Here is a 71,862-nt window from a genome sequence, read left to right on the forward strand (position 1 = left end):
TCGAGAGGATTATATGATTTGATTCAATATCAAAAATTAAAGATCCAACCAATTTAACTATTAATTCGAGTTTTTCAATTATGATTGCAATAAACCCAAAATTTAATAAAGTTGGATTCATATAGTATATTCCAAAATTATGACCACTTTCATATAAAAAAGACATTGGCTTGCAATAGACAATAGGATGGAGTTGAATGATATGGGATGGGTCAAGATTTTTTCTTTTTCTTTTCTGCTTGTTTTGTTTCTCATCAAAGTTGTAAGAGATAATGAAAAGAAATGGGGGATGTCGATGATGTTTTAACAAGACATTAACTTTAGGACAAAAAACCCTACATTCTTAGCTATTCAAGCATCCCCTTTGGTACCAAACACACACATGCTTACCCAAACCTCTAAATCCAATTAATGTTCAATCAAATCTCCATCTGTAGATCCCATTTTGTCCAATTTTCTTTGTAATTGGTATATTAATTATTGAGTCTCCTTCATTTTTTTCTTCTCCTTAAAGGGTGTTCATGAAATTTCTCATAAATGTGATAAAAAGAATTTAAGGATATGAAATCTTAAAATCTAGAAATTAGTTCCTCTTTTATTTATACCCTCTTTTTTAAAATAAAGAAATTAGAACAAGAATAGAGTTGAAATTGACTCTCTCTCTCTCTCTCTTTATGACTCTAATGCCTATATGGACTGACAACACATATTCAATTATTTGTGATAAATTTAGATGACTTAATAACATTATTATTATAATAATTAAAAAGATGTAACTACATTAATAATAATTAATTCGATAAATTTTTATAAAATTTTTGGATTTAATAAAACTTCTTTTAATATAAAATTATTTATCCTATAAAAAAGGTAGTAATGGGCCAAAACTTTGACATAAAAAGCCGCAGTAATCAAAACTCCCACGCGTTTCTAAAGAGAGTTTCCAAAACACACGATCCCATATGATGATGGAAGAAGAGACGACAATTATGGCGGCAATCTCCACTCTCGGCCCTTCTCAGCTTTCAGATCTCAGCTACTCCATCTTCTCCCTCTCTTTCCACCACCGCCGCCGTCTTTGCCACCTCCTCTCCTCCCCTTGTCTCTTCTTTCTTACCCTCCACCGCCTCCACACTCTCTCACTCCCCCAAAAGACCCTTCTCATTGCCCGCCACCTCCTCTTTTCCCTCCACCACCTCACGCGTCACTTCCAGCCTCCACCACTGCGGCTGCCAAACCCTTCCACAGCTATAAACCAGCGCGACCTTGACGCCGTGGTCCTCCTACTGTTCCTGTGTGAAGCATACCATGATAACCCCGAAGCGCTCGAGAGACCTCACGATGAATGGCGCCAAGTGTTAACTAGTATATGCTCTAACACCACGTTAAAGATCACCGGCATCACCGGCATCTTCGACGGTGCTGCTTTGATCCCGTATATCGAAATGGTGACGAGGTGCAAAAGGCTTGTGGGGATAATGGGTTGCGGTGGGAAGGAAGGGAAGGAGGTGGCGGCGTCACCGGCGGCGGTGGTGGCGTTGCCAGCGGTGGAGGTGAGAGGGGGTGGCATTGAGTGCGTGATATGCAAAGAGGAGATGAGAGAAGGGAGAGACGTGTGTAAGTTCCCCTGCCAGCATTTGTTCCATTGGATGTGCATATTGCCATGGGTGAAGAAGAGGAACACTTGCCCGTGCTGCAGGTTTCAGCTTCCCAGTGATGATATATTCGGAGAGATCCAACGGCTGTGGGGAATCCTGGTCAAGGCGAGTGGCAAAAGTGTTGATGATGAATGGACATGATTGTATATGAGTGGTAACACAGGGGATATTTGGAGTAATGGGGAATGGGGAGGTGTTTCATAGTGAAAGGCTGAGATGAATTGGGTGATGAAGATCACTTGTTTTAATGACAAGGACGCATGTGGTTGGGTTTATACTATCATACCCTCTTACTGATTTAATTCTGTATCTATCCATAAAAATTTACTTTATATAATTAACAAATTTTGTTGTTCTACTTTAACCTCCTGTCAGAATTAAATTATATATAAAAATATAATTTCATCATTTTAATAAATTATATTTTTATAATTTTAAAATATTAAATCAAACTTTTATTATTTTTGAAGACCAAATTACTAATTTAAAATTTTATAAATTATAAAAAGCGAGTTTTCAATTTTAATAACACTGCATATATACAATGGATTTACATACTCGTTTAATTTAATGTTTTTTTATTATTATTCTCATATTTTACTTTCATTTTAATATTTCACCATTCTTATTATTTTGAATGTAAAAATATTATAAAGGTCCCTATATTAAAAGTCGGATTACATTTTGTTCCCTTTACTCAAAAAATGGGAAACTAATCATTGTCCGCTAGATCAAAAAGCAAACTTTTCTTTTGTTAAAAGTTTTGTCTATTTCTACTTTTAAAAATTGGTCATTGCATGTCGGCATCAGGTACATGTGGCATGCCATATGTCGCTATCTAATTATTCTCTCAACCACGCTAACTTTTTATGGTACAAATGGACAAAATTTTTAATAAAAGGCCAATTTACTCTTTAATCTAATATAGAAGGACTAATTTACAACGACAAAATGCAATTTAAATCCTTGTACTTTTCACCTTATTTTGAATCTCATCTTGGGGTAAGATAGCTTGAAGATATAAAAAAACTAGTCCACTCAGGCATTAATTGATGGGCTCATTGGGTAAGAATATGAGGGTCAAATGGGTTTACTAACCCTGCTTCAGTTGGGCCTCCTTTCCTTCAATGTAAAGAAAGAGGTCCAGGAGATGATGATGAGTGTACTTAAAGCTGTAGGATTTGGGTATTCATATCCATCACAGGGAAAGATATGTTGGTACGGATAACATATATATATATATAAAGAAACAGTGTAAAATAAGTAAAACTGGGTTTGTTTGAGTGAAGTGAAAGCCAATTTCCCATTCTCTGGAATCATGTAATTATAAGTATGCCATATGATTATACTCCATTTTCACTTTATTGCCCATGCCCATGCCCATGCCCATGCCTTTATTAATTATATAAGAATTGGGATAATTAAAAGAGAGAGAGAGAGGGAAAGAAAAAGATATATGAGGGGGATCACGTGACAGAAGCAGGTAGAAAGCCCGTGATGTTGTTTCAAAATTTGAAAATGCTTGTAATAATAAATGCTACGCATGTCATATTATCTGTTGTTTCCTAGGGTATTTATTTATAACATCTAATTTCTATGTTTGAATATACATCTTTGAGACAATTTTGATTTCTGTTTCCAATCATATCTAAAATTAAACCAAAATCGGAATAATGAATCCAAGAACTAGTGTAAATATACTATTATATTTTGTAACTCTACTAAAAAAGGGTAAATTAATTTTATTCATTGAATTAAAGAGTAAATTGATCTATTTTTACTATTTAAACCTGATATGTCAAATAAAAAACCAAACAGTGATACGTTGCATGTCTCGACATATAAGAACCTGTTTTAACCATAAAAATAAATGAAATTTCAAAAAATTAATTTAATTGATCAAGTGTAATTCAATCCTTAAATAAAAATGGAAAAAGAGAGGAAGGTTGGACGTAAAAAACCTCCTTATGCTAACATAAAATACAAAATGGAATTAAAACAAGACTAATGAGATAAAAATAAAGAAATATAAATAAAGTTGGGGTTGAAATTCCATATTCTGTCTAAAATTTACAAAGATTAAATTACTTATATATATTTTTGAAGTATCTCATATTTTTACCGTAAATGGACACATTCTATAGTTCAGTGGATGAAATATATAAAGCCAATTGAGGGGACGACGGGAAAGAGTCCAAGCAAGCCTTGCTCTTGGATTTCCAACACTGCTAGCTGACTGAGGTTTTTTTTTTTTTGGATGGAGCCATCGGTAAAGATTCTTCTTTCCAAGTGGGAAACATAAACAAATTTCAAATTTTGAACCAAAAAAAAAAAAGGTGAAAAACAAGAAGAAGAACCCCATTGCTTACTGCAGGCTAAAGCTTACTTTTGTTGCCATTTTTTTGTACAATTTTCTTAGTCAACTCTGATCTGTTGTTGGTGACATTCAAGAATCGTAGTCATTGCAAGTTAAGATCAGTGTACAATGCAAATGGTTGCTTGCAACAAAGAAGACATCAAATGCAGGTGGGTTCTTCATTTTTCTTTTTCTTTTTCAAGTTGTGATTGTCGCCTGCTTCAGAATCTAAGGTGGGTTTCCTTGTGTTTTAGTGAAAAGAGAGTGGGAGGAGATGGTGGGATGAGAACTGTGGAATGCTTGAGAGGGAGGCTCCTTGCTGAGAGACAAGCATCAAAGATTGCAAAACAAGATGCTCAACTTATGGAAAGTAAGGTCAGTTTTTTGATCTTTCAATTTGGGTTTTGAACATTTTGATTATGTTTTGAAGAGCAAAGATCTGAATTTTTTGTATGACGTTTATTTTGTTGTTGTTGAATCTGCAGCTGCTAGAACTTGAGAACAAGCTGAAAGAAGAGACCAAGTTAAGGAACAAAGCAGAGAAGAGGTTCAAGTTGTTGAAGAAGAAGCTTGAATCCCTAAAAATATTGCCCAATTTAGATGAATCAGAGAAGTCAAGTTCATCTGAGAGCTCTACAGTCTCTAGTGTTTCATCTGCAAGCAGTTCAGGTACTCAACACCCTCAAGATGCAGTCCCAGAAATCTTAAAAAATGTGGAGGGAAGTGCATCAGACACCAATCCATCCATAAAAAGCTTTGAAATTTGTTCCAATGAAGAAAATTCAACTCCTCCAGGGACTAGTACTAAATCTGATACAAGGTACTCACTTTGATTCCCTCATTTCTACTCCTATCCCAAGTGTAATACACTATAATCAAGATCATTTAATACCATTCATTTGATCAGTTGTTCAAGCTTGAAAGCTTCAACAATGGAGATTAACATGATGAATGGAAGAAATGAGACTAGTGAGGATGATGAGTATGTTGATAACTCATTGGCATTAGTTCCTTTGAATCTCCCAGAAACCAAGGTAGCACCTGAGATAAACATAGAAGTGAGCAAAAGTATAGGTGAAGTTCTTGATAATCTAAGGCATGCCAGGGAAAGAATTCAGAACACAATGGAAAGAAGACAAATGATTAGGGTTGGGGCCATCTTGAATTCATACATGTAAACACCAATTATTGTCCCATTTTAGATAATAAAACAGCAAGTGACAGATGTTTTGTTTGCTTGCATTGGAGCAAAATGGCATGGCATATATAATGTAAAAGTGCATAATATATTAGCTTGTAGTTTGTATATTTATATTACCTTGATAAGATTAGTTTGTTGGTAAAAGGTTCCCTTTCATAGCATGTGATGTAGGGGATGTGAGTACATTGAGTTGGCCCCCAAAGTTTGGCCACATCAACTTTTTCATATCCTCCTCCACTTTAGCTCACAAGTGAGGTGAAAATGGTTGGATCAGATTTCAGGGTCGCATTTGGGTCACTCTTATTTTAAATAACTTTGTAATGATTTCATCACTAGACTACTTTTTCTTTACAAAACAAAAAGAAAACAGGGTTGAGAGAGTGTGCCTCTTATGGTTTCCCTCCATTGCCTTGGCTCTTGTTTTGTTTACTCACTGGTGTCACATAATCAACTTGCAGTCTAAAGTGGTTGGAAAATCTTGGCAATGCTTACAAACCAATTCTTGAAAAGCCCAAAACAATGAGAGTGTAATAATGAAGTATAGGCTTAAACCTTGTTTAAGCAAAACAAAAGTGATGGATGGAAATCCGACAAACATGAATACACGTATTCCCTCGCCTCGTCTATTATTGCAGTCTGGTCGGTGCCAGGATTCACATGCACCTTATCACGTGTTTCATTTCACTCGTTTTTGAGGATATAATAACTATAACCATTTTGCACTGATGAATATCATATATTTTATTTCTACTTCTTTTTAATGTCTTTCGATTTTTATTTATAAAAAAAGTAATATGTTTGTAAAGATACAACTACCCAACACATATATCGATTTGAATATTCACAACTCTCAATTATATATTTTTTTTAATAATCAACATCAATTGTTGCTATTAAAATATAATAAAAATTTTGGAATTTTTTGAGGTATTTTTTTATTTTTTTTAAAAAAATGAGGAGGCATTAATTGGGGGTTGAGGGATGACTTAAAAGTGAGAAGGGCTAAACCCGAAGATCCAATAGCCAAGAACACAAGGCCTCAAATAATGAGCCCAGTAGGCAAAGCCACCTCCAAATGAGTATCAGAATTTTATAATATTAAAATCAAAACATTTAGTACAAATATACCTTGTTTGTTTCACTGAAAATGGCTTCCGAAAAATAACTTGCTTTCTTGAAAAAGTTAATATTTTTTGGTGTTTGGATGAATTTGTGTAAAATATTTTCTGTTATTTGACAGATTTCTTAAAAATATTTCATAAAAGTTGTTTTCAGTGAAACAAACATACATTTGAGATTTTCGTATCTTTTCATGGTTTAATTGAGTTTATTTTATATCTATAAATTTATATTTTATATTGTTTTTGCATATATTAAAAATATTTTTAAAATTCAAATTCATTACAATGTCATTTTTAGTTAACATGACTATCTAGTGAGTATTTTTATTTCAAAATGTGACATCAACAAAATTGACAAAATAATAATAATAATAACAATTTTAGCAATTGAACTTGATTTTCTAATCTGAAAAGTAGAATGACTAAATTCTTGAAAATAAAAAGTACAGAGACTAAATTATAAATTTGTGAAGAGTACATAAACTTATGACATATTTTAACTTTTATACTACAAAATATTTATTATTAATATATTTATAATTGTAATAAATATTTATTATTAAAATAAAATTGAAATATTAAATAATTTATTAAAATAATAAATTATATTAATAATTTATTATATGACTAAATATAAATAATTAGATATGTATGTTTAATAATATTGAAAATATAATATTTTAGATGTTTTAAAATAGAAATAAAATTTATTATCAATATAAGGATATTAAGTTTGATTTAAGTTAATTTTACATAAAAATAAAATTACCTATAGAGGAGTTCTTTCTAAAAATGACTTACGCTTTAAAAGTTGTTTATAGGAAAAAAAACTTATTTTTATAGGAAAATGACCAAGTTTTTTCTGTGAAACAAACATAAAAAATACAAAAAATATTTTCCGTAAAGCCTTTTACATGTAAACAAACGAATCTTTAGTGAATGATAACAAGGTATAATAAAATATTAAAAAAATAAAACCAAATCTGTCTAGAATGTCCATAATGTCAAATTTTCCCTACTAGAGTTATAAAATTTTGCGCTCTCTCTCTCTACCATATTTTCTCCCTTTAAATCCGTAACTAATGCTAATCAGTTCCCACTAAATGTTAACCAGCGTATTTTTGCTCTCTCTCTCTTAGAAAGTTGGATAAAAGTTGTCCATTTTCTTCCCTTTCTCTCTTAAAATTTTTTAATCCGGGATTAACCCATATTCTAAATTCTGTGTTTTTCCTTCTTCTTTTCCCAAAATAGTTCCATAAGATTTCTTCTCCCTTTTATTTTGTAAAAGAAATATTAAATAGAAGAAGATCCACATATTACGGGTAACATAAGAGATATCTCTACTTTTTTTTTGAGAAATCTTTAGAATTGTTACTAATTAGCTTTCAATTCGTCTCTGACCATCAAATGAAATATGAATAACCCATCCTCCTCTATTTGAAATAAGGGATGCTTCTAATTCTGTCGGTGTTTAACACAAATTTGTCTTCTCCATATTACTATATCTCTAAAGTTAATAATTTTATACGAGCAACTGGAGAAATTTTATATTATGTTTTGTGGGAAGAAGCTTGGAGTGTATCGATCTCCTTTTGTTATAGGAGTTAAATAAAAGTCATTCGATAGTGAGAGTGACGCAATGAAAGCTTTTAAGAGGTTCAAAGGAGAAGATGGGAGTGGACGATATTGTTCATAAAATGTGATTTCATCAAAATTGTGTGAAGAAATACAACTGCATACTAATATGTTTTATACTTTTATTACTGATTTTATTTTTGACTTAAAATATTCTAAAGAGTTGTAGTGACATGGTTGTTGAAAAAGGAATGTGGATACGAATTATTTGTTATAAGACAAATCATTTAATTACTATGTGTTAATTAGTAACTGATTTTTTTATATCGAAAGATGTGATGGATATTATAAGATGAAATATGATCATATTAAGAAAACGAATTTTATCCCGAAAAGATTAATGGTATCCTATCAAAGTAACACACTTATAACAAGGTATTTGGACGAGCATTAATTGAATAATTTTTGTAATGGTATATAATAAGGGAGAGTTTAGTCGTGGCACTACAGTGGAATGACTTTATGATTAAATAAGTTGTAATTAATAGGCGAAGAGTTAGAATTTAATTGCAAATTATTTAAGCTCTAATTATATTTGTCCAACCTATTCCTCAACTAGCTTAAGATAACCCAAAACAAGTTATATATAGAATCGATAGATTATGGAATGAATGGAAACGATAAGTAAGAGAAAAGATCGCATATATCACTATTTGCAGTAAAATGTTTTCTCATCAAGTACAAAAAATGACTTAGAAATTTTAATTTAATTTCTTTGAATTATTATTTAATTAATTGAATAAGATAATTAAATTATTTTCCTCATGGATTCTAATACGGTAAAGTTGTCATGATTTTAACAAATTAAAATTGAGTTGAGAAGATAGTTTAATTGAGAAATTAATTTAGTTAAGTTAATTAATTAAATTAATTATTTGGATAATATTTTGAATAATAAAAATAGTTATTGAGTTAGAATAAATTATAAGTATTGGATAAAAGTCAATATAACACATATAATTGTACTCAATACACAATGAGGGCTTAAAAGCCCAATCCCATGTGTGAGGGGAAACAAATCCTAATCCCATATAGGGTGTGCCACTGCCCCTCTCTAGAATACTATACTTCATATTAAAATATTATTTAGTTAGATCTTATTAACCTACAATATAGATCTTTTGTTGGACAATAATGGTAAGAATAAATTCTATTTTCTATAAAAAAAATACTTCTAGTTTATAAAGAGAACTAATTTTCTTGCTGAAAGTTAAATAAAATTTATGTTTGTTGATTCGATTTGTTTGAGCCCGCACTCAAAGCAATTCAGGATTTGAGGATAGTAGAGGATAGTGGATTCAGAATATGACGTAGGCTGCCTTTGCACAATGCACATGTTTTCTATAAATATCACAATGGCTCGGTTTAAAAACAAATTTTAAACTTTTCTAAATCATCTATTACCGTATTCTTGTCACCAACTTCGCCACGTTTATCACAAGTCAATAAAACGTACTTCTTTCTGCAAAGTGGTCTCCTCACCATACTGAAACCTTTTTCAATTTGGCATATGCTCCTGATAATACTCGAAAATGCATCAAAGCTATTGAATCACATTCCTCTTATCGGTTCCGATTCTAAGTCCAAAAAGGGGTCCTCATGAACGACATCATCTTCATCCCAATGCCTTCACATGTCTCTTCATTTAAAGACTCAACGTCACAGGGCCTCATCCCTAATGGCTTCACTTGTTGTGTTCAATTTGTTGCCAACACCATTAAATAAATGATCACTACCTTCTTCCAATAAACTATCATTATCAAATCATGCAACATCGTTGTCATCGTCGGAACTACTCCTGCTTTGAGAACTTGCTCCGTCGCAATTATCAGTTTGATTATTCATTCCACTATTTTTACCTCTTTCTTTGTTCCTTCCTTAACACAACTTATGACACTTCAGAACGAAACATGACGATTTTAGCTTCATAAATACATCCATGCACATACCGCCAAAACCAATAAAAGGGTAAGACTATCATTTTTCTGTATCTAGACAACTTCTAGACATGAAACAACTCCATATATATACACACACACAAATGAAATGTGACACATGCCTATATTTTAACTCTCCATGTGAAGTTAAAAAAAAAAAAAAAGTACATTGTTAGTGTGCTAAATACTAATCTATAAAAATATATAATCAATACTTATATTATGAAAAAAATTATAAAAATTCCAGGTTAATTAGGCTACTCTCATATGACATGACAGATGATTGACAAAAATAAACATGTCACGTTAGACAATTTTGATAGAACATATTGATAACGTTAATGATTAGATTAATATTTTTAAATAAAAAAAGTAAGAAGATTTAAACTTGTATTGTTTAAATGCAAAACTAATGTCATGTTTGATCAAGTGTTGAAAAAATTCAATCAACTGAAAATTAATAGTTTTAACTATACCTTCGATAAACCACAATGAAGTTTACTAGATAAAAATTTTCAACGAAAAATGTAGAAAATGATAAGTAGATAGGGACCTATTTATCAGTTATATAGATAATAAATTCAATTATTTTTACTTTATTTTAAATATTTTATTTAAGATTATATTATCCTTTATTAAACAACTTAATTATAATCAATATTTAATGATTTTACAACTTAAATTCAACTTTTAATTTTTTTAGTACTTATTTTTTCCGCACTTAATTTTTAAGTTTATCAAACGTAGTCTAAATATCAAATTTAATCAATATAGAAACTAACAATATATTTTGACCAACATAAAACAACTTAATCACAAGTATGTCCTCGCAAACAAATTATTAGTCAAGTAATAATAATTTGTATGTTTGTCTCAAGAAAAGTATAATATCAAATTTAGTTTTGTCAATTTGATATTTATTATTATTTTAGCTAAAATCGACTCTTAATCTTTTAAAAGGAGTCGAATTTGACTACCAACTTTTAAAAAAGTTAAATTGTTGTTCTTTAATGGAGATATTAACTAAAACATTAATTTTTAAACATGACAATCCCTATAGCAATCCACACATACTCCATGTTTTTTTTAATTTATGAACTTTTTATAATTTTGATTTTTGATAATTTTAAATTCTTTATTATGCGTGATATATAAGACAAATAGCATTATATTAGTATGAAAGCAATGTGAATCGCCACATAAATTGTCATGCCAACATTATTAAAAATTAATGTTTTATTCATCATGTTTGTTAAAAGAACGATATGAGGCTTTTGAAAGGTTAATGTATAAAATTAACTTAAAAGAGAAAATATATATATATAAATCTTCATAGCTAAATTTAACATTACTGCAAAAAAAATTTGTAGATTTAAGATAGGATTTTGTGTGCAACATTCTTGGAAATGCACATTAACAGGTGAAGCTAGAACTTTAACGCCATTGAATTTGAACATATAAAGCACCAAAAGTGAAAGAAAAAAAACAGAAGAAACCCATATTTTACATCATATTAAAAGTTAAAAACACAAATACTGTGTCCTCTTCTGAAGCAAACGAGTAAGTATTGAGCCTCCAATCTGCTTTCCTGAAAAAAGTGACATTGTTGACAAGTACAAGAAACTGATTAAATGCTATTCGGCCATCAATGTATGTACAGTGAGAAATATGGTGTTGATGGCTGAAAATGGTCCTGTAGATGGAAGGTGAGCCAAACTCATCTCATGCTGTCCAGTTTCTGGCTGAACAAGAACTGGAAAGAATGCGTGTACCATTACCAAACATATATCCATCAATCCAGTGCCAGAGCAATGGACCCCCCCATCCTTCCCTTTCTTTTCAATTTAAACCAGTTTGTTCATATTTCTTATCACAAACTCATAGCCAACAGAATAATTAAACATGATTTTGATCATTAATAGCAGGCAAAGACATCAGTAAAACTTTGGTATTTTGAAAAGAATATCATACCCTTTTTCTTCTTTTACACATATTCCTTAATATGTATGGAAGAAAATGAAATATGTTTGGTGTACGCAAATTGCAGGATAATATATATAAATATCTATATATATGTGAGTAGGTTTTCCACTTTTCTTTTTTTATGATGTTGGAATCCCAAGCTTTACATGGTGAAAACAGAAGTTTTCTAAAATTAAGAATGCTTTAACATGTTTAGGAAAGGGTCAAGTATGAAAATAGTAATGGAAGGAAACTTGCCTAAAAACCTTGGATTATTCATTCATGATTGCAAATAAACAGAAACGAAAACTTGAAATCTCAGCCATGCAATAAAATCTGTCATAGTTTTAGGGCAAAACCACTTGAAAGAGACTAAACAAAACCAGAAAGGCAACAAAGAAGTATGTTACAATAACAAAAACAACAATGTCAGAAGCCAGTGATTTAAATCTCTTTTTATTTCTCATCTTGGATCTCCTCTGACTCCCCAAGAAAAAAAAAAACAAAACTCAAGATCTGCCAAAAAAACCCCAAACTCTCCTCTTATCCGTTGCGTATTTTGATCTCAGACCAAAGTTTGTCTCTATCGAATCCCAAGGTGCTTTTCCAGCTAAGTCTGTTGGTGAAACATGGCACACCGTGAAGGGACCAAAGACATTTAATCCAGATTCAAGGTACTCAGCCACCAGCACACCCCCCCTTATTCTCTGAACTCACATAAACTATTGCTTTCTTGTCTCAACTTCACACGCTGCAGTTGAGTTAGCCCATACCCAACTTGGTCCTTCCTTGTCTCGGAATAGGTCTGATAATAATGGTGTCTAATTCTTGGTTATATAGTTCCAAGTATTGGGGTTCTAGTATTGTACAACAAACAGAAACTTGATCCCTGAATGAGCCTTGGGACCTTCTTCTTTTATCAGGGTTTTATGAACACATATATATTTGCTGAAAAATTGATTACCTGAAAATGGTTAAATCCTGTTGGAAACCATCTATTGAGGGTGATTCTAGAGGGTGCCTTGATGGTTTACTGTGGTATAAAGATATGGGGCAACATGTTTATGGAGATTTTTCAATGGCAGTGGTTCAAGCCAATAGTTTGTTGGAGGATCAAAGCCAACTCGAATCGGGATTGTTGAGTTCGAGTAGTTCCGGTCCGTACGGGACTTTTATTGGTGTGTATGATGGACATGGTGGACCTGAGGCTTCAAGCTTCATCAATAACAACCTTTTCTGCAATTTTAAGTGTACGTTTTATTTGGACTAATCATTTATGCAGTTCTATATAGGTTGGCCAAACGCTTATTTATGTTTCCCTTGATTTGCAGCATTTGTGTCTGAGAATCAAGAAATGTCAACAAATGTTCTCAGAAAGGCTTTCTTGGCAACAGAAGACAAATTTCTTTCCCTTGTGAGGAAGCAATGGCTGGTTAAGCCGCAAATGGCATCGGTCGGATCGTGCTGTTTGACGGGAGTGATCTGCAATGGACTGCTATACATTGCAAATGCTGGTGATTCCAGAGTAGTCTTAGGAAGATCAGTAAGAGGGGCTAAGGAAGTTATAGCAATGCAATTATCGACCGAACACAATGCAAGTTTTGATGCCGTAAGAGATGAGCTTCGGTCGTTGCATCCCAATGATCCGCAGATTGTTGTGATGAAACACAAAGTTTGGCGTGTTAAGGGCCTTATACAGGTAAGCTAAACGTTGAAACTGAGCTGAAAATGAAATCATTTTCATTTAAGTCTCTTATTTATCCCCTCCATTTTATCATTGCAGATTTCAAGATCCATAGGTGATGCATATCTAAAGAAGGCAGAATTCAACAAAGAGCCTCTCCTGCCTAAATTTAGACTGCATGAACCGTTTCGAAAGCCGATCCTTAGTGCCGAGCCGTCATTGTTAGTACATAAACTCCACCCTGATGATCAGTTTCTCATCTTTGCTTCTGATGGTCTTTGGGAACACTTGAGCAACCAGCAAGCTGTTAGAATTGTGCAGACTAGCCCACGAAATGTAAGTTTACCATGACAAAATGGCTGAACACAGAAAAAAGACGGTTGAGCATTGGGTTAACTCTTCTTTTGATGCAGGGAATTGCAAGGAGACTTGTTAAAACAGCACTCAAGGAAGCAGCACAGAAAAGAGAAATGAGATACTCAGACCTGAACAAGATTGATAGAGGGGTGAGGAGACATTTTCATGATGATATAACAGTCATAGTTGTGTTTCTAGATACCCATTTGATCAATGGAAGCTCATGCTACAACTCTCCCATGTCGATAAAAGGCGGAGGAAGACTTGCCAGCCGCTGCTAGTACCGTTGCTGGTGTCTCATAGCTAGGAAATTAAGATGGAGAGCTAAATGTCTGAAAAACTTCTCAAATTTCCTTACAAATAGGGGACTAACCTTGTTGAGATTGCAAGACAATGTGTAGATATGGTTTCATGCAATTTAGTTGGTAAATTGTCTGCTCTCCTGCTACCACAATTGATGCTGTCCCTCATTCACAGTCTAGATTTATGTTATCTTAGGCCTTACATGGTGAAGAAATTTCCTTTTATATATTTATGCAAAACTAATGGCTCGTTTGCTTGCATCGTTTTTAACTTAGTTTAGTATTATTTCTCAAAAGTATATTTCAGCAAAAGTTAAAATTTTCATAATGATGTAATTTTTTGTTCTAAAAGCAATTTTGAAAAGCTCAAAAATTTAACTATGTTTTGTCTCAAACTTTTAGAAGTAATACTAAATTGACCTTCAATCCAGGAATATTAAGGTATTGTTTTATGAAATTTTAAGAAAAAAACAAACCAATAAATTAAACATTAAAGAACCTGTAGCACTATTTTTTTTTTTGTAAAAATATCAATCATGTGAATATGAACAAGGCATAAGCTATTAATGGTGTATTTAAATGTCTCATGTCATATTTATTAAAATTTAATTATTGATTTTAAATTTAAATGCTTGTAGAAATCTATTTTTTATATATATTAATAAATATAGAGATTAATATAAAAAATTATGAAACATGGATACGAACACGCAATACAGGTACGACACGATACGAATACGGTAGGATACGACAATAAAGAATATTTTTAATATTTTTATATATTTATTTATTGTAAATGAAAATAGTAATATTTTTCATTAATGTATATTTTATTTTACTTTTATTTTAAATATCTGCTGAATTAATAAAACAATACCTTTGGGCTTCCCAAAACACTCCGAAAGCAACAATATTAATAAACATAAATTAAATTCAACCCAATTTTCTTGACTGCTTCATCAAGCATAGAAAGAGTAATTCTAGAAAAAATCTAAAAGCCGAATGTATATGAGAATACAAATTTCATGGGGAAAAAAACCTTTCATGTCTTAAAATGCTTCAGAACTCTGCTTCCACCTTCATTCTCAACTCTGGTTTTTCAATTCGGGACCTCTATCCATTTATAGATACATGTGTCGGGACGGTGTCCAATTGGCATAGAAACCATTAAATATAATTTTTTTTACGCTCTAACTTAATTTAATAGTAATATAGAGTAGTAATTTAATAGTAATATATAGTAGTAGGGTTGATCCCACAGGGACTGAGACTTTTAATTTTTTTATTTTTGTAACTAGATTTTTGAGTCTAGGCAGCTGTCGTGCCCTCAACTTGTGTGTGCAGAAGTGTAAAATAAATGAAAGGGGAGAATTTAGTTGATAGAGAAAAAAAAATATATATATATATATAATAATATAATATAATAAAAATGAAAACAGAATTATGATTGCAAAATAAAATTAAGTGAATTAAATTAAATCAGTGAACTAAATATATTAAAACTTAGCCTCAGCCTCAGTACACTTCGAACTCAAATCGGTCTTTGAAAAAAATGGATTTTCCCTTCCAAACGATAAGGTGGTTATAGTGACCAAGAACGTTTTGACCGCCAACTTTTCCTTGTGTAGTCAGTTCCGGTATGACCTGCAAACCGACCCTTGTCGAGTTTCTAACCACGTGACTCGTGCCCTAATTTAAGATTTCGACAATCTTGCAATCTAAAAATCCCAACTCAAATCAATAGCCTCAATTACGTGGGTCGTTTAAATTCGATCACAATCTCCCTTGACAGAATCCAACTGGTTGTTTCCTACCTGGATATGCCAATTTGTTCGTGCGAATTCGAATACAACACGACCGACTCGACTTCCCAGCTGAACGCCAAACAATTCCAACCTAACGCATGCTTTTTGAATTGAAACTGAACTGACTGGACGAATTTATATTATCCCATATACCGGAGAGATAGCAAATACCGTGTTGAAAAGTTTTTAGTGAGAGTTCATATCTCACGATTGTTTTGTCAGAGTGATAACCAAGCTAAAGCTAAAAGGGAACTAGTTGAGTATGAAATTAATCATACTAGTTGATGTATGAAAATGATGGTAAGTGGGAAGGAGAAGAGACTTGGGAAGCAATTTAGCTGAAGTGTTGGAATGGAAAAAAGTATGTATAATGCCAAAACTTCACTCACGCAAAAATGGAGAAAAGAAATGAATTATTTTATTCCCAAATTAAGTGTGTATTCAATTGTGTCTCTCAAAGGCCAACAACACAGTATTTATACATATTCCTCATAATAAATTTAGCAAGATTTCTCTTAAGAAAATATCAACTAAAAATCAAATTTAAACTATTTATAGAATTTTGACAATTTCAGAAATATGATTTTAACCGGTTAAACACTAATTCTTCAATTCTTCAATTTGGCCCTCCTCTTTACTTTTCGTTCTAATTTAGCCCATTTTGTTTGATTTTGAATTTCAGCACTCCAATTTCATCCCTTATAAGAAAAACACAAGTTTAGTAGCATCTTATTTGAAAATTTGCCAAAAATAAATACATTAAAAGCACAAATTTAACTTGCTATCACTGACCTCTTTTTTTTTATTATTTTCTTTTGACATATTTCGGCGTGTCCCGTACGTATCCGGGCGTGTACGACGAGTGTCTGTGTTGGACACACCTATGACACCGGTACGAGGAGGGATGAGCCGTGTCCGAGCTTCCTAGATCAAAACAATATATTCAATATATATTAAAAAATATGATAAATAAAATAATGCATAATAGGTGACTAGAATAGTCAACCAAAACTGGAAACAAATGTGAGAGTGACAAAGTCTGTAATTTTCTTTATAGGGAGAAGAAGATGCTTGGAATGTTAAAAGTAAAATGGATGATGGGAAAAACTGCAGGACAAAAATAATGTTAGAACCAAGGCTGTTTGCTTTGGTGTTTCCATACGTGTTTGAATGTATGATCCAACACAGGTTGTTTCAACAGATATTTAAACACTTGTTTGGGGATAGTCTTGGTGTTTTTGTTATGTTAACGTTTTTTACTTGGATTTTTTTAATGTGTGTGAATATCACAAGCAAATGGGCTTAGAGGACATGTTATAAATGATGGATATTGAAACCTTTTAAAAGAAATTGTGGATAAGACTTGTATTTATCTTTTGTCCTTGTCTTCCACAGATTTATATGTTGATTTTAAGAGATTAATATAGAAGATTATTTAAATAGATTCCCATGATAAAGTTATGTTTGTCTTGGACTATGCTGATCGGCTAAAATTGTCATAGACAGATGATTCGCATGCATCAATTGAAAGAGTGTTGTGCTAGTTTTGTTACTTTCATTTGTAACAAGGCAGGATTCGGTATTGAGGGTAAGTTGAAATTTAACCAATGGATCAACCATGTACTTTCTTTGTGACAAACTCATTTATTTTCTCAAATAATAATAAAGCTGAGGAGAAAGATTGTATGTTTTTTTCCCTTATCTTTGGTAGCATTAGGTCCCAAGTTGATTGCCACACCATGCAAATTGGTGAAAACTAGTTAAAATATTTAGGCGATCCCCACCCTTTAGTTTTAACCCTTGTACGATACCACTATAGAGTTGAGTAAATTAGTCATTTTATACACATTTAACGCAAACAAATGAAAATACGACACAAACTCTTGAAATATGATATACATGAAATGAAATTTAACAGAGCATATGATCCTAAGAAGAAGAAAAAAGTTGTTTTGATACCTTAGAACCCAATACAAGATTTAGATGAATTCCCATTTACAGTTTTACACCAACTTTGACTAGGAAGTAAAATTAACTAAAATATTATCAACATATAGAAGGAACCAATCATGTTTATCCGGCCTTCCATGCAAACATATCCAACCACAAAGAAGCTAGTTATTTTAATAAAAACAAAATATTACACGAGTGAACATTGAACGGCATTCACTTCCACCACAAATTACCTTGTAGAGATTACCCAAATTCATTCACCTGGTGAGACCTACGGAAGCTAGCAATCACCTTAAAGGGGAGTGTTCACTTATCTCAAATACTAATCACTGATCCTGAGATCCTCAAGTAACAAGCTCAGTGAGTTTTTCACTTATGGATCCCATAAAGCTCATCATCTATTGAAAATATTACCCACAAAAGCAATCTTCATATTATCAAACCATTCCCAATTTTCATCATTTCTCTAATGATCATGCTGTGAACAGCACTTGTAAAATATCCTAACAACATTGCATGGACAATTTATATTGGGAAGATACTAGCTAAGTTGAACTAATGCCATTTCAGCCAGCAGTCTCATCACAGAGCAACCAAATGCATGCAGTCCTGCAACCATCGCGTGAATTAACATGCATGCTCATGCACATACCTGAAAATTGCTTTTTCATTTCTTTTTACAAAACTGGGTCAAGTCTATTCTAGAAGGAACAAAAACAAGAAGATGACAGACCAAATGAACAATAACAATCTAATTTGTCTATAGATAAGCCTCCTGATAAACTCCCACACTACAGCCTTTCTAATAACTTTTTAATCTAAATGCAGAAAACAAGTTATCCATGTTTGCTTGAAGGCATCTAAGTTCATCAATTGTCCAACATATGAAAAGCAGAAAAAAAGATGCAAATACCTTTTCATCTAGAGATTAGGAAATGAGAAACAGAGCTCAAGAATTCCTAAGAAGCCATTTGCTATTTTAACTATGGAAATGGATGTCGGACTCAATTTTGAATACTACTGCTGTCTCACACTTGATCATATTATGCAACTTAAAACAGTATAAGATGCTGCCCAATTGTTACAACAGCAAATAAACAAACTCATTGATTGTTAGGATGAATCTAATAACCACCCCCATACTTTCTCAACTAAATTATCTAACCGGGAAAGTAGAAAATTTATAGCCATTACTCCAGAATTTCTAATGCTTTTTGTAGGATTTAAGAGAGGTTAACACTCCAGGTGGTTGTTGATTCCAATAGGCCTCACCAAATGAATAGACACTGTAAAACACCTTCCAAACTGCCAAAAGAACATTGCCAATTCTTTAGAAATTCATCTGGAGATGGAGTATTGCAGCTTAAATTTTGATGTTAGAAATAAAACATTGTAAGGAAGCTGCTGAGCAAATCACAAGCTGTTAGGACACTAGACCTGAAAAGGAAAAGAAAATAATAATGCAACCTCTAAGTTAACTGATATAGACCTATTTAAACAAGTATATTTCTGAGCACAGATGCAGATATATACATGATTAAAGCAATGCATATCTCCAAAGATACCTTCTAACTATGGTAATTTCTATTTAGAGTCCTCCAGCAGCCTTTCCAGCAACAGGAGCCTCCTGTAAAAAAATGTATACAACCTTAAAACACTGAATTTTCTATGATCCAACAACTTTGCCAGAGAAACAACTAAATTAAACCCTTACTGGTTCAATAGTCCCCTTGTGATTTACCTGTGCTAAAGAAGTTGACAGGGGATCCGAAAACCTGGAAAGACCAGCGGAAAAAAAATCAAATTCCAACCTCAACATGCATAAACCTTTGTCAATAGTGATTTCTATAGGCATTTATAGATCTCTAACAATGTAAGAAGCAGTTCTTTAGCATTGGAATGTACCTGATTGCCCTTGCTTTTCTTTTTTCTCCTTCAATGGTGTCAGGTTTGGAATATGGTGAAAATCGGGCAAGACGAGCTTTCCTTTTCTCTTCCTCATCAACAGTTGTAGAGGGTACAGCAAGCCCAAACCTGAGAACCCACAAAAAGAATTAATAAATAGATTAAATGCAACTCCGAGTAATATCATCATTGGGTAAAGGTGGTATGGACAAAAAACCTCTCAGCTCTAGCCTTCCTCTTCACCTCCTCTGATTGCTTCGATGCTTCTGATCCCTTTGGGCTGGGTGCAGTGCCAAACCTGAGACATGTTTGGTTCACAAATCAACAAACACAAAGAAAACTCAAGGAATGGGGTTCAACATCCACAAATACTGTTACTAAACCTTTACCATAAAAAATTAAATGAAAACCCAACAGAACATTATAATGAGCCAAAAACACAGGCATGCTTATCAAGGCAACTAGGTAAGATTACAAAGGGGTTAGACTAATTTCTAGATAACAAACGGATAGATTGATCAAAGAAAGAGAATAAATTAGAAAATTATGCGCTGCTAAGAGATTCCAAACAATCAAAACAAAAAACAAATTCAAGAGTGTTAACCTATACTTCTCAGCGCACAATGAATCGACAATCGCGTTTAAACAATAAAATCAGAATAGTCCTTTTTTAGAAATAAATCGAAAAAGAAAATTTTCCCTTCAGAGATGTTCGTCAACTAGGTACAAACCGAAAGGAAAAACATAAATAATACCTAAAACAAAAAAAGGGGGGGGATTGAAGAATTCACCTCTCGGCCCTAGAATTACGCTTCTCTTGCTCGGACAACTGTACAGGTACGCCGAACCGCTCAGCTCGGCGAATCTTCTTCTGGATATCGTTAACGGGACCGCTTTCATCCCCGACGACCGAGCCCACAGTAGTCCCGGTGGTCTTCGAACCCCCACTCTCCTTCAGAGATCCCTCAGCGTTAGGAGGATCAGACTTATCCGAGGAGGATGACACGATCTTCTTAGGGTTTGGTTCTGCAGATAAAATGGCGGCGAGAGTGACGGATGCAGGAGTCGTGGGGGTGGGGGTGGAGGTTGCGGCGGCGACGGGTTTCTGGGTGGTGGTTGCCATCGGATTGGTTGGTTGTTGGCCGGTTGGTAGGTAAGTAGGGTTACGTGAAAGAATATAGAAGGGCCGAGGAAGAGGCTCGCCGTATCTTTTCCTTTGCGATAAATGGGAAAGCGTTGCGAAATTTTCCCTTATGAGAGCTGCTGGCCTAGCTAAATTCGGTTTGTACAGATTAGATTTTCATTTTTTTTGGGGGTTTGAATATTTTTGATACATGCATATAAATATTAAGTCTACGAAAGCAGATTAAAATTTTTTGTCACATATTCCTTTGGTATGGGTTCGAATTATGTTATATCATCGTTAACTCTAATATTGTATTAAAAAGGGTTTGTGTAAAATTTATATTTACTTAAAATATGAGTTGTGCTTAAACTCTAATATTTAAAATTTAGAGTCTAAGTTGATTAGTTTTTCAATTTTAAAATATATATTATATATCTTATGAAATTTAAATATATAACAACATAATTAAGGCTTAATTCACGATTTGACCTCTAAAGTATATCTATTTTTTATTTTAATATTTAATTTTTTTATCCCAAATTGGTGCCTAAAGTATTAGTTTTCTCTATTTTTCGGTCCAATTGTAATGACCGTTAAAAATTTCGTTAAACAACCTTGGCCAATGGGAAAACGCTATGTGACAATTAAGTTTATTTGAAATAAAAACAATTAATTTAAATGCTAAAAAACATTTTTAACTTTAATCGATTGTTGATGGGCTATTGACCAACATTTACTGGCTACATGACGCTATTAGAACACATTATGTGTCCTTTTTTAATTTTTTACAATATTATATATATTATATTGATTATCAATGTAAAAAACATATATAACATATAAAATTTTTAAAATATTTTTAAAATATTTTTATAAAATTCTAAAATATAATTTTTATAAATTTAAATTAATTTTTATATTTTATTTTTAATTTTTAAAATTTATAATTATATATTTTAAAATTTTATAAAAATTAATTTTAAACTTTTAACAAAATTTATAATCAATATAATATAATATATATATATATAAATTAAAAATAAAAAGGACAAGTGTGTTTTAATAGTATCACTTGGCTAGTCAACATCGGTCCAATGGTCTATCAAAATAAAAGTCTTTTTAATATTTTAATATTTAATATTATAAATTTATATTTTTACTTTAAATTTAATATTTTTAATTTAAATAAACCTAATTGTCATGTGGTATTTTTTTATTGGTCAAATTATACAACGTGGTGCTTTCTCATTGGCCAAAATTGCCAAACGGATTTTTTTAACGACTATTACAAAATAGACTAAAAGTAGAGAAAATTGATACTTTAGGTACTAAATTGAGACAAAAAAAAGTTTAGGTACTAAAATGAGAAAACGGGTATATTTTAGAGTTCAAATAGTGAATTAAGCCTATAATTCAATACCAAAAATAATATAAATTATTTATGCTTAAAATATTAAATAAAAATATAAGATATGGTTTTAAAAGGTTAATTAGCCAACTTAAACAAAAAATGAATATAATTTGGTACTCCTTAATTTCACAATTTGTTGATATTTTTTCTCTCCCTGTTATCAATGACCAGATTGGATAAAATAAAACGTAATAGACTGATTGAGTCTTAACTCAATTGATATGGACATTGTTGCTAATGTAGGAGGATGTGGGTTCAAGTGCGCTGAAGCACATTATCCTCCTATTTATGGATTGGGTAGAAGTTATGGGTAATTCTATACATTTTGTTAAAGGAGCAGAATTTATAATGAAATTATTCAAAATAATAATAATAAAATGAAATGAAATAGACAATACTAAAAATTTTGAATGATAACCTAGTTTTAGTTTAAGCAAATATTTTTAAAGAATGTTAAAAAGGAAAGAAAGAGTTTGGTAAAGTTAGGGTGTGAGTTCCATCGAAGAAAGGGACACAATACATGATGACGTGGATTGAAAGATTAACTATCCATGTAGATCTAGAAGAAACAATTCTTGTGGAGCCCATTGAGTTAACCTTACATAATCAAACTCAACCATACTCGTCGGTGACTCACAGATTGAACATCAAACTCATTGCCACGTCGTCACCAATCCAAGTTCATCGGTGATTTTAACGTTGCTTGAAACAAAAAAGCCCGCTCATTTAACACACGTGTCTATCCGCTTTCTAATTGTAACAACTAGAACCCGAACAAATATCGAGCTTACTCGAGAATTTTTGTTCTTTTTCTGTTTTTGTTTTTAAAAAGGCCCTGAAAATTTAGTTGTAAGAAAAAATAATCAAGAAACATCCTTGGATCTTCCCAATCATACAAGTTAACCCACAATTTTATTAATCATAAAAATAATTTAGAAAAAAAAAAACAATTTCTAGCTGTGAATCAACATTCAAAGCAACAATGCCAGAATCGATCTTGACTTTCTTTCAATCCGTGGAACCAAAGAGGTACTTGGAATTTTTCTTGTTTCTACATTTGTCTTTTAAACCCTGATTTCTCTCTCTCTCTCTCTTTTTGCTTTGACAATTTATGGGTTTTATATTTTTTTAACTATTTCATCAATTGTGCTTTTGAAAATTTTTCTTCCTTTTTTTCTTTTGGAGCTAAAAAAGGCGGAGTTTTTGGTTTATTTTTAATTGGATTTTGTAATTTGTATAGTAAACAAAGAGTGGTGAAGGGGTTTGATCCATTGTGAAATGTTGAATGAGTTTAATTTAAAACAAAAGAAAGTTATGGACAGTTGTAGAATTGTAAGTGTTTGTCAAGTATGTTGTTGTCCTTGTTGAGCAGACGCTCTTTGGAAAGTGATTCCAAGCAAGTTTCTGGTTTTTTCTTTTATAAATTATATTGTTTTTTGGTATAAATTTCTAGTCATTTTGACATTGAAATTGTTTGAAGTTAGGTTCTTAATCTTATGGTTTTTTATTTTTATTTTTTTGGTTTAATTTTCATTTGGAAATGAGTTCAATAACGTGAACAGGGACACCTATGGATTTGCAGTGAGACCTCAACACATACAAACATATAGGCACTATGTTAATATCTACAAGGTAGAAATTTCCATCTAGATTTGATTCTTGTATTCTAATGATCCGTTGCATTAATTTATGAAAAAATATTTTGATATAGCATTTATGGTTGGTTACTTGGTTTTGGTTACTGATATATTAATTACTTTGCCAGAAAGAGGAAAAGGAAAGATTGAATATATGGAAAGTCTTCTTTGACCAGCTTGCAAGACATATAGAACCAAGCCTTTTCGAGGAGGATGATGGAAAAACATCGCAAGTTGGGGATACTAAGCTAAAAAGAAAAGCTCCTGCCGACGCAGAAACTAAAGAGACATTGCATGCGGGGCCGGCTAAGGTGAATGAAGAAGTTGCTTCTGAGGTGCAATATAAGGAGGCATTCCAAAGTAATGCTATTAAAGTCATAGAAGAAGTTGTTTCTCTACATGAAAGCAAAGAGACATCACGGACTGAAACCACCGAGTTAAATGAAGAGGTTTCTTTAGAGAGAAATAGGGAAGGAGATACTCCAAGTGCAAAGCCTGATTCTGTCGGTTCGCCAGAAAGTGAAACAGAAGAGCCCTTTTCTGCTTATTCAACTGAAAGTGAAAAGGAGGTGCAACTCGCAGAAGAAACAAGGACATGCAAGGTTGAAAGATGGGTCAAAACTAGACCAGCTATTTGTGTCATTGAGAATATGATGGGTTCCAGGGTTAAGAAGCGAAAGAATATGGAAAATATGAATATGAATGAAAGTCGTGACCATCTTCCATCAATAAAAGAGACAAATTTTCCAAATGGAGAATCCGATGATGAGTTTGAGGAAAAGGTATGTGTTAATGAAATCCCAACTGGGGAAGAAAGTAATGCAGGCAATGAGGCTTCTCAAGAACCACCCTTTCCTTGGAAAGAAGAGCTGGAGAGCCTTGTTCTTGGAGGAGTGCCAAAGGATCTCAGAGGAGAGGTAAAGATTGAAAGTTCCCTATTTGTTATTGTCATAGTATTTGTCAAAAAATGAATTGTTTGCTATACTATGTTCCTTGTAGATATGGCAAGCCTTTGTAGGTGTTAAGGCACGACGAGTGGAAGGATATTACGAGGATTTGCTGGCTCAAGAAAACTATGATGATGATCAACATAGTAACTCATCAAGTGTGTTCAAAAGATGGAGAAAGCAAATTGAGAAGGTCATTAGATCCAGGATTTTGCTATTCAATCCTTTAAACAACTTGGTGCTACATCTTCTGTTTTATCTTGACTTTTACATTCCTCCTTTAGCTAACTTGTTTGTTTGTTTTCAGGATTTACCGCGAACTTTTCCAGGTCATCCATCTTTGAATGATAATGGTAGGGATTCCTTGAGGCGTTTACTTTTAGCATATGCTCGGCATAACCCATCCGTTGGGTACTGTCAGGTAATTGATTAGTTATAATAACTTTTTTCTCCTTTATCAGTAGAAACCTACTTATACTTTTCATAATTGTCCATCTACATCAAAACTTTTCTTTAATTTATATATAGAATTTTCGGTTAGCTTTCCCTCTTATGTTCTTTAGAATCTGTCCAAGAAACTGTTCTTTATTTTATATCTAGAATTTTATCCAATATTGTTATCTTTTCCATGTCCAAGTCATGTTGTTGTTGTATAAGCATGGCACAAAGAAGTCATAATTCTTTTGATTGAAAACAAATCTTGGGATGTCAAGAACAACTCTGATGATTTAATTTTAAACTATGACTCTGAAACTTGAAATCGGTAATGTCTACTGGAGAATTTATTGACCATTGACTATTGGCAGGCTTGTTAATTAAGGTTGGTATTGCATTTTATTGTGAAGATTGTACTTCTTTAAGTAGTTTAACATAGTTGTGTATCTATATCCATGTAAATACTTGAGTTAATGGATAAGAAAAAGAATTCCTATTTTCAACATTGTATCAAGAGCTTGAGAACCATATTTAGGGAGCCTTTATTTTTTTTGAAATTCCAAACCCTCCCAAACCCTAGAAAATCCAATTTGGTACTCTCTATTTTTCGGCCTATTTTTTCTCTCTTTGTCCCTTTCAACAAAGTTACAATCTTATCTCCAATGAAACCTTAAAATCTAATGAACAAACCCCCTACGCGTGGCCCTCACACGCCACCCACACCTTTGGTGTACTTGCCCACGCGCCGGCGTGTGTAGCTCACATCCATCGAGTTTGATTCTCCGACTACCACCATTGACTTTATTGGTGTTTCTCTGGTCTCTCTTGCTGTTATTGGCTCTCACGGTGCTTTTTTTTAGAAAAAAATAGAGACAGAAAAATATGGCATAAACAAAAAAAAATTATGATAACCCCTCTTTGCAAATCAGTCCTGTAAAACTTGGTGGGCACAATTATCTTGCATGGTCACAATCATGCTTATTGTTTATCAAAGTTAGAGGACTGTAGGGGTATATTACTAGTGATTCGAAAAAGCCCGCTGTGAATGATTCCACTTATGATTAGTGGGACTCAGATAATTCTCTTGTTATGTATTGGCTTATAAACTCTATGCAACCTCATATTTCCAAAACATACTTGTTACTTGACTCTGCAAAAAAAAAATGGAATGCAATTACTCTTACCTACTCACAAGTTGGTAATGATGCTCAGATTTCTGAAACCTGCAATAAAGTTCCCAACACTAAGCAAGGTGAGATGTCAATTTCTCAATATTTTTCTGAACTGAGCGGTTTATGGAAGGAGCTAGATTATTACCAAGACTTCCAAGCAGACTATACTGGAGATGTAGTGAAGTGTCAACAGCTTGTGGAAAAAGAGAGGGCTTACGACTTTCTAGCTGGGTTAAACATCGAGTATGATCAAATTTGGGTTCAAGTTTTCGAAAAAAATTTGTAACCTCCTAAACCCAGCCTAGACGTTATGCCTAGATTGAAAAAGCTACATTAGCCACCGAAATGGTTAAACTAACTTACATTACTTTTGAAGACCTTAAATAAACTCATTTTAGAGGAAAAAACGTAGTTGTACTTTGAGTTAGCTTAAAAGCATTCACTCATTAGGTCGTGTATACTTAGGATTCATTTTATTGTTGGTAGTGTTATTTTAGAAAAATCGTTTGCTTGTCGCTCTTTTTTTTATTAAAAAAACTCAATGTTAAACTAATGTAGCGAAAAAAATCATTTTTCAAGTCATTTTGAAAACTTAGTTGCCTTATCAATTTGTTTTTCAAAAATGATTCCTTTGCAATGCAGCGGAAACTAGGGAACAATATCAAATTTTACTTAAGCCCGATAGAATGCATTATCCAATTATTATGCTTGAGTAATCCATGCATGCAAAAATCCTCAAAAGAAAAGTGACCAAGCCAAAATAATTAAAAATTATAAACCAAAACTGATAAAGACTTAATAATACTTATTAAGAATAGTTCAAGGTCCAAGGAGATTCTCCGTATGCCAAGTTCGGTCTTAGTTTTGAGGTTTACTTGCAAAGTTAAACACTATTAGGGAGTGATCTTATGAAAAACTCAGTGTAAGTCGAACAATTATTTAAACAAACATAAATATCAAATATAGTGAAACATATTAGCTTTATTAGAAAAGCACAAATCATCATAGGAATTTCATATCATTACATAGCCATTATCAATATCGATGTCAAATGGTGTATGAGCATAGGTCATCATTCATTCGAATAATAATCATTAATTTCGATATCATTCAATACAATAAAATATAATACGTAGCATAAATCAATAACATTCAAATATGTCGTGCACATGATGCAATGTAAAAAGGTCTCTACCCATACTATCCGCTACACACCACGAGTTCTCCAGAACCCATCATCCGAACTCCAACACATTATAGGTTTAAGCCCATTGTGGTTAAAACCACCAATAAGAATATGTAGAAAATTCTGCCAGTAAAAATGCAGACAAGTTGCCAGTAAAATGTGATAAATCACCATTCCCCTTGGTACTCCAGATGCAGTGCGCTGACTACGAATAATGCGGACTTAATATGCTGCTGAAACTCTATGGAACTCTTTCGTCAACCACGAAATCCCAACCTAATGCATATGCAATATGCCACACAATCTCATACATAATCATATCTCAATATTTTTTACATTCATTTGACATGCTCAGTATGTCTTCAATAATCACATACTTTCAGTAAATGGAAACAGTGTTCCAATCTTTCAAATTACCATTGTGTTGGTATCAATCAATATCGTTCAATTTCACATACTTTACGGATTTTCATTGTGCGTAAATAACACCCTTTTCAGTACACAATATAAAAAATATCTCATGGGTTTAAATCATACATAAGCTTAACATCTCAACACATTATATCATTCAGTCAAACATTCTCATATCTCATAACTCAAATATGCAATTACAAACTCAAACATTCATACTATCAAACTAACAATTTTGCCAACATGTCAATCTTTCAAGGCTTGTTCGGCCACTTACAAAATTAATAATTTGGCTATTAAGCCAATCTAATTAACAAGTTAATTTATCAAATATAACATGGTATTTAACATTTTCAAATAATTTGAGCTTAGGACCCCATACCTTATTTTTCGCTTCCTCGTAGCATACTAGCGAATCTTCTAATTTTCCTTAATAATTCCTTAAACGAACCTAAACCAAAATTTAGTATAAATTCAATCAATTTACCATTAAACCAGCCCCCAAACTCCCACTTATGAGTTTAAACCAATTTTCAAAATTATAACTATTTTATGAATCTAAACTAGTTAGATTTCTTACACTGTATCGATGCGAACCATACGCACAATCGTTCTTCGCCTTTACAGATGATTTGGGGCGTTTGGGTCAGCACCTAATTCAATAATATACTGGAAAAATTAGTAGCTAGTTAATGATTAAATTTCTTCATTTAATTAATTCATAACCTTTACCCACAACTATGTCGAAATAACAAACTAGGTATCCTTAATTGCACTTACGCTTCCTGAATTGTGAGATCCGAATGGCTAATTGATCAAGAACGTCTTTCCTTAATTGAACATGTGATTAAATATTGATTAGGAGGATTTAAGAAGTCAATTTAATGCTAAAAAATATGGGCAAGAATCAAGAAACAAAACAACCCCCTTCTTACACATAGACACACGCACCACCACCTATAGTGGAGGGCTGAATTTAAAACGGTTTGAGATCACATTAAAATCTGGAAAAATAAATTTGAAATAATTTAAAATCCTCCAAATTCCAAATCTAGAAATTTTTATTTTTAATTGACAAGATTAATCAAGAAATTGAAGAGAAGAGATCTTACCCAAGCTAGTTGAGAGAAACGATAATGACACTTTCTTGGCAATGTTCAGGATCGATCTTGGGGTTCAATATTTTATATTTGGGGATGATTTAGGTGAGGATAAATGGTAGAAATAGAGTAAAGGAGGTGATGCACAATCTTGATGCAAAAAGAAGAAGAAAGAGATGGTAAAATGGGAGGTGTAGACGACGGCAACAATCAGAGAAAAAAAGAAAATTGAAAAGGAAAGAGGAGAGGAAGAGGGTGAATGGTTAGGGTAGGGAAAAATTGAATTAAATGCTGAAAAATAAAATAAAATGTTGTATTTATACTTAGGGTTCAAGGGTATGGATGATACACACACGAAAAAACAAGGGATATTGCAAAATTTAAATATTTCACAAGAGAAAGGATTTGAACTTGGGACCTCATTTAATTTTCATACTTTCTCATATTTCTTTTAATCATTAGGTTTTTTCTTCATTATTGAAATAATTTTGCAATATTTATTTTAAAAATAAGGCATGCCACATGCTAGGGTTTAAGGTAAAATTAGCAAAATAATAAAAAAGGTGAGAGAGAAGGGATTTGAACTTAGGTATCAAGAAATGTTTCACTAACACTTATCCAACAAACCAACACCTCATTTATTTCCTAAAAATGCATAGATAATATCAGAAATTAAGGCATGACCACTCTCTCTCGATTCACAAACCTAATTTTACTAACCCTCGATTTTTGGGATGTTACAAAATTCCTTTTCATTCTCTTAAGAAAGTGTAACACCCTAAACTCAACCCAATCACCGGGTCTAAGTTACAGTTTAAATGATAATTATTAGTCGAGTATACATTCCTTAATCATGCTAAAGTAAATTTATATTTCATTCATATATGTACTAATAACAAACAACAGTCCCATCATATATATATTACTACTAGGTTATAAGATATAACATTTAATTATAATATCATTCAACCACCACAAAACCTAACTTATCATGTGCATGACAAATATAAATAAAGATGGAAACCAAAAGACATTGCTAAGGTCGGGATTGTGGATTGGATGCTAAGGTTGATGTCTGGGATTCTCGAATTGATCTCATATGCACACAGGGAGAATAAATTGTATTCTAAGTAAAATACTCAGTGGTATTTCTATAATTTAAGTATGTAAATTAGCATTAACAATTCTACAGAAAGTAAACATTTATGTCTATATACTCATATCTACCTTATTCTTATAACTTAGAGTTACCAAGCTTTATATTTTCAATATAAACATAAAGTGTGCAAAACTAACAACAATCTTTCTCACTTCAAACATTAAAATATATAGACATTTCATCAAACTTATTATAATAACATTTTTAATCGTAGCATAGCAAAGAATGCCCTTATCGATCCTATTTTTCCAATTTACCACTTCTAATATCACCTAATTCATTCATTTAAATTAATATACAATCATTTCCGTGTTTAGTACAAGTTTACAGAAGCTCAAATATTGCAACTTATTAGATATTATATTTTATACAAAATCATGTACAATTGTAATTAATTCATCAAGTTTACTAACATCTTAGCATAACAGAGTTTTAAACCATTTATAATTCATGTCCAAGTAGCCATATTCAAACAAAAATATATAACCACTCCATTCCTAATCTGAACTCATACCATTTGTGACACATATACTCACTGTAACACCTCTCACCGGTCCGGTCATCAGACCTGAGCTATAGGATGTTACAACTATTAACATAACAATAATAAGCAAATCTGATATCAAATTTTCAACTAAAAATTGAATAAAAACATACATTCACACAAATAATGCTTTGCAAACAAAATTGGGTTTAAAATTGAGGTTACGAAAACTTTAGAATTGACCCAAAATCGAACAATGACAATTTTGAAACTTTTACAAAAAGAAGGTCAATTGTGTAGATCAAGGGTCACATGGTCGTGTACCCAGGCCATGTAACAAGCTGTAACCGTGTAGAACTGGAATCACACGACCTTATATCTAGACTGTCTAACTCATTGAGGCCGTGTGGGTCAAATTGTCAAATATTTAAAAAAAGTCACACAATTGTGTAGTTGGGCTGTGAAACAAACTAAAGTTGTGTAAAAACTAAATGATCAATATCTATAGTACTCACACGAGCGTGTGGCCAGCCTGTGTGACAATCGAGAACCATGTACTTCTATTATTACCTATTATCCAATAGACAGAAGACCGTGTCATCGCCTCGTGTGTCATGTGGACATGCCGTGTGGTGTAAAACATACCATTAATGCCTACACAATACCAAACTCAATCAATAGCTTGCTTATTGAGCAAGTGTACAATCTTACTTACATTAAGCTTTACCAAAACATGAACCAAAACATCCATTTAAACAATTATAAGATTATTCAAATAATTCTAAATGAAATTGTCATATTTCTAAATCTAAAAACCTATGTACTCATCAACTAAACAAACATAGTTCATCATTTAATAAACACAAACTCATCAACTAAGCAAACATAGTTCATCAACTAACCAAACTCAACCAATTTACAATCAAAATATACTATTCATGCTTCAACCTTTAATAAACACAATGCCAAAGTAACCACTCTATGCACCATACTTGTATCATTCAAATTTAACATCAAAGTAAAATGTCTCATTTTGTACCAAGCATTTCACCGATTTGAACATCTTATGTCACATTCAAACATACCATGAACTCACATTGTTCCATCACATTTTCATACCAAACAACCACATCAATATCAACATTTAAGCTTGGTCACCCATATTCAAAAGTAGCCATTCAAAAACTCCAAGTTTAACTTAATTGTTAATATGCATACACAATTTTGTACATCACAACTCAACCTTATACCATTTCAACTATGATCTCAAACATATCAGAATATTAAAATGACTCCACTAGGTACACGCTGTATTGTATAGTATCATAATGCATATCCAATTTATCCTATAGCCAAATCCCATTCATAAAATCCTCTTAACTTGACTCGGATTCTTAGAACGAATACTCGATTTAGTCAACCTACATCTCATCTGACACCGCAATGTACTATCAAATATCCTAAAATATAAACATGTACATTTAATAGAGTAACCAACTTCTAACTTCATCACATAATTCAATTTATACCCCATCATTCTTATTTCAACATTAATTCATCAATTTATCATGTAACATAACATATTTTAACTTAATTTCTATTAATAGCTTACCTTAATACTATATAATGCAATATATCATGAATATTCATTAACTATAATTAGTTTTGGGTTATAGAAATACAAATCGAAAGTTCGCATCACTCATCGTTGACTCTCATCTTTTCTTTTCCTTTCAACTATCCTATGTCATTATTAGCTACAAATAATAATTAAGTAACGGTATAATATCAAAATTTATCCAAACCATATTCAATTACAAGGTATAAATATTTTGCAAACTATTCAATTTAATCCTCTATCTCAATAACCGGTCAAATTCATACCAATATGATTCAATCAGTCATAATCAAATATCAATTCATTAAATATCCCAAATTGAAATTTATCATATTAAATTTATTAGCTAGTTTATCATTTCTTTACGTTTAGCCCATATCTCACTTTTTGTATCAAATTGTAAATAATTCAAATTACTATCAAACATACTCAAGTCCATAAGTCAAGTATACAACAATTTAAATGTAATCATATCATATGGACTTACCTAGTTAAATAAGCAAACAAGCTGAAAATTTAAGGACTATTAAATTTTTTGTCTTTTCCCGATTATTTTTATTTAGTTCTATTTTCGATCCATACTATTATTCAATTCAATTTATAAATTCCACACATCTTATATCATCCTATTATGTGCCTATATCAGTTCAATTTCATTATCCAGATGCCCTCTAAAGTTTTTTTATTTTATTCAATTTAGCCCTAAAATAAATTTTTCATAACTTTCAAATTTGAGCTTCGATTTCAAAACCGATCTTAGTTACATCCTTATAAAACCCTATATATCAATAATTATAGAAATAATACACCAATTTCAAATTATGCACCTTAGTCCCTATGTTCAAAAACTAGCAATTAAACTTTACAAACTAGTCCTTTTCACTTCTAAGCTTAAAATCTATCAATTTAACACTTAAAACTTTTAAATCTCAATTATAACAAATTTGAAAACTTTAATAGTTTAACAAATTGATACATGGGTTAGCTAGATTAAGTTTACGATCTAAAAAACATAAAAAAATACAAGAAAATGATGTTCGATGCATGGAAGGAAGAATAGAAATGTTTTCTCTTTCTTTCGACCATGGTTCATTATATTTCATATTTATTTTATTTTATTATTAATCTTAATTTTATAATATTTTTCTTCATAAATTAACAAAGCTATCTTCCACTATATTTATAAAGTGGTATAATTACCACTTTCATCCTTATTCCATTTCTAATTAATAAAATTCATAGCAAATAAAAATTTACTATTTTATAATTTAGTCCCTATACCTTAATTAATCACCAATTCATCAAAATTACCTATCCAAATTTCAATTCACCTATAATATAACTCCATAAATATTTATTAAAATATTTATTGTCTCGGTTATGAAAATGGTGTTCTAAAATTGTATTTTTCGATATCACTAACTTTATGATCATTACACTTGTACCTTAATTAACTATCAATTAAATAAAATTATTAGAACAAGCTTTAATATATTTCTTTTGAAAATGGGGTTCTAAAACGCACTTTTGATATCACTAACTTTATGATCATTACACTTGTACCTTAATTAACTATCAATTAAATAAAATTATTAGACCAAACTTTAATATATTTCTATAATAGTCTCTTAAATATTAAATAATAATATTTACAAACACAATTTCTGAAATGGTGTTTCAAAAATTTACTATTTTATAATTTAGTCCCTATACCTTAATTAATCACCAATTCATCAAAATTACCTATCCAAATTTCAATTCACCTATAATATAACTTCATAAATATTTATTAAAAATATTTCTTGTCTCGGTTATGAAAATGGGATTCTAAAGCGTATTTTTCGATATCACTAACTTTATGATCATTACACTTGTACCTTAATTAACTATCAATTAAATAAAATTATTAGACCAAACTTTAATATATTTCTATAATAGTCTCTTAAATATTAAATAATAATATTTACAAACACAATTTCCTGAAATGGTGTTTCAAAATTAAAGTTTCCGGCACCACTGGAAATCGAGTAATTACAAAAAGCATATTCCAATGTCCAACAAGAAGAAAGCAAAAGAGGTGTTATGCTTTATACAACACAAACTAAGAAGGCTGGGTTAAGCGCTAGTGGCTCTCAAAAGCAAAGGAAAAAATGGTAACCCTCATAAAGATAATCTGCAATGCGATTATTGTGGGAAGCCACGACATATTAGGGACATGTGTTGGAAGTTATAGAGTCATCTAAAGAAACTGCATCCACTGGAACATTTTATTTAGATGAAATTCAAATCCTCAAATGTCTCCTATCCCAACTTAACTCTTTCTCAAATCCAACATCCAATTTTGTAAAATTAGGTAATCCTTTAATACTTACATTAATTTTGACTCATGAATTATTGATTCTACTGCGAATAGACACATGATAGGTTCATCTAAAAGTTTTTTAAACTACTTCCTAAGTCAAACAAAAGATAATGTCATGATAGCCGATGGGTCTTTTACTCCCGTAACTAGACCAATTTTTGTCAATTGTACACTCAATACTAAACTATCCTCTGTACTACAGGTCCCTTGTTTTTCGGTTAATCTTTTATCTATCAGTGTCTTCATTAATACCTTAAACTGTAAAATTGAGTTTTTCCTTGATCATTGTGTATTCCATGACCTTCAACTAGGGAGGAAGGTTGGCAGTGATAGATTGCATAATGACTTATATATGTTGGAGGGTAGTAGTGGATTTTTTCAAGCTTTTTTAGAGGTAATAAAGTTATCAACAAAGAAATAATGCAGTGGCATAAGCAGTTAGGACACCCATCATTTTTTGTTATGAGAAAGTTATATCCCAATTTATTTTCAAAGACTTGGTTTGATTCATTGTTTTGTGAAGCTTGTGAGTTTGCTAAACACACTGAGAATTCTTATCCTTTGAAAAATAATAGAAGTAATACTCATTTTATGACTATTCATTCTGATGTTTGGGGATCAACTTGACATATCTCATTATTTGGTAATCGATGGTTTGTTACTTTTATTAATTGTTGTACTAGGATGACTTGAGTGTATTGGCTAAAATAAAAAAAAAATGATGTGTTTACATGCATTTAATCTTTTCATAAAATGGTGTATACTCAATTTGACGCTAAGATACAATTTGTAGAATTGACAATAGTAAAGAGTACAATTTTGATACCTATTTGAAGACTTATGGGATAATTCATCAAACAAATTGTCCCAGTACTAGTTCACAGAATGGGGTTGCTAAAAGGAAAAATATGCATTTACTAGAAGTCACTAGATCTTTTATGTTTACCATGAACTTTCCAAAACCATTTTGGGGGGATGCAATTTTTGTAGCCACCTACCTTATTAATATAATGCAACTCAGAACCTTTAATTTCAAGAGTCCCTTAGAAACTTTACAAGGTAAAAATAATTATATTGTTCCTCCAAGGGTATTTGGTTGTGTCTGTTATGTCCATGATCGAAAAGCAAACAAATTAGATTCACGAGCCCTTAAAAGTGTGTTCATTGGGTATTCTTCAACACAAAAAAGTTACAAGTGTTATCATTCTTCTTTAAGAAGAACTTTTGTTAGTATAGATGTAACATTTAGAGAAACTGAGGCCTATTATGATACAACTCAATCACCTTTTCAGGGGGAGAACAATGAGAGAGAAGAAGTGATACCTGAATCAATAACTATTAAAAAATTTATTCCAGAAAACACCATTGTTCAAGGGGAAACTACTATTTAGGGGGAGATTACTGTTTAAAAGGAGATTGTTGGGTGTTTGACAAACTGAATTTAAAGAAGTATTTAAGAAAGCTTAGAATAAAGAAGCCATCATACAACCTATTAGGTGCCAAGAATCTTCTTCTTTTGGTGAGTTACCTAATGATTTAGATAAACCTATTTCCAAAAAAAAAAAGGTGTTAGATCCTATACTAGACACCCTATGTCTAAACTTTATCTTTTATGACTCATTGTCCCCTTCCTATAAAGCCTTTGCCTTGTTTTTATCCTCTACATCTATTCCATAGGATTGACATGAAACATTTGAAGATCCCAATTGGAAAGAAGCCATGGTTGAATAAATGAAGGCACTGGCAAAGAATGAGACTTGTGAGCTAGTAACTCCTCCAGTAGACAAGAATTTGGTGGGTTGCAAATGGGTGTTTACTGTGAAACACAAGTTTGATGGTTCAATTGAAAGGTTCAAAGCCAAATTGATTGATAAAGGTTTCACTCAAACTTATGGAGTGGATTATCAAGAGACGTTTGCCCTTGTTGCAAAAATGAACACCATCAGAATTCTGTTATCTTGTACTCCTAATATTAACTAAAATCTACAACAGTTTGATGTGAAGAATGCATTCCTACATGGAGACTTAGAAGATGAAGTATATATAGAGTTTCCTTCTGAATTTGATAATGCAAAAACTCAAAGGAAAGTACGCAGATTGAAGAAAACCTTGTATGGACTGAAACAATCTCCCAAAGCATGGTTTGACAGATTCTGCAAAATTATGATTACTTTTGGTTATCAATTGAGCAATGCCGATCAAACCCTTTTTATGAAACATCACAAGGGTAAAATCACTCTCCTTATTGTATATGTTGATGACATAGTAATGACAAGAGACGATGAAGAAGAAATGACTCGACTAAAACAGTGTTTGGCTCAAGAATTTAAAATCAAAGATCTAAGAAAGTTATAATATTTCTTGGGAATTGAAGTTACCAAGACCAAAGAAAGGTATCTTTATCTCTCAAAGAAAATATATCCTAGATCTTTTGATTGAGACAGGTATGATGGGATGTAAACCTGCAGAATCACTTATAGAAAATAACCATAAGTTGCAAGTTGGAATAGGAGAGTTAGTGGATAAAGAGAGATGTCAAAGACTAGTTGGTAGACTAATTTATCTCACACACATTAGACCTGAAATAACATATGTACTCAATTTATACACGACCCCCGTGAGTCTCATATGCAGGCTGTCATTCTCATTCTCCAGTGCTTGAAGTATACCCCGAGAAAATGTCTCCTCTTTTTTAAACATCGTCATCTACATATAGAAGCTTTTATGGATGTATATTTGGTTGGATCTCTGGATGATAGGAGGTCTACATTTGGATATTGCACACTTGTGGGGGGAAATTTAGTCACTTGGAGAAGCAAGAAGCAAAGTGTGGTTGCTTGATCAAGTGCTAACGTAGAATATAGAGTTGACTTAAGGTGTTTGCGAGCTACTATGGTTATTAAAAGTTAAGGAAGAATTGAAGTTGTCGAATAAAGGAAAACTATCCTTATATTACGACAATAAGATTGCCATTAGTATAGCCCAAAACCCAGTTCAACATGATCGAACAAAGCACATAGAAATTGATCGACACTTTATCAAAGAAAAATTGATTATCGAAATCCTGGACTTAAGGCTACACTAAAGGACTCAACAACAGAATTTATCACAATTTGGTCTACAAGTTGGGCTTGTGTGATATCTATGCACTAACTTGAGGGGAAGTGTTGACTATTGGTAGGCTTGTTAATCAAGACTGATCTGATTTCTTAAGGCTAAAGTATTGGGATTTTATTGTGAAGATTGTATTTTCTTATGTAGTTTAACATATTTCTGTATTTATATCCATGTAAATACTTGAGTGAATTATAAGAAAAAGAATTCTTATTTTCAACAGAATCAATAGAAGCTTTTACTATAAAACTCAATTCGTCGGTTTTACCTTCTGATTCCTAGGATATAAATTTGATTGGAATGGATCTTAATGACCTCTGTTTGCAAGTGATTAACATTTTCATAATTATTTTTCGTTTGTTAAACTTATTGTTGTCATTTGATTGTACATATCAAATACATGCAGGCGATGAATTTCTTTGCTGGATTATTGCTACTTATGATGCCTGAGGAAAATGCATTTTGGTAGGTTCAAGTAGCTTTTATATTGCTTTCCGAAAGTTGTTATTTCTATTTAGAAATACGTTGTAAATTTCTATGTTGTCTCCGGCATGTATTTAGACATGAGTATGGCAATAGGACTCCAAATACAATGAAAAAGTTAGAAAAAAGTATTAAACAAACTCATGTCAAATGCATACTATTGTACAGTACTCATACTCAGGTCATAGTAACATTGGTAAATTTTACCCTAGAATGATTATTGGGTGTGCAGAACCACTTTTGGCTAACTGTTAGACATATGCATATACTCATCATTGTACAAGAATAGCTAGGTCACCTTTAAAGACTGATTTCTTTCAACTTATTTCAGGACCTTGGTAGGCATTATTGATGATTACTTTAATGGGTACTATACAGAGGAAATGATAGAATCTCAGGTTTTTAATTTTGTGTTGGAATTTCTTTTTTATTATTATTTTTTTTTCTAATGATAGAAAATTTCTCTAGTTTCTTTTATGTTTAGCATTTATCTTCATGGTTACATGATATTTCATAATTTTTAAAGTGATTTGCCAATTTACAAACTTGTAATTCTAAATATTTCTGTTTTATAGGTTGATCAACTTGTGTTTGAAGAGTTGATGCGTGAAAGATTTCCCAAATTGGGTTGTTTACTTTTTAAGTTTTTATTTATTAATCACCTTTACAAGCATTTTGTGAAACAATTTGGGTGACTTTCAATTTTTGGTCTACGCTTCTGGTGCAGCCAGCCATCTGGATTACTTGGGAGTGCAGGTGACATGGCTTTCTGCACCTTGGTTTTTCTCCATTTTTATTAATATACTTCCATGGGAAAGTGGTAAGATTTAAAGTGGAAATGCAAGTTCAATTTAATTCTTTCTTCATTCAAAATGTTTATGCACTCTCTTTGCTAGAAATAGTGTTTACCTTGTAATGGATTCCTCTATCTCCAGTTCTTCGCATTTGGGATGTGATTCTATTTGAAGGAAATCGTGTTATGCTATTTCGAACAGCCCTTGCTTTGATAGAGTTATATGGTATTAAGATTTTATATTTATGAAATATGTGAAACATTATATATGGATGGTGAATTCAAAAACTAATCTAGTAATGTGACATTTTACTCTAGGTCCTGCGTTAGTTACAACTAAAGATGCCGGGGATGCCATCACTTTGCTGCAATCCCTTACTGGCTCAACGTTTGATAGCAGCCAACTTGTTTTGACTTCCTGCATGGGGTTTTTATCCGTGACTAATGCTAAATTATACGAGTTGAGTGAAAAGTATAGACCAGATGTGCTACTAATTGTTGAGGAAAGAGCAAAAATAGGCCGTCAGGTTTGGAAAGATTCAAAAGGACTTGCATCTAAGCTATACAATTTTAAGCATGATCATGAATCGTTGATGGAAGAAAGAAAGTCGGCTAAAGATTCAGTTGATGGAGATGCATCTAAATTAGAGCCTCGTTCATTATATCTGGATGAATTGCTCTCTAGCCTAAATGCAGATTCGGAAGTCGATTCCCTACCAGATCTTCAGGAGAGGGTACTTTTAATTAATGCATTTCAAACCTAGTTACCTGGACTGAGCTGTAATTGTACTTACTGAACCCATTTTAGGTTTCTAACAGTGTTTAACTTTTGATTAATTTATGGATATTAATAGCCACTATGCAACTCCTTTGAAGTTTCAATCATTAATAGTTTATGTTCAGGTTGGTTGGATGAAGGTTGAGTTGTTTAGGTTGCTTGAGGAAAAAAGAGCTGCTGTACTCCGGTTAGTATATTCTACAATCCTTGGTTTTTGATTCTTGATGCTATTAGGCTTTCATTTGAAATTTCATTTTTTTCCATCATTTAAGGAGTTGCTTTATCCATTATAGCTATGAATGAAACTGCATCTTGTGGAACTATAGATAGCGGTCTGCTTCAAGAAATAGGATAAATTGTCCATGACTACAACTTATCTTTTTACTTGTAACTACGGTTCCTGTTGTTTTTCAGAGCTGAGGAGTTAGAGACAGCACTTGTGGAGCTGGTCAAAGAAGATAACCGGCGTGAATTAAGTGCAAAGGTATAGGTAAACTTATTTGTACCAATATCCCATTAGATAATTTGCTCAGCGAAAATACTTTTTCTGTAAGCTTTGGGCTACTCTAGTTGCTTGTAGGGTTTAAATTTTGTTAATAATTTTGTAGATTGAAGAGTTGGAGCAAAAAGTTGCTGATCTGCACCAAGGTCTTGCCGATAAGAAAGAACAAGAAGCTGCAGTTCACAAGGTATAATTTTGCCTCTTCTCTAATTTTTTTCCTAGAATTATGGCTTAACTCTTATTCTATTATGAGTCATTAGTGATTTTTAGTTTCCATGTGCTACAGGTTCTGATGCAGCTAGAGCAAGAGCAACTAATAACTGAAGACGCTCGTAAACATGCAGAACAAGATGCAGCTGAGGAGAGAAACACAGTTATCGTGCTTCAGGTTCTTATCGTTCCTGATGTCCTAGCTATCACAGATAATGTCAAACCATAGATTTCATATCTTTTCATGTAGGAGTGAAAGTCGAAAGGCAAGTTCAAAGACATTCAATTATACACCAAGTAGGAATCTGTTCTTTCTATTTAAGCTACTAATAGGAAAATTGTTCCATTGACAACTTCATGACTGGTTAAGCTATCGAAATTGTTCATGTATTCATGTTATCCTCTACTTGATATGTTGTATTCTCCTGAATTGTTTTGAGTCTTTCACCATAGGAATTTACGTTGGTTCCATTCTTATATTCTTTAATTCTGCAATTCATTTTAAGATGCCTTATAGTGGTTGCTATTTTCTTTTCCGTGCTTAGATTAAATTCAAGATCCCTTAAGTCGATTTTTCTTTTATGACTATATCAATTCTCAATCGAAAGTAATTTGCAGGAAAAATACGAGAAAGCTATGGCTTCTATTGCTCTAATGGAAGATAGGGTGGCTATAGCAGAATCAATTTTGGAGGCTACCATGCAAAGTGAACCTGGCCTAACTAAAGTACCCTCTCCTCCACAGTAAGAAACCTTTTAAGCTTCATTCTCTTTTAGCATTAACTCACTTATGTACAAAAAAGGCGAACACTCTAAACACCAAGATCCATACCTCCAATTCTTTATCCTTCATTGTATTGAAAATGTTTTGAAAAATTTTCAGTCATCTTAATGTTGATGAAGAGGATTGTGGACCACATAAAATGCAAATAACATAGGTGCATAATGTGATCTGACCCTTAAGATGTGTCCATAAGAAACAATAGCTATATATCACTATATTGTAGAAGTTGGCACAAAGTCCTTTTATTATAAGATTCCAATCAAGGTAATAGGTTGAAATGCTTTTATACAGATCTAAAACATGATATGGAATGATCTATTTCATTCAATTTCTTTTTTCGGTGTTTCCCCGAAATAGAAGGTAAAGATATCTCAAAAGTGCATTCCTGACAGGAATAAGATTGTAAAGCGTTGGCAAATTATGGTTGAAAACAATCATATTTTTTAAGTTTTAAAACTAAGATTTCTAATGACATTTAATTCTCTAATCGACAACGGGATAATGCTATGCTGCAGTTGGAGATACTATTTATGCATGTTATGAATGTTGTTTGCTTAATGGAGAATTTCCTACAAGTTTCTTGATGTCTTACAAAGATAGCTTGCTTTTGTAGGACTCAACTAGATAGTGCTAGAAGAAAGGTTGAGGGGCTGCTGTCATTTGGACTTAAATGGCGTGACAAGAGCAAGGTAAATATTTACATCGCTAATTTTCCATGTTTTACTCTATGAAAATATCAATCTCTTTCTTTAAAATAAGGTTAATGGTGCTTAATATTGTTCTAGAATTTTCTGTTAGGTTTTAGAGTTTAGGAAATGTTGTTTGCCTATCTTCTATTCCTTTATTTGAATACCTTAAACTTGGAATATTTGACATAACAGGGCAAATCCGAGGAATCGACGGAGGGTAAATCCAATTTAAGCACCCAAGACAAAGAGAACCCTGGTCATGGGTAGCCCTGGTTTTGTGTTACCTTTTCAGTTTGTGCCTCCACTGCCATGGAAGCTGCTACTATGCATCTATATTGGTTTTTAATTGTTTATTTGTAGTTTTATGAATATATTAGCAAATTAATGGTAAGAGAGGGGTCTATTTGTATGAAGTATCAATATGAACCCAGGTATACTTGATTGATTTGAAGATTAATCTATTATGCAACAACATATTATATAATATTCAATCTCCTCGTTATCGTAACTACCGTTATTTTCAATATCAACGAAACCAATTTCACTATCTATTCAAATCGACCCTAATTCAAATCTTTCAAATTGAATCTTTCGTAATACCATAAGGATGTAATCACGGGTATTAGTTTTAAACACTTGCTCATAAAGAGACTTATGATTTGATATAAGTGTAGGCAAATGATTAGTGGAATACACAGAAGTTTTAAAGGTATTAGCCTTGAATTTGAAGGGTAAGCTGGCATGGTGAAGGAGAGCACCTTTAGTTGTTAGAATGTAATGGCTCAGCATAGCCAATATATTGTGAGCTGTGTAGGCTGGGCCATGATCTCACAAGTAGTAACAGCTTGAAATTCTACACTCTAGTCTGCTTGAAAGCTTTAATAGGCTTTTTTTTCCAAAGAATTAGCTAATAAGTTTCTATCAAGCAGATTTAAAATATATTTTCATTGGCAAAGATGAAGACACCTAGTAGATGATCAGGTAACTTTAATTCCCAAAAAATAATGCAGATCACCCATATCCTTCAGGGAAAACTCATTATGCAACTGATGAACAAAGTAGTCAATATTGGTTGAAGCACTTCCCGTAACGATTATATCATCCACATATACCAACACATACATACAAGAGGTATTCGTTATCTGAACAAACAAAGAAGCATCAGATTTAGACAACTGAAAACCAGCGGATATGAGAAATTATTTTAACTTGTCAAACCATGCCCGTGGTGCTTGACGTAGACCATATAGAGCTTTTGACAAACGACATACCAAACGTTCACCAGTAAGGTCATATTGCATATATCGAGGGGCCTGATGCATGTATACCTCTTTAGTGAGATCACCATTCAAAAAAGCATTGTTGACATCAACTTGACCGAGTTGCTAGCCTTTAGAAACAGCAAGGGATAAGATAATTTAAATAGTAGTAGGTTTAACGACTAGACTAAACGTTTCCTTAAAATCACACCCAGGGACCTGAGAGCACCCTTTTGCTACTAAACGAGCTTTACGACGAGCGATAGAACCATCAAGATTTTTCTTTACTTTGAAAAACAACTCACAACCAATAGCCTTCCAACCATGTGGTAAAGGAACTAGAGTCCAGGTGGAGTTACGCATCAAAGCATCATACTCAGCTTGAGCAGCAAGTCACCATTCTGGACTAGCAAACACTTTCGTAATCGTGCATGGCTCAGAATCAGAAGCCTCAACTGAGAATGTCTTGGGTTTAAAAACCCCAACTTTAGACCAAGTGACCATAGGATGAATATTTCTTATTTTCAGAGGATCACAGGAAATAGCTAGAATGGTAGAAGACAGAATAGGAGGACTGGAGTCATTAGGCAATTCAAAAACATCATTTTGCATACAAGCTATATCCAAGGTAGCTGGAGATTCGTCAAGTGTAACAAGACGGGATACAACGCCATGAGGCTCAGTAGGAGTCAAAGAGGTAAGAGGGGAGGAATGACTGAACCTAGAAGTGAAGGATTGAACAAGGGGAACACAAGTGGAGACAGACCTACCAGACAGAGAGAACATCACAGTGTGTGTAGGTAACAAAAACCGTTGTTCATTAAACATAACATGACGAGAAACAATTATTTTACCAGCTAGAGTAAGATAAAAATACCCTTTATGCTGAGAATTATACCTCAAAAACGTGCAAGACTGAGAGCGAAATTCTAGCTTATGATTATTAAACGAACGTAGATATGAAAAACAACAACAACCAAACACACAGAAGTGATCATAGGACGAGTCCTGCCCATAAAGAACCTTATAAGGAGACTGACCTTTCAACACAGGCGTTGGTAGCCTATTTATTAGATGAACAGCACAACAAAAAGCATAACCCAAAAAGTTCATGGGTAAATTCTCTTGAGCCAAAAGAGTAAGACCCATCTTAACAATGTGTCTATGTTTACGTTCGGCAACACTATTCTGTTCAGATGTATGTGGGCACGAGAACTGATGAACGATCCCATGATTTGCTAAAATTTTCAAAAAAGCGCAAAACTCACCACCCCAATCACTCTGAAATTGTTTAATTTCCTTTCCAAACTATGTTTGGACCATTTTCTAAAAATAAATGAAACAATCAACAACTTGTGACTTATGACAAACAAGATATACCCAAGGAAACTGACTACACATGTCAACAAATGAAACATAGTACCAATTATTGCTACAAACAACAGATGCATGTCCCCATAGGTTGGAGACAACAAAGGCAAATGGATCAACATATTCAGTATTAGACTTTGTAAAAGGCAATTTATGAAATTTCCCCTTTTTGCAAGCAATACATAAAACATCAAAAATTTTCTTAGATGACACAATCTGACATTTATCCAAAACAGACTTTACAATCAAACCAGAAGGATGCCCAAGTCGAAAGTGCATAAGGTAAACGCAGTGCTGTCATCAGATGCAGATAGAGGACTAGTGTTGTTAACAAACGAAAACTTAGCAACTGGAACAGGAGCAACAGGGAAAAAATGATAGAGACCATCACGAGCGTGGCCTCGTAGTAAGATTTCCTGAGTCTGTATGTCCTTAATAACACAGTGAGTCAGATGAAACTCAAAGAACATGTTAATTTCTCTAGCAAATTTAGAAACAGATAGCAGATTCTTTTGTATATTCGGCACACACAACACATTGGATAACATAATCCCAAACACACAAAATTTTTACAAGAATCCCATTGCCCATTAAGAGAGAAGAATTACCTAAGTATGGAGTGGACGCATTCAAGGTAGAAGCTTTCTTGAAAACATGATGTGTAACACCTGAATCAAGATACCACGACAAAGTCCCTACAGGCATAGGAATATACGAGTTACTATTATCAAAATTAGACCCAAATTGGGTCGTGTTTACATTAAAACCACTAGTTTCTGAGAAGTGAAATGCTTGCAGATCGTGAATTTTAGGTAACCCAGTATAGCGTGAGGGATCAAAAAAATCAAGAACTAACCCAGAAATAAGGTGCGCCCTCGGTCTCGTAGACTATGGTAACCGAGACCTATTATACGAGTCAGGAACACTTCTAGTGGACGGCCCAATACCTTGGCCAAAATCAGATGGGCCCTCAAAAGTAACACAATTGACATTCGACCCAATATAGTGACTTGGACCAAAAAACCCAACTGCACCATTAGCAGGCCCAATCTGTTGCCCGATACCACCATGACCAGGCCCAACCTACTGATTTGACGCAATAGACCCATAACCAAAGCCTGTAGAAATCGTCCTAGCCGCACCAGCGCATGGCCCAGAAGCTTGGTCTGCCCCTATTGGCCCAGTAACGCCTCCAAGTGGCCCAAAATGATGGCCTGCATTATTATCCCACACAGTAAGAGAGTTAGTAGAAGCCTTAGGGATCTTCATTCAGGTGGTCGCATGGGAAGGAGCATAACCCCACCAACCACCTAGGTCGAACCCCGATGACACCATTGGCAAATACGACTCGACCTGACCAGGAACAACCAAGGAAAAGTAAAGCCACCATGACCACTATGAGTACTCTCCGTAGGCATACAAAACCCCACAATCGAGCCATACACAGCACAGGTCACTGGCGCTGGATTCGTCGCCAAAAGAGAATTATCATATTTGCGATTAAAATGGTAAAGACACCATTGAGCCACGTGACCAAATCTGCCACAAATCTAACATTGAACTCGTGTGCGACAACATCTTCCACGGCCACCAGTGAAAGTGCGACCCATGACCAGGCCCAACCTGCTGATTTGACGCAATAGACCCATAACCAAAGCCTGTAGAAATCGTCCTAGCCGCACCAGTGCATGGCCCAGAAGCTTGGTCTGCCCCTATTGGCCTAGTAACGCCTCCAAGTGGCCCAAAATGATGGCCTGCATTATTATCCCACACAGTAAGAGAGTTAGTAGAAGCCCTAGGGATCTTCATTCAGGTGGTCGCATGAGAAGGAGCATAACCCCACCAACCACCTAGGTCGAACCCCGGTGACACCATTGGCAAATACGACTCGACCTGACCAGGAACAGCCAGGGAAAAGTAAAGCCACCATGACCACCGTGAGTACTCTCCGTAGGCATACAAAACCCCGCAATCGAGCCATACACAGCACAGGTCACTGGCGCTGGATTCGTCGCCAAAGGAGAATTATCATATTTGTGATTAAAATGGTAAAGCCACCATTGAGCCACGTGACCAAATCTGCCACAAATCTAACATTGAACTCGTGGGCGACAACACCTGCCACGACCACCAGTGAAAGTGCGACAGTCACAAACATGTTCCGTCGTCGATGGCACTTGAGCGGCTTCCATCAGATGAGTGCAAATCGACGTTTCCTACACCACACGAGTAAGATGCGTTTCATATTCTAATAACACATCTACCAGTTTTTGCAATGGAAGTGGCTCGGATGAGAACAAATTAAGTGTGAACACGACATCATACTTCAACAAAAGCTCTATCAAAATGATCTTCACTTTCTTCGCCTCCGAGATTCGTGATCCAGACGTCTTGAGCAACGCACAGGTATTTTGAATCTTCACGACATATTCTTTGTTCGTCATGTGGCCTTTCTTGATAGAGTGAAGCTCATAATGTAGGCAAGACAACTTCGCACCGTTAGCGGTGGCAAACAGATGAGTCACCATGCTCCAAACATCACAGGTAGTTTTAGCATATGTAAAAGACGATAACAGAGATCCATTGATAGTGGATAGTAGCCAAGATGCAACTAATTTTTCTTGTTAAAGAAAGGTTGAAGCCTTTAGATTCGGAACCAGTGAGCCTTCCAGAGACAACACAAATCGCGGCGGAGCTGGTAAAATGCTTTCGATAAATTCAGTCAATAATCAACCTTATATCCTGCTGCCATTGAACAAAATTAGATTCATCTAACTTGATTGTATCATGCCTAGGAAAAGATTGGATTAACCTAGAGCCGGTGAAGGACAAACTACCACGAGAGGCAGAGGCAGAATCAGAAGTCGTCATGAACACACATAGCAGAAACAAGGCCCAAGAATTCAAGCGACTGATACCATGAAAGAATTACCTAAAGAATACTTAATAGAAACTAAAGAATGATTTCTTTGAGGGAAAAAACACTACCTCTTTATTTATAAACTTTATTATTTATATACACATATGAATGAAATAAAGGAAATAACTGATGTTAATAGCTTCATAACAACGTAACAGATCCTAACCAACTTCTCTTAATAGATTACTTCAACAAGGTGCACAATAAGTAAATGATGAAAAAATAAAACGTCGGTAATGCCAATGTACCGCAAAGAAAAAGAGAGAAAAATAAAGAACACACAGATTTTACGTGGAAACCATTTCGAGAAAAAAGCCACAAGCAGAGGAGAAAATGATTCACTATGTAGAATTCGAATGATTATAAGAGGAGTAGGCTATGTCTATTTATAGGCTTGTAAAACCATATTCTAATAGGAGTGTAGTAAGATTGAAACACATTATTCTAATCAATATCAAATAGATGGAGCTTAATAAGGTTTAAAAAACCTTATTCTAAAATAAAATAAAAGAAGTGTAGTTCTATATAGATTTTACTTTTATTTTATTTTAACAATGTATTTTATTTAAATAAGGATTCGGGTCACTTAATTCTAACAATCTCCCCCTTGACTCGAATTTTTAATGAACAAGTTCTTCATCGTGAACTCTCAACAAACAAGTTCTCCACCTCTTCCATAAAACCCCTTAAGGGTTTAACTTCAACAATGAACACCAACCAAGCCTAAGCAATGCTCAAACTTGGTTATAGGAAGTGACTTAGTCATCATATTTGTAGGATTTTCATGAGTACTAATTTTGCTCACAACAATATCACCACGAGTAATAATATCACGAACAAAATGATACCGAACAACAATGTGTTTTGTTCTCTCATGAAACATTTGATCGTTTGTAAGGAAGATGACACTCTGACTATCACAAAATACTGTACTGATTTGAAGGTCTTCATTGAGTTCACTAAAGAGTCCCTTCAACCAAATGGCTTCTTTACAAGCCTCAGTAATCTCCATGTACTTAGCTTCAGTGGTAAACAAAGCAACTGTAGTTTGCAAAGTGGCTTTCCAACTGATTGCACAACATCCGATTGTAAAGACATAACCTGTGAGAGATCTTCTTTTATCAAGGTCTCCAGTAAAATCAGCATCAACATACCTAATGACTCCATCTCTATTTCTTCCAAACTGTAAGCAAACATCAGTAGCACTTTGTAAGTATCTTAAAATCCACTGAACTATTTTCCAATGTTCTTTACCGAGATTCACCATGTATCTGCTAACTGTACTGACTGCATATGATAAATCTAGACGTGAACAAACCATAGCATACATGAGAGATCCCACTGAACTAGAATATGGAACATGTGACATGTACTCAATCTCATCATCTGATTGTGGAGACAAAGCCGATGAAAGTTGGAAATGGGCTGCTAAAGTAGTACTAACAGGCTTAGCACTCTGCATATTAAACCTGCAAAGAACTTTCTCAATGTACCCCTTCTGACTTAGGTACAATTTACTTGCTTTTCTTTCTCTGAGAATCTCCATACCAAGTATTTTCTTTGCTGGTTCTAAATATTTCATCTCAAATTCTTCACTTAGTTGGGCTTTAACCTTTCTTATCTCTCATTTATCTTTCACTACGATCAACATGTCATCAACATAAAGGACTAGACACACAAAAGAACTATCACTGTTTTTCTTAAAGCAAACACAACTGTCAAAGCTACTTCTTTTGAAATCATGAGAAGCCATAAAGGAATCAAACCTCTTGTACCGCTGTCTTAGTGACTGTTTCAAACCATAAAGGGACTTTTTCAGCAAGCAAATATAGTCCTCTTTTTTTGAGACTGTAAAACCCTCTGGTTGTTATATGTAAATATCCTCCTTAAGTTCTCCATGCAAAAATGTAGTTTTTACATCTAACTGCTCAAGCTCCAAATCATGCATGGCCACAATACCAAGCAAAGCTCGAATCGAACTATGCTTCACAATTGGGGAAAACACATCTGTGAAGTCCACTCATAGAATTTGATTGTAACCCTTTGCAGCAAGCCTTGCTTTATATCTGGGTTTTTCAACTTCTAGAGTCACTTCTTTCTTTTTAAACACCCATTTACAACGAACAACCTTTTTACCTTTAGGAAGTTTCACAATATCCCATGTTTTGTTTTTGCGGAGTGATTCCATCTCCTTTTGCATAACAAACATCCACTTTTCTGAGTTTTCACAGCTAACCGCATCAGAATAATTAGATGGCTCTTGATTTGCATCTATATCTTCAGCCACATTTAAAGCATAAGCAACTAGATCAGCCTCGACATACTTCTTTGGAGGTTTAATTTTTCTTCTAGTTTTATTTTTAGCGATAAGAGTATTGTGGTGAAGAAGCAACTCTATTTTGGATTTTTGTACTGGCTTGAGGAGTCGATTCTATTATAGACTCTAGATTAATCTGATGCTCCACCTACTTTTGATTTTCTTTATTGGAAGAGCCTTTAAGAGATAAGTTAGGTAGCATAGCAGTTTCATCCAAAACAACATCTTTACTAATCACAACTTTTCTATTTTCAGGACACCATAACTTATACACTTTTACACCAACTTTATAACCAAGAAAAACACATTTAATATATCTCAGTTCTAATTTTCCATTATCAACATGAGCATACGCAGTTTACCCAAAGATCTTTAAATCAGAATAGTTAGTAGGATTACCAGACCATACCTCTTGTGGAGTTTTATTCTCAATGGCAATGGATGGAGATCGATTGATCAAAAAATATGCAGTAGAGGCTGCTTCGGCCCAAAACAACTTTGGTAAGTTGGCATTTAACAACATACATCGAACCTTGTCATGATCATTCTGTTTATTCGTTATGCGACGCTGTTTTGCTATCGAGTATGACGAACTATCAAGTGTCTCACGATCCCTTCTGACTTGCACAGTTTATTAAACTCATCAGAACAAAACTTTAAGCCATTGTCTGTGCGAAGGTATTTTATTCATTTTTTCGTCTATTTTTCAATCATAGTTTTCCAAAACTTAAAAGCAAAAAACACATCATTTTTCTACTTCAGGAAGAACGCCCAAACTTTTCTGGAAAAATCATCAATAAAAGTTAGCATATAATTAGCTCCACCTCTTGAAGGCACTCTAGATGACCCCCACAAATCAAAATGAATATACTCCAATGTTTCCTTCGTGTTATGGATTCCTCTGGTGAATCGAACTCTCTTTTGCTTCCCAAAAACGCAGTGCTCACAGAACTTCAGTTTGCAAGTTTCTTGCCCATCAAGAAGTCCTCTTTTGCTCAATTCTGCCGTGCCATTCTCACTTATATGCCCTAGGCGCATATGCCAAAGTTTAGTAATATCATCATCTGACAAGAAAAAGGAAGCGACAGTTGCATCACCAATAACAGTAAAAGCCTGCAGAACATATAACTCGGTAGTCTTTTTCTGCCCTTTCATCACAACGAGTGAACCTTTAAAAATCTTCAAAACCCCACTTTCAGCTATGTATTTGTACCTTTTTGAATCAAGAGCACTCAACGAAATTAAATTTCTCTTCAATTCTGGAACATGCCGTACGTCACAAGTGTTCTAACAACTCCATCAAACATCTTAACTTTAATTGTTCCAACACCTGCGATTCTACATGAAACATTATTTCCCATCAAAACAACACCTTCAGACACTATTTCGTAAGTTGTAAACCAATCTCGATTGGGACTCATATAGAAGGTGCTGCCCGAATCAAGGATCCACTCATCGCTTACTTTAGAATTGTTGACAGAAGCGACTAGAAGTTCACCATCGCTGTAGTCTTCTACAACATCAGCTTTGCTAGAATTTTTTGGTTGTTTTCCATTTTGATTCGCAGCCTCCCTTTTGATCTTGTTCTGTAGCTTATAACACTCAGATTTAATGTGCCCTTTCTTCTTGCAGAAGTTACAAGTTTTACCTCTGTTTGAAGACTTCGATCTACCCTTAGATTTACCGCAAGGATTCCATTCCTGTGTCCTTCCACGATCATCATCAGCATTCCGATCTTGTCTCCCACAAACAATGAGACCCTCTCCCTGAGAGTTGGTTTTAACCATAAGATGCTTCATCTTATCATACGAGGTTAAAGAATCATAAACCTCATCAACTGTGAGAGACTCGCGGCTATATAAAATCGTATATCTAAAGGTTGAATAAGACGGGGGTAACGAACAAAGTAGAATCAACCCTAGATCTTCCTTATCATACTGAACCTCCATGGCCTCCAAGTTTGAGAGTATTTCTTTAAACACTATTAAGTGTTCATGCACAGACGCACCTTCCTCCAAAAGATGAGCATAAAGACACTGCTTCATATGCAACTTGCTAGTTAGAGTTTTCGACATACATATTTGTTCCAACCTCTTCTATAATCCAGCGGCGACCTTCTCCTTCATCACATCCTGTAAAATTTTGTTAGACAAATACAGATGTAACTATGTTAACGTATTTCGATTCTTGCACTTCTTCTCTTCCTCCGTCAATGTTGAAAGCATCTTATCTACCCCTAGCAGGGCTTCCTCTAAGTCCATCTATGCAAGAACTACCTGCATCTTTATCTGTCACAACGCGAATCTGGTGTTACAATCCAACAGCGAAATTTCATACTTCAAAGATGCCATTACCGTGATTGAGATGAACAACTCGAAAGATCGGATACCAATTTGAAAAAATAGAACGTCGGTAATGCCAATGTACCACAAAGAAAAAGAGAGAGAAAAATAAAGAACACACAGATTTTACGTGGAAACCCTTTCGGGAAAAAAAACCACGGGCAAAGGAGAAGATAATTCACTATATCAAATTCGAATGATTACAAGAGGAGTAGGCTATGTCTATTTATAGGCTTGTAAAATCATATTCTAATAGGAGTGTAGTAAGATTGAAACACCTTATTATAATCAATATCAAATAGATTGAGCTTAATAAGGTTTAAAAAACATTATTCTAAAATAAAATAAAAGAAGTGTAGTTCTATATGGATTTTACTTTTATTTTATTTTACCAATGTATTTTATTTAAATAAGAACTCGAGTCACTTAACTCTAACAAAGGATGCAATACAGTTGGCCTTAGATATGGTTTATTAGTGTCATACCAATATACATAGTAGCTGACAAAATTTTAGAAAAGATGCTATAGTAGTACATGATTTATTGGAAAAGAATAAATTATGTCTCATAATCTTTATAATATCAAAACTATAATTTAATCTGTAATATAATATTTAGTGGTTAAATCATTTAAGTTGCATATTTTAAATTAGAAACTTAAGTGATAATTAATTCTATAATATAGTAGTAAATAATAATATATTATAACCAATTAATAGCATAAGCATAAAAGTAATAATAAATAATTTATAATCAAGTGAACAATATTATGTATAAAATAATAAATTATATAACACATTAAAATAAACGATTGATAATAAAAAATAATTGTAAGTACGACTGTAAAATTTTATATATCTTATTAATTAAGTACAATTTTAAAATATTATTTACTCCAAATTAATTAATAAAGTTCTATTTTAAAATATTATAATATTTATATTTTAAATAATTCATTGTAAATACATATAGAAAAAGAAATTTTAATTAGATAAAGACTACATATTTATTTGTATCAATATTATGCTTTAAATTTTGATTATACTCATTTATATTTTGAAATTAAATTTAAATTTTATATAAATTTAATACAACTATCATATATTTTTTAATAAAATTTATCAAATAAATTTAAGAGATTATGACATGCGTAGCTGTTGTAATAAAAATTAGTATGTACATATATAGCATCATAATAATCTACATAAATTCTTGGCATAACAATAACCCAAAAGTTTAGGATGTAGAAAAACTGAAACACGACAGTACTGAAGTTTGTTACTTATTATGTAATGGAGAAAACAATTAATTAAAGAGAAAAGAATGTAATAAGGTGAAGGCAGGAAGTCTGAAAAACTGCCCTTCATCAAGCAGCTTTAGTAGCACAAAGTTGTTATATATATATTGTGAGCTTCGTAGTCAATCTCCTCAGTGTACTCGATTAGAGCCTTTAACGAAACCAAATATGAAGTTGGAAGCTCTTATCATCACTTGTCTTTGATTGCAGGTGAGTTGGAATCGGGATCCGAGGCGGCGGTCACATGATTTGTGTTTCTAAGTGGCATCTCATGGTTATGTTTACCTTCATATGTTGTAATGAAAGCTCTTGGATCATCTGATGCTCTTTCCACATGCTTCCGCACGCTGCATTTTACATTAGTGCATCTGTAGTAACTTCTGCAGGGGACATTACCATCACCAGTAAGAATACAAGGCTTAAAACTAATATATATATATATATATATGATGGATAACTTCAACAAAGCTGAATTTCAACCTGGGATATGGATTTCCCTTCACCACCTTCTGCCCATATTTTCTCCATCGAAACCCGTCCCCCATAATCTCAGAATCAGTACAACTTTGCACTACCACACGAGGTTCTTGTATGCATTCCCCTAAGGTGCCCACTTCACTTGATTGATTCTCATTTTTCCTGATCATGGTTATTCAACATAATTCAGTTCGATTTTCTTAATGCTTTCGGTTTAAGAAAATCATGTTATTCTTACCTTCTTTTACTTTTAGATTCAACATCTGCTCCCTCCTTGCTTGCTTCTTCACATTCCCCACTAAGACCAGCGGAATTTTCAGAAGTTCCACCGGTGGTAACATGTTCGTAAGGTGCCAGAGCTTTGACTTGATAAGCCGGAAGCACAGACAACCCGACTTCACTATGATTTTCAGCTCTAGTTTCAGAACCTTCGTTCCTTTCATTATGATTATTACTCCACAAGGAGTTGTTGGCATCTTGACCGGTTCCATCACTTGTAACTCCTAACCCTTGGGATGAGTTTCGTTTTGGAGGCTGAGGCTTTGGATGATTGTGTTCACCTTTGTAAACGATTTCAGCTATTTGGCCATCAAGTGATCTTTCGACTTTCTTCTTTACAGGACAATTCGGATGCGTACACTTATAGTAGCTTCGCGGATATTCGCTCCCTTTCACTTGCTTTTGTCCATATTTCCTCCAGTTATACCCATCATAAGAAGGTCGATCGCTATTTGCCACCGCAGGTAATACTTTGGGGTCCTCCTCCATATTTTGAGATCCCACCTTCGAAGGTTCACTTGTCTGATCTGTTTCTGCCTGTGATGGAGCATTCTGATGATGATTTGGTCTAACTTGGGCTCTCATCTTCTCCCAGTTTGCATACTCAACTGGTGCCTCCATTGATTGCAGTCTTTGTTGGTTGCTAGCACTGAAGTTTCCCTGTAAAGAAAATCCAATCATCTCCACGAGTACGGCATGAGCATTTGATGGGACAGAACTGAGCAATCAAATAGTCAAGAAAGCAAAAGAAATTGCTAGACATTGATTGTTAATATTTATACCATGTTTGCTAACAGAGAAACAGTTGTCTTTGATACAAGCTTTGCCTGCGGTTTGTACACTACAGTAGGCTTGACATCGGATTTCGAAACCTTATCAGATGAGATAGAAATACCTATTCTGGACTGCTCTGCCTGAAATTGTGAAACAAGTAAAAGATGAGAGGTAGAAAGATCCTGCAATGAGAAAGCTATCCAGTTGAAGTAAGGGAAAACCTGAGAAGAAACCATAGCAGATGGAGCACGATTGACTACTGGCTTGAACCTCACTGTCTTTGGCCTTATTGCAGGCACTATGTTTGCAGAGCAAGCATTAGGGGGTGCGGCATTAATAGCCCCTGCAAGGAGCTCCGAGAAAGACTTAAAACTGGAGCAAGTAGGCCTTGAAGCTACTGGTTTAGCTATGACTATCCTCTCTGCTTCTTTAACCTCCATTTCAGTAATTGTGTGTATTATATTTCACTTTAGCATAATGTGCCTTGGAAACCCAATTTATACCACTCCTTGACCTCAGTAAAGCTCAAAACCAACATATTACACCTACAAGCAGCAGGGTTATATAAACAGAAGAAATGTTAGGAAAGAAAGTTGCACGATTATGAGTTTGTGTTTGCAGAACAAGTTAGAGACAAAACTGCAGAACATCTCAGCAGTATAACTAGGACAAGACATGAAAATATCTTGCTTTCTGGAAAGTTCTAAAGATCTACTCATACTTGAAAGTAATTGAATGACTGAACCTTTTCTTTTCTTTTTTTTCTGAAAAAACAAAACAAAACAATTTAGTCCAATTTAATAAAACAATAACAAAGGCTTCACCTTAATACTATTTAGAAGATAAGTCTTTGGCTAATTGATAGTCTTGTTCACTGGTCATTAGGACCCTATATTTAAAGATTTCTGAATCAAGTATTGGCTACAACCCAGAAAATTACTGACCATAAATTAAGATTCCTTTTTATTTCCATCATGACCAGGGATCAAGATACAATAAAAATATTCTCCATCTTGATATCAACTCATATCTTCTTCTCTTTTTTTTTTTCTGGGAAAAGTAAACTATCCCATCTAGCATTATGAAGAAAAATAAGAGGAAAAAAAGAAATTGTTTAGGATTTTACAGAAAAGAAGTAGTTTAACAGCATTTGGAGTAAGTAGAGAAAAAAAAAACTCCTTCTAAAAGAAAAACCAAAGCCCCCAAATAGAATTTTTAACAAACAGAAAAAAAAGGGGGAAATCTGAAAGTTTAACTAATAATTAACAAGTAAATTGTATATGAACACAACACCAAAAAGTAATAATAGAGCTAAAGAAAATGAGAACTGACCAGAATAAGATATGTAACAAATTAGCAAGTTGTTTTTGCTTCCATGAAATCTCATTAAATTCCAATCTTTTCTGCTCAGTCTGCATGATTGACCAAGGAATTCAATGAGGAAAATAAAAACAACATAACTTTATAATTCAGAAACTTCTTCCTTAGCAGGAAAAAAGAAACATGACAGAACTCTGAAACACAAAGAACTTGACCTCCAATAACAAGAAACCCTAACCAGTTAACAGATGAAGCAGCATGCTTTTGTTTAATGAATATATACAAGAAATGATGTTTTCCTGTCTGTTCTTGAACTTATTAAAGGAACCAAAAGAGAAACAGCTTTGGAGACCAAAAAAAAAAAAAAGAACAAAAGGGTTTAAGCTGAATTTGATTTATTTGAGTAACGCATTTGTTTTCAGACAAGGGAAAAAGATGAGATCTTCAATGTCTGTTTTGTGCCTGAAACTGAGAATGTGAGGGAGTTCATTGTTTTCTTGACCAAGAAGAGGAAAAAAAGGAGAAGTCGCTGATATTACTGAAGTGTTTTTATTTTTACGAAATATTAAGGCCGTTTTAATATAAATATTAGGGATAAGGAAACATTTAGTCCCTGAACTTAACAGTTTTTCTCAATTTGGTCCCTAAACTTTTTTTTACACACAAGCCCCTAAATTTGACAACTTTTCTCATTTTTTGTCCATATGAAGATCTGGCAATTTGACATTGTGTCATACCATCACTTAATTTTTTTATAAAAATTGTAATTTTTAGGTGATGATGTGGACAATATCAAATGACACGTCATCACACGGATCAAAATTAGAAAAAAAAATGCTAAGTTCCAAGACTAATGTAGATAAAAAAAGTTTAGAGACTAAGTTAAAAAAATTGTCAAGCTCATCGACAAACTAAGTGTGTGTTTACCATTGAGGTTGAAAAGCATTTTTCGAACCAAACCTTGATTTTAAATTGAGATTTTAACCCAAGAAAAATAATTAGTTTTTTTGGCTTTTGGAAAAGTGCTTGTTAATGAAGTTATCTTTTTATCTCTCGTTAAGTATTCTATTTTATAACATGTTTAAATTTGTCATTTTATCTTCTCAAAAGTATTTTTTAACAACAATGGTAAACATTATTAAAATTTATAGCACTTTTCATCATCAATAGTAAACTAACCCTAAACAATGCTTTATTTTTAAATATTATACGTAACAATAAATTTTAAGTCTAAATATGTCATTAATTCTTGTACTCTTTGAACTTTTAAAATTTAATCATTTTTATTATTTCCTAACATTTTTGTCTTTTTACTTTTCATAGTGCAATTGACAACATTGGTAATGAATTTTTATGAAAACTAACATTTTAATATTTAACACATACTCAAATTTAACAAAAAAATAATTTGTTGATATAGTGGTATAAGAAGGAAGAGATATGGAGGAGAGAGTGGTGGTTGCTAAGGAAGCTAGTTCACCTAATCAGGATGAAGAGATGAAGGTTACAAAGAACGAAGGTGAGGAGAGTGTTAAGATTGAGAGCTGAAGGTAAGTTAATAGACTATAGTCTTGGTATTCTTGGAGTGTCGATCCTTTCTTCATTGTTCCTAACGGTATTTATAGGCGAGGATCTCGTGTAGGATGATGTTAATGTGTTGAACTTGCAATTAAACTATCATTGTGGAATGCATGGGGTGGATGTCTTCGATAGGACAATAATGTTTGTGATGGAACAAATCCTGTCATTCATTCTGACTTGATGGTAAAGAGCAATTGAACCCACGTGGTATTTGGTGACCAACAATATCACATTCTCAATGAAAGCTTAGGGACTCGAATGGCGGATGACTCGTATGTGTCCGGATGGTCGTTCCGAAAGAGAGGCTTGTTGGTGACTTCTCGATTTGACGGTAGTTGGCTTACTATTTGAGTGTCTTTCTTGCTTGTCATGTATCCTGATACGGATGGGGGTATAATAATATTTCTCCTCATTCAAGTCGAGAAGTGGATTAGAAAGTGGCCTTCCTCAAGACATTTTAATCTATTAGCCTTCTTTTTTCATAGGTTGCATTGGATGATGGTATTGTTTAATGATGAACTGTTGTATCAAAATCTTTAAGATTCTGCCATAAATGTATTATGAGGATTGCAGTTTTAGGAAGTCGTGATAATGATGATTAGCAATTTTTTGGAACAGATGGTGAGTTGTCACTCAATGTTGCTTGTTATTTGAAATGATGCGTTTTGAGAGATATGTTTATATATCTTCTGGGTTTTCTTTGTTGAGAATACTTTGCTTTCTTTACTTTTTGAAATTTCTGCAACTGTTCTTGTTATTATTCTGACTTTGGTTGGTTTTTTTCGACAATTTCTACACTTTAGGAGTTTGCTTGCTTTGATTTATTTTGTAGCTCTTCTTTTGTTGTTACCAGTGTTTTTTTTGTGTGTTTTTGCTAGAAAAATGGCCAAGGAAAACGAACGGTCTGGTAAGAATCAAAACAGAGGTGGTAGCCGTATTGGCCGTGCTCTATAGAGAAAGGTGACGAAGAATAAAAAAAATAACCGCAAGAAAATCTAATAGGCTATTGCAACCAAGTTCGAGAGGAGGAGTGATGAGCTTGCTGTTAGTCTCAATTATCAATGTTCTACAAGATTTTGTTAATGTGTGGCGAGTTGTTTGCAAAACATCATAAGTATGAATTCAGTATCATAAAAGGGTTACCTCATCTTACGTAGATAATAAGTAGTGGATTATATATTAGAAATTAAAAATAGAGGGACTGAATTTCAAGATTTTGAAGAGTCAAGGATTGGAGGAAAATTAAACCAAAATTTTAATGCATTTTAGTTCATTGAAAAAAGTTAGATGTAAAAAAAGTCATAAACAAATAATTAAATAATTATTTTAATTTATAGACCCCTATGGGTTTCAGAATTTGGAATTTTTGGATTGGGATTGGTGGATTACACGGGGTAAGAGAGAGTGTGTGATAATACCGCCAACTAACTGTCTCCATTTTCTTTTGACTCTCCGATACAAAGTGCTTTCAATAATTTTTTCATCAAAACGGAGCACTTTGGCCCACCTTCCTCATCTCAGCGCGTGTAACACGACAACTCTTTGTGCGCCAGGACTGCTTAGCCCATTATTTTCTTTTTACCTTTTATTTTGAATATATGTTATAAATATTTTTAAAATAAAAATGGCAGGTACTAAAAGAAAGTTATAAATATTTTTTTATGAGACAATTATTTATTTTTAAAATAAATATCATTAAATTTCAGTAGAGGTATTTCTTCTTTTTTTGAAAAAACAATTTTCTAAAAATATTATATATAAAATTTGAAATACCCTTATAACTCAGTTTATTGATTTATAAAGAAAATGGATTTTAATCTTTTACTAAACTCAAAGAATCATTTTATTATAAATAATCTAATGTAAACTCGTAGGTAAGAAAAAACAAAAATAATGTCTATTGATGAATTACTTCTTTTATATAATAAAAGTCCTAATGGAGTCAGGGGTTTGGTACCTTAAAATGATTTTTTTAAATTTAGATTATTTATAATTTATCAAATTTTAAATTAATAATAGTAAAATTATATTTTGGCCCCTAAAAATAATAAAATTTGATTGAATTATTTAAAAGTTATAAAGATATAGAAAATTAAAATGATGAGATAAATATACAATTTAATTCCAGTGATCCAAAAATATTTTTTGACTCTCCATAATTGGATAATTAAAATAAAAGGTGTAAAAAATTAGGGAAGTTTATAAATGATCCAATTTTGAGTAATAAATTTAAGGAAGGTGATAAATAGGAAATAGAAAAAGAGAGAGAAATAATTAATGAAGTTTGAGAATTAGTTGAGGTTTGGAATGTTAGTTGGAAAGTAGATGCACAGAGACATGAGAGATGGGGTTGGGAAGGGAGCTGTTTCGGAACTTTCAAACAAACCGAACTTCTACGCCCTGACTGGTAGTTGTGTTCTGTTTCACACGTGCCAAATATAAACCCATATGGGTAAACGAGGGGTAAATTTATGCTGGTTGACAGCAAAGAGGATAGTGGCACGTGGGTGTGGTAACGGATTTATTACGGTGCCAACAGTTGTAAGTCACTCATATCAAAGCTATAGGTTAAAAATATTCTTTTTCTTTCAAGTAGATATATACATATCATACTAGAAAAAATTATGCTTAATTCAATAATCAGTCCTCAAACTATATCACTTTTTTGAGTTAGGTACTTCATTTTTTTTGGTTGAATTAGACATTTAAACTATGATTTCGTGACAATGATAGGCCCACTAAAATTTCTTTTCGAACCAATTAAATTATAACATGTGACACTTTATTTATTTTTACTTTTTTTCTTCCACGCTTTTCTCGTTTTTTTTAACAACTCCAACCTCATCATCAAGAAAAAATATTAAGTAGATCCTTCTTACTATATAAATATGGTTCCTCTCAATAATATTACGTCACCTAAGTTTTTTTACACATCAACAATTCTTTTCATTCTCACCCACATTCATTCTCATTTCTATCTATTTCGTCCCTTCTTCTCCCTCCACTAGTAATCACCTTTTTTTTTAAATGATTTTTTTTGTTGAGTAATGAAATAATTTTAAAAAATTTATAATTTTTTTTTCAATTCAACCAATTTTTCTGAAAGAAACACTAACTTTTGTTTTAGGTTGGTTCATTACAAAGACAACATCGTTGTTATTTGTATTTTCGTGAAAGTGAGTTGAGTTTTTGACCGCACGTGCGCGTACGCAAAAAATAAACAATTTTATAAAACGATTTAAAAGTGTGATTTTAATTGTAAGTGTACAGTGTCAAATGTCATATTTGTAATGTCAATGGAACACTAGAGGATTCCAAGGATCAAACCCAAAGGATTGCCAAATTGGTAAATGCTTTATCAAGTTAATTACAAGTTAAACAATTACTAATGTAATAAAGTTGAAAATTATTAATGCAAATTTAATTACAAATTGTTTATAAACTAAATTTAAATTAACAAATAAAAATATCAACCTTTTTATTAGAAAATATGCAAATGGATTGAAATGATGGTTAAATGAGTCATGGGTTATAACTAAGCTAATACACCTATGATGATCATATTGTTTGTCACTCTTAGTTAAGGATCTCCTCTCAGTCTCATCCTAGACTAAAAGATACCACTTAGGTTCTCTTCCCGGTCTCATGTAAGCATATAAATCTCCTCTCGGTCTCAGTACTCAACACAAGTATATCAAAGTCTTACATGATAGAGTCTCCTCTCGATCTCGTCTATCTAAATCTTCCACTTGAGGTATCAATTTTAGTGTAATATGCAATTTAATGCACTTGAACAAACAACCAATCAAAACATAGATAATAACTTAGCTAAGTAACCCATTCATCAATCAACCAATAAAACAATTCAACACATGATTAAACTCAAATTCCACACAAGCATTTTACATACACATAGTAAGCATAAAAGGTAAAAGATAAAGGTTGAGAAAATGCTCATTAATAGATAAACATCCAATGAAGTGCGAACGTGTAATACATCTCCATCCATAATGAGGTGTGAGGGGCCGACCAACAAATGGCCAAAGTTACCCAACAAAAGGGATGGGAATATTGCAACATTAACCCCTTGTAACAACCCGGTTTTAGCTAAATCAGAACAGTGATTTCAGAACCACAAATTCGAGGTTGAAAAATTATTTTAATATTATTTTTGGTGTTTAAAGCATGTGATTATATATGTGTGAAAGTTTCGTGATTTAATTTTATCGTTTAATAGCTCAATTTGAGAAAAAGAACTTAATCGCGTAAAATGCAAAAGTGGCATTCTATATGTTAAATGTGTTTAATTGCTATGATTGATTAAACCAAAGGTCCTTATGATGATATTAGACCATTGATTGTGTAAGTGGACATTTATGGACAACCATTATATATATTTAATGTTATTTCGTTAAGGTTAATTAAGTAATTTGTGATTTAAATTTAATTAAATTAAAACAAAACCAAAACTAACCTTCATTTCATCTTTCTTTGGCCGAATATAATGGAAGAAGAAAACATTTAGTTCATTTTAGGGTTCGATCAATTGGGACTTAATTGGTAAGTGTTTTGAGCTCGATTTTTGATGATTTTTACGTTTTTGAGATTGTTGCTTTATATTCTAGCTAGCCCATGCCTTAATTTTTTAAATTGTCAATGTTTTTATGAAGTGCCATTGATGAATGTTTAAGCTTTTAAATGTTTGATGATGAAAAATGGATATTTGTTGATAGATTATCATATTTTGTTAAGTGATTTTTGACAAAAAAAGTCAAATAGGGATTTATTTGTGAAAATGTGAAAACATGTGGTTAAATATGTGAATAAATGATAAATATGGGCTGATATGTTCACTAGGAAAATTCGGCTAACTTAGGAAGGTATTAAATTTCATGGATTTTGTGTATTTGTGAAATAGGGACTAAATTGTAAAAATGTGAAACTTTGGGGGAAAAGTGTAAACGTGCCCAAATGTGTGTTTTGGATTAAATTGAATAAATTAGTGATTGAATAAGCTGAATTTGATATTATATAGATCAAGAAAAGCGAAATTTGGACCTAGATCGGGGGAAAACTAAAGTTATCGACTAAACGACTCGATTCACCGTTTTAGCATCCCAGGTAAGTTCGTACGTGATAAACATTGTTACAATTATGCTTTTAATGCTTTGATATTGCATAAATTGTATAGAATATAGTCATGTTTGACGATTAATCGACTATGTTTAGCACTTAGTGTGCGATTTGAGATAGCTAATTCGGCTATTTATGGCACTTAGTGTGCGAGACTGAGATAGCTTCGGCTATGTAAGACACTTAGTGTGCGAGATTATAATAGCTTCGGCTATGCGATGGCATTTAGTGTGTGAAACATTGAGTATTCGATAGTGTTACGCGAATATATGAATTCGTTATGAATTTGTACAGGTATGTACATGTAAGTATGAATTTCAAATAGAATAGGTTAAAACTTTGCATATAAGTATATGAATAAGCTTATGGAATGTTTGATATTATCATGAATTATACATTAAATTGTTCAAATTAATGATTTGTGTTTTATGAATTGTTTAGTATATTTAGTACGAACTTACTAAGATTTGTAGCTTACCTTGTTTGTTTTTCCTGTGTTTTATAGTGAATTCAAGGCTAGCTCAAATTCGGGAATCGTCAGAGACTACTTCACACTATCCAACCATCTACTTGGTACTTTTGAGTTGTGTATATATGGTATATGACATGTATAGGTTAGAGTCAATAGGATATGTTTTGAGATATGAAATTAGCCATGTGAGTTGGCTTGTAAATGACGTATAAGCTATTTTCGATAAGCTTTGTTTTGAATGGTATATATATAGCCATGCGAAATGGCTTGAAAGTAATGTTAAGTATGATGTATAAATCGGCCATGTAATTAGGTTATTTTGGAAGTATGTTATATGGTATATCTTGTGTGGATGGTCATATAATTCGGCTTGAGTAATGAGGTAAATGATGAATGTATTTTTTTTTACTCATGGTGTATGCTCCTATAGGCTATATGACGAATATATATATATATATTGATTATGTATTGGTTATTTAGGTGTGGTTTATGATGGCAAATAATGAATATGTTCTATGATTGATTGGTTGGTTATTTAGGTACGGTTTTAAATGGTAAATAATGATTATGTTTTAGGTATGTTTTGTTGGTTATATACATAGTTATAGAGTGACATATTAATGTTTGTATTAGGTTATGAAATAGTATAATTAGCTTAATATTGAATGGTGGAATTTGTATGAATTTTGAGGCTAATTTGCTAGCCGAATAAATGAGAAATGAATTGTTTGTGTTTATGAAATTTTGGCGTGATGCTTAGCATATGAATTTGGTATGTTTGGTTCAGCAATTGAGCTTAGAAATAGCTATTGTTATTCTGGAGAATTGCGCATAAATTAGTAGTATCAAAAGTATATTTGACCATGTTGTAATGTTAGCTATTGTCTTATATGCTAATAAATAATATGCTGTGGGTTATGGGTTGATATGGTTTAATCTACGAATTAATTGAGTTCGAAAAAAAAATTGTAAAGAAGATTAAATTACTTTGTGCTTGCATTTTTAATAAGTGATTGTGCTGAACTATGTTTTGTTCGGTAATGCCTTGTAACCCTAATCTGGCGACGGATACGGGTTAGGGGTGTTACAACCCTCATTATTTTCCCATCTTTTTTATTTCTCAAGTTTAATTACATATTTTATATTTTAAAATAATATTGGACTACTTATCATATTGTTAATTATTATTGCATCACTCATATTATTATTAAATTTAAAAATTAATTTAAATTTAATATACATAATTAAATTAGATTTTTTATAAAATTAGAACCTGCTTTGATGATTTTCATCTTTTATAATAATTCAAATAAACATTGCTAAATTATTGTTTCTTTTATTTTAAATAATTTTTTTAATCAGATAAAGAGGTATGTGTGCTAGCAACTGTCTCCATTTTTTTTAAAAAAAATACATGGGTGCCAGTCATCTAATGTCTAAAACCCTAAAAATTATTTTTTTAATAAAAAAATAGTGGTCCCGGCTATCCGATCCCCATAACTTAAATTTATTGTTCATTTCAAGTTATTTAGATAATATTTTTGGATTAAAATCATTTTTATAAATATTAAAATTTTTTAAATAGGTAAAATAGCTACGAAATGTCAACATTATGGATAGCCTACACCAAGGAGTAGGACTAGTAATAATGAGTGGACCAAACATTGTTGCAGTAGCAGCGTGTGTTGTCTTATATGAATTAATTTAAGTCGGATGCTGGATCATTTTTCTGTTCACTGTTTGTCGTACGAATAGCTCCCTCGGGTGCTGCGAGGTCGTCGTTTCCTGCTTTGCTTTGGTAGCCCCAACCTGCAGAAAGCTAAAATATCATGTACTCTGAAATTAAAGAGCTGCATTCTTAACATTGGTTTCCCAAATATTGATGAGCATGCCTTTTCAACACAAACACTGATGAGCTAGCTATTAATGAACCAAAAAATTAAACAGGTCGGAAAGTAGAGGATGGATGTGAAGATCCAACTGCGTATCATCGCAAAAACATTATTCGTGGTGCAGTGGAGTCCATATATATCAACGTTATTGCTTCCAACATTCGAGCATTGAGTGGGACACTCATTAACCAATTCAGATTTAACAAAAAAATTAAAAAAAGCCACCTACCTACTGGAAAAAAAAAAAAAACAGAAGAAGAAACCATTTGCCGTTTAATAAGTTGAGTATGTTGCTACGTTTTTCTTATTTGTAAATTTTTTTAGGTATTAACCGCAGAGTTTTGTTGAATATAAAGTGAAGTATTTGGTATCATGATTTGTAAGTTAAAACATAACCTTTTCAATTATGATTTATATATTTAAATTAAAATTTATAAATAATTTATATTTTATATATCACAATCACAATATTAACAATGAGTTACTATAAGTTATTTTATTTTATTTGAAAAAAATAAGTTTTCACCCACAATACACTCATTTAAAATACCACACAAGCACAATCGACAGATTGATCTCATGACCTTGGGGATATGGTGAACACTAGAGGTGCTCATGAGTTGGGCCGGGTTGGGCCTAAGTATGATATTAACATACTTTATGCTTGCCCAAGCCCTGCCCGACCCAAAATATGAGTTTAAGATTTTGCTCAAACCCGCCCATATTTGCAAAAGAATAACCCAAACCCATTTTAGGCCCGTCCATAGCATATTTTAATTTTAAAAAATATATATTTATATTTTATATTTTTAATATTTAATAATTTTATACATTTTTTGTTTATTGAAATTTTTATATAGTCATCTTAACACTATTTTCATGTTTACATTAGAGTAGTAATATATATTTAGTATATGTTTATTTTTTTTAATGTGTTCTAAATTACATAATATAAAGTATTACAAACTTAAAAAGAGTTGGGTCAGGCCGGGCATAAGCCTTGAATGTTCAAGTCCGAGCCCCACCCATATTTTAAACGTGCCTAATTTTTTGCCCAAACACATTTTTCAGGCGTAATATTTTTACCCAAACCATCCCAAATTTCAGGCAGACCTTCGAACTTGGGTGAGTAGCCTGACCCATGAACAAGTCTAGTGAACACCCTACACTAATAGGGCAAATGTTGGAATTCACCATAAATTATTTTATTATAATTATACTATAATCTAAGTAGAATATTTGCGAATACCAAAACAATAATTACTTGGCATTGTGGTAATAATACCAAAACAATAAGGATTACTTACATTTGAGTCAATTATAATTTTTATTATAATTTTAGCTTATATATTTTATATATCATAATATTAACGAATTTGAATTTATATATTACATGTATTCCATATATCATAATGTTACTTACTTAATAAATTATTTGTAATCAACACCTCAATACTTGACCTGATCGTTGGGTTCGAGTTACAATGTGTCACATTCGTTACCGGAACAACTACAATCAAACTTATTTAGATTTATACCATTAAATAATAATTTCAATCAAAACATTTATGCAATACATTATACAACCATTTCCAAGTCTTACACGAGCTTACGAAAACTCTGAAGTTAACCCAAAATCGAATTAGGATTAATTTGTAAAAATTCCAAAACATTAGATTGATGTCACGACTTCAGGGGGTTCCTTATCATGACATAACATGCTAGGTAAGCCTCGTCGTAGCGACCACAACTTGGCGTCGAGCCATAGCATGGTAACCTAGTCTCGTTGCGACAACAAAAGTTCGACGTCGTAATGTAACAAACTATTTCTACAAATTTCTAAGTGAAATATCAGCCTGCAATTTCAAATCAACTTATAGAAATATTCATACCATATTTTAGCCAAATTAGGCAATACACATTAATCATAATACCTAAATCAACTATACACCAATGCCACATTACATACAAGTTCATTAACTAACATAATTCATTCAAGATTTCAAACATACATACTATCAACAAGTACCGTTTGCAAATACATGTTTTATACATTTCTAAACCATATGACAAACTCATATACATATTGCATCCATGTGATTAAGCCCATTATCAAACTTCCAACTCAAATTTCTCAAAACATAGTAAAATACCAAAATCGACTCAACCTAGGTACATGTCGTATAACCAACAAAAGAAACTATACAAACATTTTTGAGTCTAGGATCTTTTGTCTAGATGCTGAAATTGATACTCGACACCTAGATATGAACCTAACCTGCGCATGAAAAATAAATTGTACACTGAACGATAAAGTTCAATGGTATTTCCATAATTCAAATCAAGGCATTACAAGTTTATATCAATTGCATACATCCAATTCAAATACCATTAACAACCAATTCTTACATAATTTATGCTAATCTTCAATTGCATATCAGCATATATATATACCACAAAGTGTCCCAATTATAACAAATGAATCAACTATGAATAACTTCAATAATAAGCTAGTTAATAATACCATACCAATATCATTAATATTCATATTCCTATTCAATTTAACACATTTGATCAAATCAATATTTCAATTTCGAATCGAATCAATATTTCTTATCTTACCATATTAGCCCTCAGGCTCGTTAACCGGTTCGCATGGTCTTTCACATGCTATTGATAATCAAATATCGTTTATAAATACCTGTAATAGAATTTTATAACATTTAATCATTTTCAAATGTCAATAAACTAATTTGAAATTTATATTCCATATTAACATGACTCAGAAACGGATACATAGATCCTAACCAATACACCAATTTGGCAACCAATGCCTCATCGGAAAGTCTGAAGTAAAAAGATTGTGCCTAGCGCTCATCGGTATAACCGAAATAAAAGTTGTGCCCTGCACTCATTGGAACGTTCGAAGGAAAGTGCACCCAATGCTCATTAATATATAGACGAAATAACTTGTACTCAATCTATCCTATGACATACCAACTATATTCAACTCTACCCGAACAGTTAATAGGGTAACTAATGATCAAATTTCATTAAATAGCTTGATTTACATGTCATTGTTTTTAATTCATAATGAAATCCATCATTTTATCACATAACATATTTCAACCCAATTCAAAGCCAATTTCATATTTTCATCAAGTTACACTATTTTCTGTTCTATCCAATTTAATTCTCTATTTCAATAACCAATCTCAATCATAACAATTCAATTCAAATAATCATTTTCAACTTACCTCAATATCACACTATGCAAAATAGTACAAGTATGCAACAATATAGTGATTCAAATAATAGAAATACAAACTGAAGATTCAAGTTACTCGTCGTCGGCTCTCCCTTTTCCTTTTCCTCTCAATGGCCCTGCATCGTGTTTAGCTACAAATAATAATCCATTAGTACACAATATCAGATTCCATATCAAATCATATTCAACTATAAAGTCACACTTATTTCGCAATTTATTCAATTTAGTCCTAAAACCCGGGATAAGCATAACTTCTGATCTAGACCTTCACATTAAAATCTGAATTCACATATATTCATTAAAGACGTACTATCTATTCCTACCGAAATTTCATAAAAATTTTGCATATTATTTAATTTGGTCCCTAATGTATGAAACTAACAATTAAACTTTACAATTAAGTTCTTTTTTAAACAAAACTTAATTTCTATCAATTTAGAACCTAAATCATTCAATTATCAACAATGGCATCTCATAAAAATTCACCAATTGATCAAATTGATCCTTAGGTTAGCTTATTCAAGCTTCAAAGATAAAAAAAAAATCTATAAAAATCAAAGAAGGACCAAAAGCTTCAAAAAAAAAATCTATAGCGATTGAACTTTTACACTTTAGCTCTTAAGCCTAAATTAAACACAATTTCGACTAGATTGACTATCCAAATTTCAATTCATCTAAATATTAACTCCATAGGTATCCCTATTTAATATTTAAGGGGTTGGTTTACGGAAACGGGATCCCAAAACTGAATTTTTCGATACCACTAGAAATCGGGTCATTACATTTAATTTTATTATAATTTAAGTTTATATATTCCTTATACCATAATTTAACAAATTTAAATATAATTTAAATACTTATTTTCTAGTTCACAGCAACATGTCTAAAATGACCAATTTATATTATCAAAAGTGCTTTTTAACAGCAATGATAAATACTATCAAACTTTTCAAAAACATTTTCAACCTTAATGATAAAAGAGAAGATAAATTCAGTTTATTTTTCACTTATTTTCTAGTTTTTTACATTTACATTTTAGTCAATTACTTTTATTTTTAAAATATTATAAATAATGGTAACAAATTAATTTTTCATAACTATGATTTAATGAATTCATGTCAAGATTAACATATAACGAAATTAAATAAAATTTAAAATACTTAATTTTAATTGATGTCAAATATATTTTTTAGAAAAGAAATAAAATATATTTAATTTTATAGTACTTAAATATTCATTATTTTTAATTAAAATAATAAATAAATAAAAAGTATAACTTTTGTTTGTTTAATAAGTAAATCTTAAGAGAATTAATAAAATTTTCTTCAGATGGAGCATGATAAATTCCTTCAAACTTGATGGAGTAAATGGAAATTCCTCTACCTATTTTTTTTAACAAATGTGGCATCAAATATTATTTTGTAACCATATATGGTTGAAGAACAAATATTATATATTGTTTATAACTATATTTAACAGTTTTCTCCTATCTTAGAATTGCTTGGTTTAGAAGCGAAAGGGTTCGTTTTAATGTCATCTATGTATAGGTATAAAATATAATTTGAAGGGTAAAATGCCATAGTGTATATATATACACACAATTTTATAGGCTAAAATAAATATCTAAATGAAGTTTTTAATTTCTATGTTTTTACACTTTCTTTTATAATAAAGATTTTATGATAAAGGAATTCTTTTGACGTGGCAGTTTTTTATATATTATATTATTTTTATACATTTATAATTTTATATTTAAAGTATTATAAATTTATATGTAATTCTTTTATAAATTCAAAATTTTATTGCCTAAATTTGACATCTTCATGCATGTTATTAATATTTATATTTTTTTGTATCATGTCGTTTTTGTATAATTGTAACACTCTATATCCGACTCGATTGTTAGGTTCAGGTACCAAGTGCCACAATCAACTCAAAATATTTAACAGTAAATCTATATTGATCTATTTTTAACTTTTATAATGCTAGGATAGGTTTCCTATTTACACATAAGGTTGTTCCAATTTTATCTATTTTCAACTTTTATAATGCCAGGATAGGTTTCCTATTTACACATAAGGTTGTTCCAATTTTTTTAGTTATCAACATGTTTCAAAATATAACTACAGATAAACTGTAACACCCTTAACCCAATTTGATTTGTCGAATCCGGATCTCAAGTGTTACTCATCTACTACAGACTTGCATAAAACAAAACATACAAAAGTTGGGCTTTTACATCTTGTTTAAGAATACTATTCCAAATATTCTACAACTGGGTGTATTGTATATAATTACAACTATCGTACAAGACTGATTAACGTAACTTAATTACATTATTCTATCTGTTATTAGCATAATAGTCCTTAGTGATAATACTACCTACAATTGTGTTGCCAACATGTTCTGTATGCATACTAGCTCATCCCACTACCTCTGGCGTAGCCTTGGTGTAGACCTAATAAACTTACCTGTAATATAAAACACCGATGCAAGTTCATGAGAACTTAGTGAGTTTAAACTCCCTTTACCTGTTTCGCACTTATACAACACATTTGATGGCTTCATTGATCCTCTCAGTGTTATTCATTCTACGACTTGTCTCTGGCGAATAAAATTCTAGAATTCTATCATTTGTATCATAGATAATCATACCTTACCTTTAAGTCATGCTTTACCCGTAGTTCATCGATACATTACTTACATTATTTACTTACCCTTCTTTGAGTTTCCTTAGCCATTTTAATTCTAAGTTCCGTATAGAGTAAATACTGTTAATCAACTTGATCTTCAAGTCAATTTTACTCGTACTTTGAACTTGCCACTCATTTTAGCGTGTTCCAATTTCTTGGTTCATGTCTTAAGTTTATGCGGACCATGCCAA

At 32.6% G+C, this 71,862-nt stretch overlaps 6 protein-coding genes and 1 long non-coding RNA gene across 13 annotated transcripts; 4 read left to right on the forward strand and 3 right to left on the reverse strand.

Annotated features, from left to right (window-relative positions):
* The first annotated feature begins 891 nt into the window (after positions 1-891).
* Positions 892-2,022, forward strand: LOC105768181 (E3 ubiquitin-protein ligase SGR9, amyloplastic). The gene has a single exon (XM_012587957.2). The coding sequence runs from the start codon at positions 963-965 to the stop codon at positions 1,797-1,799; it is 837 nt and encodes a 278-aa protein (XP_012443411.1). The 5' UTR covers positions 892-962; the 3' UTR covers positions 1,800-2,022.
* Positions 2,023-3,824: 1,802 nt separating this feature from the next.
* On the forward strand, positions 3,825-5,359 carry LOC105768179 (uncharacterized). 3 transcript variants are annotated; one of them, XM_012587956.2, is made up of 4 exons: positions 3,825-4,184; positions 4,269-4,389; positions 4,500-4,834; positions 5,041-5,359. In XM_012587956.2, exons 1-4 carry the CDS (start codon positions 4,144-4,146, stop codon positions 5,057-5,059), a joined length of 516 nt encoding a protein of 171 aa, XP_012443410.1. In that variant the 5' UTR covers positions 3,825-4,143; the 3' UTR covers positions 5,060-5,359. The 3 variants fall into 3 exon arrangements, with proteins under 3 accessions (XP_012443410.1, XP_012443408.1, XP_012443409.1); XM_012587954.2 differs by having other exon boundaries at positions 3,840-4,184; positions 4,922-5,359; XM_012587955.2 differs by having other exon boundaries at positions 4,165-4,184; positions 4,269-4,384; positions 4,922-5,359.
* Positions 5,360-12,242: 6,883 nt separating this feature from the next.
* LOC105768178 (probable protein phosphatase 2C 38) lies at positions 12,243-14,474 on the forward strand. The gene is made up of 4 exons (XM_012587953.2): positions 12,243-13,120; positions 13,202-13,569; positions 13,654-13,890; positions 13,968-14,474. Exons 1-4 carry the CDS (start codon positions 12,841-12,843, stop codon positions 14,190-14,192), a joined length of 1,110 nt encoding a protein of 369 aa, XP_012443407.1. The 5' UTR covers positions 12,243-12,840; the 3' UTR covers positions 14,193-14,474.
* A 1,940-nt stretch (positions 14,475-16,414) lies between these two features.
* Positions 16,415-17,169, reverse strand: LOC128040520 (uncharacterized). The gene is made up of 2 exons (XR_008195056.1): positions 16,811-17,169; positions 16,415-16,716 (listed from the first exon to the last, which is right to left on the reverse strand). It is a non-coding gene; the product is annotated as an uncharacterized LOC128040520 (long non-coding RNA).
* Positions 17,170-17,942: 773 nt separating this feature from the next.
* LOC105768176 (protein MODIFIER OF SNC1 11) lies at positions 17,943-21,187 on the reverse strand. Of its 4 annotated transcripts, none has more exons than XM_012587952.2 (6): positions 20,668-21,187; positions 20,094-20,174; positions 19,877-20,005; positions 19,713-19,746; positions 19,537-19,598; positions 17,943-19,276 (listed from the first exon to the last, which is right to left on the reverse strand). In XM_012587952.2, exons 1-5 carry the CDS (start codon positions 20,997-20,999, stop codon positions 19,560-19,562), a joined length of 615 nt encoding a protein of 204 aa, XP_012443406.1. In that variant the 5' UTR covers positions 21,000-21,187; the 3' UTR covers positions 17,943-19,276; positions 19,537-19,559. The 4 variants fall into 4 exon arrangements, with proteins under 4 accessions (XP_012443406.1, XP_012443405.1, XP_012443404.1 ...); XM_012587951.2 differs by having other exon boundaries at positions 17,943-19,408; XM_012587950.2 differs by having other exon boundaries at positions 19,686-19,746.
* A 2,028-nt stretch (positions 21,188-23,215) lies between these two features.
* Positions 23,216-42,752, forward strand: LOC105768174 (uncharacterized). The gene is made up of 18 exons (XM_012587947.2): positions 23,216-23,442; positions 23,976-24,045; positions 24,179-24,967; positions 25,050-25,190; positions 25,305-25,418; positions 38,445-38,503; positions 38,853-38,919; positions 39,097-39,148; positions 39,249-39,341; positions 39,457-39,540; positions 39,633-40,048; positions 40,218-40,279; positions 40,507-40,576; positions 40,701-40,781; positions 40,881-40,982; positions 41,423-41,547; positions 42,201-42,276; positions 42,469-42,752. Exons 1-18 carry the CDS (start codon positions 23,396-23,398, stop codon positions 42,541-42,543), a joined length of 2,523 nt encoding a protein of 840 aa, XP_012443401.1. The 5' UTR covers positions 23,216-23,395; the 3' UTR covers positions 42,544-42,752.
* A 10,890-nt stretch (positions 42,753-53,642) lies between these two features.
* On the reverse strand, positions 53,643-57,169 carry LOC105768173 (WRKY transcription factor 44). Of its 2 annotated transcripts, none has more exons than XM_012587946.2 (7): positions 56,871-57,169; positions 56,645-56,724; positions 55,534-55,857; positions 55,321-55,452; positions 54,498-55,198; positions 54,263-54,421; positions 53,643-54,162 (listed from the first exon to the last, which is right to left on the reverse strand). In XM_012587946.2, exons 3-7 carry the CDS (start codon positions 55,750-55,752, stop codon positions 53,973-53,975), a joined length of 1,401 nt encoding a protein of 466 aa, XP_012443400.1. In that variant the 5' UTR covers positions 55,753-55,857; positions 56,645-56,724; positions 56,871-57,169; the 3' UTR covers positions 53,643-53,972. The 2 variants fall into 2 exon arrangements, with proteins under 2 accessions (XP_012443400.1, XP_012443399.1); XM_012587945.2 differs by having other exon boundaries at positions 56,848-57,169.
* Between the last annotated feature and the right edge of the window lie 14,693 nt (positions 57,170-71,862).

Source organism: Gossypium raimondii, chromosome 4, assembly GCF_025698545.1.
Source record: "Gossypium raimondii isolate GPD5lz chromosome 4, ASM2569854v1, whole genome shotgun sequence".
Taxonomy (NCBI): domain Eukaryota; kingdom Viridiplantae; phylum Streptophyta; class Magnoliopsida; order Malvales; family Malvaceae; genus Gossypium; species Gossypium raimondii.

Coding starts and splice junctions, on each gene's coding strand:
- LOC105768181 (XM_012587957.2), top strand. CDS start 963: ATGATGATGGAAGAAGAGACGACAATTATGGCGGCAATCTCCACTCTC.
- LOC105768179 (XM_012587954.2), top strand. CDS start 4,144: ATGCAAATGGTTGCTTGCAACAAAGAAGACATCAAATGCAG. Junction 4,185..4,268: donor AAAGAAGACATCAAATGCAG/GTGGGTTCTTCA, acceptor CTTGTGTTTTAG/TGAAAAGAGAGTGGGAGGAG. Junction 4,835..4,921: donor AGTACTAAATCTGATACAAG/GTACTCACTTTG, acceptor TCATTTGATCAG/TTGTTCAAGCTTGAAAGCTT.
- LOC105768178 (XM_012587953.2), top strand. CDS start 12,841: ATGGTTAAATCCTGTTGGAAACCATCTATTGAGGGTGATTCTAGAGGG. Junction 13,121..13,201: donor CCTTTTCTGCAATTTTAAGT/GTACGTTTTATT, acceptor CTTGATTTGCAG/CATTTGTGTCTGAGAATCAA. Junction 13,570..13,653: donor GTGTTAAGGGCCTTATACAG/GTAAGCTAAACG, acceptor TTATCATTGCAG/ATTTCAAGATCCATAGGTGA.
- LOC105768176 (XM_012587950.2), bottom strand. CDS start 20,999: ATGGCAACCACCACCCAGAAACCCGTCGCCGCCGCAACCTCCACCCCC. Junction 20,175..20,667: donor CGTAATTCTAGGGCCGAGAG/GTGAATTCTTCA, acceptor AACATGTCTCAG/GTTTGGCACTGCACCCAGCC. Junction 19,747..19,876: donor AGAAAAGCAAGGGCAATCAG/GTACATTCCAAT, acceptor TGGTCTTTCCAG/GTTTTCGGATCCCCTGTCAA.
- LOC105768174 (XM_012587947.2), top strand. CDS start 23,396: ATGCCAGAATCGATCTTGACTTTCTTTCAATCCGTGGAACCAAAGAG. Junction 24,968..25,049: donor CAAAGGATCTCAGAGGAGAG/GTAAAGATTGAA, acceptor TGTTCCTTGTAG/ATATGGCAAGCCTTTGTAGG. Junction 39,541..39,632: donor TGCTTTGATAGAGTTATATG/GTATTAAGATTT, acceptor ATTTTACTCTAG/GTCCTGCGTTAGTTACAACT.
- LOC105768173 (XM_012587946.2), bottom strand. CDS start 55,752: ATGGAGGTTAAAGAAGCAGAGAGGATAGTCATAGCTAAACCAGTAGCT. Junction 55,453..55,533: donor CTGCTATGGTTTCTTCTCAG/GTTTTCCCTTAC, acceptor TCACAATTTCAG/GCAGAGCAGTCCAGAATAGG. Junction 54,422..54,497: donor GAATCTAAAAGTAAAAGAAG/GTAAGAATAACA, acceptor AACCATGATCAG/GAAAAATGAGAATCAATCAA.